Source organism: Homo sapiens, chromosome X (genome assembly GCF_000001405.40).
Source record: "Homo sapiens chromosome X, GRCh38.p14 Primary Assembly".
NCBI lineage: Eukaryota > Metazoa > Chordata > Mammalia > Primates > Hominidae > Homo > Homo sapiens.
This window is the reverse complement of record NC_000023.11, coordinates 4,862,639-4,934,727: the sequence shown is the minus strand read 5'-3', so window position 1 is coordinate 4,934,727 and position 72,089 is coordinate 4,862,639. Positions and strand designations below refer to the sequence as shown.

At 38.2% G+C, this 72,089-nt stretch overlaps 1 annotated feature.

Annotated features, from left to right (window-relative positions):
- Positions 42,797–43,303: an enhancer, noted in NCBI's record as "OCT4-NANOG-H3K27ac hESC enhancer chrX:4809466-4809972 (GRCh37/hg19 assembly coordinates)". NCBI's record gives its function as "activates a minimal SCP1, AML or CMV promoter by ChIP-STARR-seq in naive and primed H9 embryonic stem cells {active_cell/tissue: H9 hESC(naive and primed)}" and the evidence as "EXISTENCE:reporter gene assay evidence [ECO:0000049][PMID:30033119]".

Here is a 72,089-nt window from a genome sequence, read left to right as displayed (position 1 = left end):
TTGGCAAAATCACCTTGGAATAAGAAGTGTTAACAAGCTCTGGGATGGTGGGAAGTGAGATAGAATGTGAAAATCTAAAGCTTTGCTCTACAGAAACATGATAAACTGGGTATTTTAAATTTGTAGGTCCAGTTGATATCTTCTGTTCTTCATGGTGGCAGATATCAATGATTAAGATAAGTTCTTCTGCAGAATTTAAATTTTAATGGGAATTCTCTTCAATAGAAAGAACAAATAGCTCTACCCAAAGGCAAACTTGAAATCCACCTTCAGTTAAAAAATGCTGAACCTAATTTTGGAATGCTATTTTATCACAATATAATTTCAGCCCCAAATCTATGTGGTTATAGTATAGAAAAGATATAGATATAGATAGATATATATCAATATGCATATTTGTAATATTATTTATTTTGTTTAGTTATTGAAAAATATATAGAATATTTAAATATTCTATACTATAATCCAGAATATTTATATAAATATTTTATTTGCTTTCAAAATATTTAGAGTACATGGGTTTGTTTTAGATAATCATTGAGAATATATGTTTGTATTATATAGATAAATCATTGAGAATTGTCTACTTAAGGAGATAATTTATATATATGTATTTATATATGAGAAGGCATATACATATTCTCAATGCTTATCAGTATAAAACAAACCCATGTACTCTTAATATTTTGAACACAATTATATATATAAGTAGTATATAGTATGCAATATTAATTATACATGCTTTCTATATTATTATAACATAGTATTATAATCAATATTTAAAGAACATCATCTGTCTGCCTGTAAACAAATCCTTTAATTTAAACTGGCCTATGTGGTTTTGAAGGGCGAATATGCTTATTTAGAAATGGTTAAGAACTAAGAAAAAATAGGGACCATTGCATTCTTTTAAGTGCAGTGATATTTTCATGACTACTAAATGTACTTATTTATAAACATGGCATAATTTACTTCATAGACATGTAGTTGAACATTTAATTCTGCTTAGATGCATTCTTCTCTGAATGAGATTGCAGATTTATTTTGTAGTTTAGGTCCTGAGAAAGCTCACAGGTCCAGGTAGCCTTCCTACAGCAGCTAATGGAAGAATTGTTCTTGACTGTGGTGGTCAAGCTATGGTGGATGCTGATGGACAAATGACTGACATGGTTTATGTCAACTGCGTGAGCTGGGGGCAGTAAAGCTGCTCAGTTTACAGCCCTTTAATAGCTTTTAGGAATAGTTCTTTACTAAGTGCTTCATATCCGTAGTTGGGTGCCCCAATAAAACATCCGATAAACCATTGATGAGAAACCATAAACATTGTTTTAAAACCAAATTGAGGTGTACGCATAATGCAGCCTTTTATAGAGGAACAGCTGAACGATCGTCAAGTTTCCCACCCCATCATCCCATTTTCTGGATCTAACAATGACGTGTCATCCCAGGGCATTCACGAACACTGATTCTCAACACCACAGCACACAGAAACATACTCTGGGTATTTGTTGTGGATATGCACTTTGTTCTCTGTTGCTGTCTGCTTAAACCAGCAACAAATTCATCAATAAAATTAAGCCCTGAGAATCAGTTATTTTGGAAATGAATTTCACAACATTTGGGGCATAGCATGATTCATTAGCAAAACATTAAGTTTTGTTAGCTAACAAAAGAAACACCAAGACTAACAGCATGTCCACTTGCCTCGTCATATGTGTCTTGAAGGATATTTTAAATAGTTTTGTTTGTTTAAAGCGTTTTGTAAGAATGTAATCACTCAGAGAGCGACCCCTAAACACTGCGATTTATGACACATCGGAATGGTGCTTGTCTTCCTAATATTTGTGGTATATAAACAGAAACTATGATTCCAACTAGGAAATAAAAACAAATCACTATGTAATGGAACTCACATGTAGAAGAGGCAGTGTCTTAATTTAAAACCACAAAGGAGTCTTTTTCTTGTCAAGATGTTTGTAGCTGAGTTTCTCAAGCAGTTGTAATTTAACCCCATCATCCCTCAGCTCACTACAGACCTAAAATGGATGGGAAATGTCTGGGGAGGTACTCAGGGAACTGATCTTTACAAAGCTCTACCATCAGATGCCCACAGTGGCTCACACCTGTAATCCCAGCACTTTAGGAGGCGAAGGAGGGAAGCTTGCTTGAGGCCAGGAGTTTGAGACCAGCCTGGACAACATAGCGAGAGCCCCATCTCTATTTTAAAAATAATAATAATTAACTATTTAAAACTTTTTTAACTCTATGATGTGTCTGATACTCAGCATTGCAATCTGGTGGATTACGTATTCAGTTACATTTATAAAAGTAACTTTGAATGCACTCATTTTGCTTAGTCTGTTTAAAGGCTGGGGAATACACAGATCTCTCTGGGTATGTGCATGCGGATCTCACTTGAGTATTTTTCCTTAGCCCAACAAGTTAGAAATAAAAGGATACAAGTTGTTCAACTTATAACACAACCTATCTTAATTGTCTCCTTTTGTTTTCTGTTGGTGGTCTGCTTTGTGCTTGATTGGTGGGGAAAAAAACTCATCAGGGAATCTCTCTAGCATCGACTCTGAATTACAGCTTTGTTTTAGTTCTGTAACTTTGTCGAAACAATGTTTCCATGGCATTATTAAAAGGTAGATGTGTCATCTGTTCCATGAGGAAGCTAAGGTTCATGTCTGGTTTAAAACTCTAAAGATATGAAATTATGCTTGAAAGATTTAGACATGTTCTGCATGTCTAAAGGTTTTAGAGCAGATAATGAAAATAATAAGGATAAAAATACAGTAGCTGTAACCTCATAATGTATTGACTGTATATAAATATCATAAATATTTAACCTTTCAGGTATATTGAATTTGCAGAAGGAAATATTTTGTCTGTATTGTAGTATATTTTGAAAACAATAATCATTCTAAGACATTTTATTTTATTTTATTTTCAGACATTAAAGTTGCCCCCCAAAAAACTTAATGATAAGAGAAATATTCTAAGCCAGGGGTTGGGAAACCACAGCCAAATTCAGCTTGTCCCTGGTTTTGGTAAATAAAATTCCATGAAAACTCAGCCATGCTCATTTATTTACTTACTGTCTATCCTTGCATTTTCAATGCAGCGGCAGAATTAAACACTGCAGCTTCAAGAGAGAACATATAGCCTACAAATCCAAAAAAGATTTACTACAAGGCTGTCTACAATAAAAAAAAATGTGCTGACTACCTGCTGTAAACTGACAAAGATATCTAGAAAACATTTTTCTAACCCATGATATTATATCACACCAAGCATGGTGAATTTCTTAGTAATATACCTATATTCTAATTAATTTGATTTTTAAAAGCATATAATTAATTTAACATGTTACACTTTCTACTCCATTGCTATGTGCTCATTAATAAACTTATCTTTATTTTCATTGAAAAAGACTTAAAACACACATTAGAGGCATCTTTTATAAAAATGTGCATTGGTCAATTGTTGGAAACATTTCTTTTAAAATAATGCCAATTTTTATTAGAAAACTAGCCATATTCATCATTAATTTATTCCTTTGTTTAATATTTGTTAAAGACTATATATTACGTAAGGAATCAGGAGCGAAGCTAGGAGAATCTATCAGATGAAATATTGATCTCATGTTCGTCTATAATAATAGAGGGCATATACACAGAAAAAGTCAGTAGTAGAAAAAAATAAGTTGTGAAACTTCAGACAGTAATGACTGCCAGAGAGAAAATAAAATAGAGCCAGCTGTGGGAGGAGTGACAGGGTAAGTGTTGTCTTGTGTGGTGTAGTCAGGTAAGTAAGCTACAATCTGTCACCTGAAGATTGAGAAGGTTCCATACATGTGAATTTTTGGGGTGTGGGGTGAAAGAGGTTTCTTCCACAAGAAGGAAGAGCAAGTATAACGTCTTCAAGGATAGGACAAGCTTTTTATGTTCCAGGAAAAGCTAAAAGCGCCTGGATGGAGCTCACTGAACAAAGACAGGAGGAGTCGGAAGAGGATCAGAGAGCCAGGCATGGGTCCAGGTGTGGACAGCTTCCCACGCCACCGTAAAAAGTATACATTCCATTCTGAGTGTAATGAACTGTGTTGAGTTCAAGCCAGGCAGTGGTCTGACTGGGATTACAGGCTCAACAATCATTCTGTGTGCTCTCTGGAGAACGCACTACAGGATTCAAAAACAGAAATGGAGACATCCACAGGGAGGAAACAGGCAGGATTCAGGATATGTGTGGGGCAGGAGCTTAAAGCAGTGAGAGAATTTCAGAAACATTTTAAAAACTACTCATACAGGGATCATTCAAAAAATTTCTTTCTTTTCCTCTTCTTTTTTTTTTTTTTTTTTTTTTTTTTTTGAGACGGAGTCTCACTCTGTCGCCCAGGCTGGAGTGCAGTGGCGCTATCTCAGCTCACTGCAAGCTCCACCTCCTGGGTTTACGACATTCTCCTGCCTCAGCCTCCTCAGTAGCTGGGACTACAGGCGCCCGCCACCACGCCCGGCTAATTTTTTGTATTTTTAGTAGAGACGGGGTTTCACCATGTTAGCCAGGATGGTCTCGATCTCCTGACTGTGATCCGCCCGCCTTGGCCTCCCAAAGTGCTGAGATTACAGGCGTGAGCCACCGTGCCCTGCCGCAAAAAATTTCATTACTAACATGTTTGTAAATGTATCTGGTATTGTTTTTACATAGTATTTATTTTTAGTATGTATGTATTTTTTTGAGACAGAGTCTCACTCTGTTGCCCAGGCTGCAGTACAGTGGCGCAGTCTCGGCTCACTGCCACCTCCACCTGCCAGGTTCAAGCGATTTTCCAACCTCAGCCTCTGGAGCAGCTGGGATTACAGGTGCGCCACTACATACAGCTAATTTTTGTATTTTTAGTAGAGATGGGGTTTTGCAGTATTGCCCAGGCTGGTGTCGAACTGGCCTCAAATGATCTGCCCACCTCAGCCTCCCATAGTGCTATGATTACCAGCATGAGCCACTCCGCCTGGCCCATAGCTTTCTTTTTAAATATATGAGTCATGTTGATATATATATATATATATATATATATATATATATATATATATATATATATATGCACGTGTGTGTGTGTATGCCTTTTATCCATATAAGTACATACCCTACCTTTAGTCACTTTATGTTAACAACATTTTTCTATGGTACTATGCATCAGCTTAATGGTTAAATATTCTTCCATGAGGTAGTCATTGCAAAATTACATACAAAATCCCTTGTAATTCAACATCAGATTTTTTTTCTTTTTTTTCGATCACTAACATCTACAGCACCCACTAACAGCATTACGAATCTGTTTTTAATATTATTTTTTTCAAAATCTGTTCCACTTCATTGAGATATATCAAAAGAATTGAAATCATTTGGTGAGACAAATGAACATTTAACAAGTTTTTGGCACATATTGCAATATTGCTCTTCACAGTAGTATTTGAGAATTCCCATTTCACCTTCAGCAAAATGAGAAAAACACTTATGTTCAGAAAAATGCTGTAGAAAAGTTAATAGTTTCATTGACCTGGAAAAGAAAGATTAACATATGTAGAGGAAAATTCTGTTGATGTGTGAAATGCTTTTTTCTAATATGCTGAATTTTCCCTTGTTTACTTGGGTTCAGATAGGAAGAAATTTAAGTAAAAATATATGTATATATAAGTCTTTAAAGAAACATATATCTTTCTTTAAGCAATAGAAGTTTTAAAATCTGTGAGTTAATCAGTTTTATAGTTATGATTCTTGTTTTCCAATTGTTTTATATAAATTTGTAAATGATCCATTTCAACCAGTAGACCCTCTTAAATTTAATTTTATACACAGTCTATCCTCAGTTCGAACATGTTCTGTAAATAATTAGTGGGCCAAAGAAAGCTCACATTTAAGAAAACGTAGGGTGATTTTTGCAAAGTTGAAAATCTTCTTACTTGTCCTTTCTTACTTCACCTTTTGTGTTTCTTTTAAATTGTGTGTGTGTGTGTGTGTGTGTGTCTATGTATTTGTGTATTTTTTTAATAGGGTCTTTGTCTCCCAGGCTGGGGTAAAGTGGCATGATCACAGCTCACTGCAGCCTTGACTTCCCAGGCTTAAGCAATCCTCCCACTGCAGCCCCCTAAGTATCTGGGACCACAGCTGTGCACCACTACACCAGCATTTTTTTTTTTAATTTTGGAGAGGCGGAGGGGGGGTCTCACGATGTTACCCAGGCTGGTCTCGAACACCTGGACTCGAGTGATCCTCCCCTCTCAGCCTTCCAAAGTGCTGGGATTACAGGCCTCAGTGACCGCGTCTTGCCCATACTATACTGTAAATGGATAACTTTATATTTCAAAATGGCAAGAAAAAAATAAAAATTTAAACAGTGCTTGGTGATTCTATGGGCTTTTAGTGACTTATCAGGCATCTGATCTAGAATTAATTTGATTAATCCTATAATAAATTGATATAATTTATTCTACTACAAGCTATAAGATGGTGGATCACTTGTCCTAACAGTCATAAATATGTGAACAAAATGCCTGCCCTCGATGGGTACTATGAGAGAAAGAAAGAAACAATGGGTGAAGTGTTTCTTACACTTCAATTCCTTGCATCCCAAGAAAAATTCTATAGATTTGCTCAGAGGCAAGACAATGAATTAAAACTATGAATAAACACATTCTTGGTCAAAATTCCAGCCAAATTTGTTTCGTGGATATTGACAAGTTAGTTATTAAATATATGTGGAAAACGAAAGGAATTAAGCCAAAATAATTTGGCAAGCAATAACAAAGTTGGAGGACTCCTTTCATCTGTTTTGAAAATTTACATAAAGCTGCAATGATAAGACAGTGTAGTGTTTGTGGAAGGGTAGACACAGATGTTGGCATAAGAAAAGATAGATTGCAGAAATAGGGACAGGATAAGTTGTCAGCAGCTGGGTTTGGGGAGAAGGATGAATTTATTAGAAAGAAACATGATAGAGTGCATTGGGTTGAGGTAATTGTTCTATATTTTATCTGTAAGGATGATTACATAAATGCATGTATTATATTTGTCAAAATTAATAGAACTATAGAACAAGTAAATTCCACTGTGTGTAGATTAGGTTATACTATATAAATTACTTTTTAAAAGATGGCAAAGCACGAACTTATTAACAAATCAGGAAACACTGAAGAGGGAATTAAGAAACTGAAGGATAAATAATTGAAAATATGCAGAATAAAATATAAAGGGGTAATAAGATTGAACATACAGAAAACCACATAAAGGGCATGAGAATAAAGTAAATATGTCCAACACATGTATGTCTGGATTCCTATAAACACACAGCAGAAAGAAAATGGGGAATCGGCAATGTTCAATTAGGCCAACCTCTATTCAATTTTGACAATACGTATCGCAGTAGGCACAAGAAATAATTAAAAAGGAAAAAATAATAATTTGTAGAACTCCACATATATAGCATATAATAGTAAAATACTGAGAATTAACCTACAAAAATATAACAATAAATAATAGAAATTTTTTTGTTGAATTACCTTCCATGTAGTGATTATATTTAGAAGAGCAGCTATGAAACTTATGCATCACCTTTCAACAGAACAAGTGGAGCCAAGAAGAAATTGGAAAGAAAGAAAGAAGAAAGTAACTTCCAACCTAGAATTCTGTACCCAGTTTAAACACATTTCAGGAAAAAATAATGAGAAAAGACATTTTGGAAGACAAAACTCAAGGAACTTTACCAACAGTAGATTTTCACTCAAGGTAACAATTCGGGCTGAAAGAAAACTCTCTAAGATAAAAGTTTTGAGATGTGGGAGAAATTTAGAGAATCCAAATGGTGGTGGTGGTGGTGTGTGTGTGTGTGTGTGTGCAAAATTGATATATAATTGTTATGTATCACAATGTGTCATTGATATATAGCAAGCTAATATGTATTATGGTATAACATTGGTATATGTATAAAACGCATACACTTATATGTATGTATTTATAAATGTTTATGTAATAATAATATTGGCTTTTGGGTTTTAAAATGTAGATATAATTGACAAATAGAGTAAACAACAAATTTTGTTGGTGTGGTGTCAGATCTTTGCACTTTGTGGGAAGAAGTAGTAAATTATGATACAAGTTCTTTTCTATGCAGAACACAAAATAATCATTTAAATTTTTTACAGCATAACTTTCAAGAAGATAGCTGGAAAAAATAATAAAATGCAATTTTTCAAAAGCATCAAGAAATGAAGGAATGAAGAGGTTGGAATTGATGGGGGACAAGGGAATGTAAATAATAAGATAATAGATTTAAAAACCAATATATCAATAATTAGTTTTAATATACATGGATTTAATGCTCTAAATATGAGAAAGCAAATGTTAAACTATGTGAATAATTGTATTTTCCATAGAGGTCCATGACAATATTTCCATTCCATAGTGTCTCCTACAATATGAATTTCTCACACCTTGATCACGAGACGGAATCAGTTTCCTTCCCCATGAATCTCAGCGAGTTCTTCAGGGAGGAAGTGAGACTGTGTTACTTTTGAGGGTGAGTCATGTAGGAAGACTTCCATGTGGTCTACTGGAATTTTGCACTTGAGACCCTGAACCTACTTGTAGGAAGAATAACTATTAATGCTGTGGGGAAAATATGCCACATGGAAAGGGCACAAATAGGAGCTCTGGTTGGACGTTCTCATCTTTAACTCATCTCATGACCAAGCCTTCAGCCCAACTATCCAGTGACCTCTGACACCACGCTTCCCAGCTGAGGCTACTATATCACAGTGCATGCTGCTGTGTCTGAAGTCCTTATCCACAAAGCCCATGAGCATTTGGAGTTATCTGTTATACAGCCATAATATCTCTAACTGACTGTTGATTAAGAACAACAAAAACTAACAGATGCTGCTTACCAGAGGCATTCCTGAAATACAAACTAATTCAGATTAAAAGAATGAAAAATAGAACGTATTTTCAGCACTAAATAATGTAGCTGTCCTGGTCATGTGAATAGCTGTCAAAGCAGACTTTAAGAAAAATATGGGCTGGGCATGGTGGCTCACGCCTGTAATCCCAGCACTTTGGGAGGCTGAGGCAGGCAGATCACCTGAGGTCAGGAGTTTGAGACCAGCCTGGCCAACATAGTGAAACCCCATCTCTACTAAAAATAGAAAAAGTAGCCCGGCGTGGAGGTGTGCACCTGTAATCCCAGCTACTTGGGAGGCTGAGGCAGGAGAATCGCTTGAACCCTGGAGGCAGAGGTAGCAGTGAGCCAAGATTGCACCACTGCACTCCAGCCTGGGCAACAGAGCAAGACTCCATCTCAAAAAAAAAAAAAAATGTGGGGAGGGGTTTTACAATGAAAGGAAATTTTACAGTGAAAAAATATTCAAATATCAAAAAGTAGTAGCCGTTCTCAAACATTAGGCACATAAACAGGAGACAGCTACTGACCATACAGGACAATATTGAAAATGGCTATGTGCATGGATGGACAGGCATTTCTTTATGCCCTTGTTTTTAATTCTTTTGAGTATATTCATAGAAATGGAATTGCTGGATCATATGGTAATTATATTTTTTATTTATTGAATAAGCATCATACTGTTTTCCACGGTGACTGCTCGGCTCACTGCAACCTCTGTCTCCTGGGTTCAAGTGATTCTCATGCCTCAGTCTCCCGAGTTGCTAGGATTATAGGCGCATGTCACTACACCTGGCTAATTTTTGTATTTTGAGTAGAGATGGGGTTTCACCATGTTGGCCAGGCTGGTCTTGAACTCCTGACCTCAAATGATCCACCTGCCTTGGTCTCCAAAAGTGCTTGGATTACAGGCATGAGCCACTGCACCTGGCCTATTTTATCATAATTTGAAAAATAATTTTACAAAATAGCAGTGACCAATTAAAAGTGATTATAGCTACAGAGTGGGAGAACAAATCTGTGGCACGTGTAACAGATTTATATATACTGCTATGCAGTATATATAAAGAACGTGTACAAACAAATAAGAGGAAGAGAGACAATCAATTACAAATATAATTTCTTTTTTTAAATAAAAGGGTGAGGACTGAAACAAACATCTTCCAAAGAGAACATAGAAATGGACATTAAATTCAACAGAAGGCCCTCAACCTGTTTATTTAGCATATATAATGTATTAATAAATTAATTAACAATAGAAAGTAATTAATTCAATACTACACAATTGTATTCTATTGTATTATATTATAATAATTATTATATCACATTATATATTGTTATAAAGAATATTATTGTATCAACTTAGTAAAGGAGGTAATAAATTTATTGAATAATGTCCCAGTGAAATATCATTATAAACTCAACAAAGCCACTTTGAAAAATAAAAAAAAGTAGACAATTCTGAGTGTGGATTTGAATGTAACATAAGTATAATTCTTATGCATTGCTGTGGAAAATGTAAATTTCTATAAGTTGGGAAAACTGGCTTGGCAGTACCTCTTAAATTGAACTTGCCCATTCCTTATGAACCATCATTCTATGACAAGACCTATACATCACAGCCAGTCATGAACATGTGTTCTAGGTGGCACTACATGTATGTATAACATCATTATCTTCATAGCCAAATATAAACAGCCCAAATGTCAATGAGGATTTGATTCTGTCAATGCACTGGGTTACTCCACAGCACTGAAGGAGTGACTTATATCTGCGTGACCCAAAATTGATGCATCTCATGAACACGTTGGTGAGTGCCCTAAGCCAAATGCTAAATAATGTGTCCTCCAGATGTGCTTATATAAATATGAAATACAGCAAAACGGATTCATAATAAGAGAATGAAGGAAGTCTACAGAGGAAGAAGCAGTAATTGTAAGGGCACAATTTCTAACATGCCCTAAATACCCTTTTTTTAGTGAGGTATATTCACTTTGTAATAATTTCCCAACCCACACAGTTTGTATTTTTACATTTGGCTGCCAAAGTTTACTTTAATAAAAAATTTTTCAGGCTGGACGCAGTGGCCCAGGCGTGTAATCCTAGCAGTTTGGGAGGCTGAGGCAGGAGGATCACCCGAGCCCAGGAGTTCAAGACCAGCTTTGGCAAAATAGAAGGAGCCCATCCCTACAAAAAAAAAAAAAAAAAAAGAAAAAGAAAAGAAAAAATTAGCTAGGTGTGGTGGCACATGCCTGTAGTCCCAGTTGCTCAGGAGGCTGAGACAGAAGGATCACTTGAGCCCAGGAGTTTAAGGCTACATGGAGTAATGATCACGCCACTGCACTCCAGCCTAATTGACAGAGCAAGACCATGTATCTAAAACAAAAATTCAAAAAGTAGCGTAGGCAATATTACCTTGCATTTAATCCTGTATCACACACATGCATGTGAATATCTACATATTCGTATATATATATGTATATATATGTGTGTGTATACATGCACACGTATATATATACATGTATATGTATATACACACACACCCCTACATAATTTAAACATATTAGCAACTGTAGCAAGTATGTGCACATAAATATTCCTAATCAATCCAGAAGTGCATAGTATGTATTTAATTACTGCAACCATAGTAATATGATTACTATTACTATTAATATGATTAAATACATAGTATGTATTTAAATTACTGCAACCCATACGTATATGTATTTATGAAACCTAACATAAAATACTATTTTAATTGGCTTTAATTTCTCAATACAGATTTAACAAATTACTACACCTTTAGTGTCTTAATACAAATTCATACTCTTACAGCCTTGGAGTCAGAAAGTATAAAATCAAGGTTTTAACAGGTCTGTGTTTCTTCTCAAGGCTCTAGGGAGACATCTGTTCTCATCTCTTTCAACTGATAGAGTCTATCCTCATTTCTTGGCTCATAATTGCTTTTTTGCTTTCTTCCAACCAGTTGCATTTCTTCTGTATTCAAATCTTCCACTACCAACTCGGATTCTCCTACCTCCCTTTTCTATATTAGTACCTTCATGATTATATTGGGCCCACCAGGACAATCCAAGATCATCTCCCCATGTCACAATCCTTTACTTAATTATAGCCGCAAATTCCTTCTTACCATGCAAGCTCATGCATTTGCAGCTTCTGGGAATTTTGTCCAGGATACAGCTTTGGAAAACCATCATTTGGCCTACTATGGAGCTCATCGTTTAGGAGTGGCATTTATTATGGGAAGTTTTCTTTTTTAATCTCATGTTTATGACATGGTTTCTACCATAATCATTAAAGACTTCTACAACAATTTCTTTGGCTGTAGGAATATAACTGATCTTAGAATAACAGTTTCTTTCTCAACATATAGCCATGTCAACATCCCTTTCCCACTTCTGCAGTTGGGGCTCACAGTTTTTGGGGGGGTCTCCCGGGTCCTGCAGGAGCACTCCGCTTCCTTCAGAGCGTCTGTGGGTCCTCTCAGGATTGCTGGTTTGTTATTGCCAAAATGTCAGGTTTCTAATTTCAGAAATCTAGACTACCTTCACAACCATTTAATCTCAGTATATTCTAAGAATTATTAAATTAAAACCACATATTACCCATTTTTCTCTATTCATCTGTTATTCCTTTGTTCCTATACTTTTTACATTTATCACATGATTAAAAATAACTGGATTGAAATATAAGTTGCTTCTGTCTTTATTACTAAATAAAGTTTTTGGGGAAAAGAATACCCACATGTTCTTTCTAATTGGGAATTCATTTGAGATGCACATAGACATTGTGTAATTTGGACTAAACTTGTAATACTTAATCATTTTTCTAATGTTCAATTTCTTTACCATCACATCTTGTTAACTCTCAGATGTACCTGGCAGACGCTAAGTCCATGTGCCATGGATGAAAAATGTGCTCTTATAGCCCCTGCTTTTTAAATATGAGACACTTTCTGGTGTATTTTTAACTTTTTTTTTGGGGGGGGGTCATGATCAAAGATACAACAAGCAATAGAGTTAACACTAAAAGGTATATCTCGCCCAGGCATACTAAGATCTCATCTGAAGTTCTCAAGACCCATCTAGAAGTCTTCAGGCACTAATTTTGCACTTGAGAGGATTTTATTTTAACCCTCCTATGCACTTGTCATGAAGCACAGACATTAGAATCTGGAGACATCGCTCGGGATGAATGAATTCCAGGCGGAGAGAACATCCCTCACTGACTGACACATATGGCTGAGAGGCCTCTGAGTATTGCTGGCCCTATTCAATTGTTCCCATGCAGAAGGAGAGACTTGAATGTACACATGATTCTGCCATGGAGTACCATCAACACCAGGCATTAGGAAGAAAAACTATCTTTAAGCTTACATGTTCAGTTAACTACTAATTTTACATACCTACTCTCTTCCAGGCATTGTGTATATAAGAACATAACCCTTGCCTTTAAGGAAAAGTTTTATTTATTTGCTTTATTGCATTTCTCTGATACCTATTCATTCTACCACCATAGATTGTGGACAAGTCCCCTTTGACTTCTACATTGTAAAACAAATAGAAATTTCTGTGTCCTTCTTGGCCTTTTGGTCAATATTTCCACACTATTGCCCATTCCCAGTGATTGCAAAGAATTGCTTCCCTTGTCTTCACAGATGCAACTGTTTCCTGATTTTCCTTTGTCTCTCGATCTTAGTTTCCCTATCTATGTTGAAGTCCACCTATTCTACCTGTCTTTCAGATGCTGTCTTCCATACTGCAGACTTCTACAGTTACTTCTTTTGGCATTGACATAGTCTTCTTTTTTAATCTTGGGTCTTTGCTGGCCATCCTTGAGCTCTTATGAAAGCACCATGGTGCCTCCACTACTGATGGATGTCAGCACCTCCCTGGAATTCTTTATCACATTGCTACCGAGTTGACTGCTTTCATCTTTCAGGTCATAAAAGAGATGTATGAATAATATTTTCAGCAGAACATCTCCTGACTGTCTTTATGTGAGCAATCCTTTCATCTCGCCATTCACACTCACAATATCTTATCTTTCCTTCAGATTGTCTGTAAAAGTTGCAATGTTATTCATTTATGGACTAGTGTTTGCCACACTACTAGATTATAAGCTTCATGAAGGCAAAAGAGTGTCTATAGTACTCACCTTTTATCTCCTAGGTTGTTGTCCACCAATCCCATAGACTGATGTGCTGATATATACTCTATTTCTCAGAGCCTTGCATGATTATAATCATGCAAGTTTTGCTTTTATTTGTAATTATGGGAAATATGGGAGTTCATATAAGTCCTTTTATTGGGAATTATGATGGAGGGAAACCTGCAAACAAAACCAGTGAATAAAGCATCATGCATGATGTTGTGTACAATACACGCAGAGTTCATAAGTGGCTCACAAATGATGGTGTAGCCAGTTCTACTGGTGACAAGAAAGATCAGGAAAGACCCAATTAATGAGACTTAAATAATAAGACTTGATTTAACTCAGCTGAGTTATAGTCCAAGAAAATACAGTGTTATGGCAACATAGATGGGCACGGAAATCAATCCAGAAGAGAGGAAAATAATTAACAAAGGGATTCTTATGAGCAAGTCACCATGGTTTCTGCCTAGGGGTCTCAGAGGTGTGGGTACTAAGGAGAAGACTGCATCACTAGGGCTTGACGAAACATGTTCAGAAGACTGAGTGCTCTAGCATTGCTGACATTTCAAAAAGAAAGGAATGTACTGAAATGTATCATTTAGGAAGACCATTCCATCTACACTGCCAGTGATTGTTGGCAGAATTCTGGAGTTAAATGCATGGTATCCACTGTAGTTCAAGAGAACTAACATACAACAAAAGTAGGGCTTGCATTTGTTGTCTACAGTTTCTGTAACAAATTGCTACAAACTCAGCATCTAAAACAATGAAAGTGTTTGTCTTACAGTTCTGCAGAAGGGCTGGCGATCAAAATTAAGGTGTCAGTGGGACTGCATTTGTTTCTGCAGCCTCAGGGGGAGAAACTGTTTCCTTACCTTTTCCCAATTTCTAGAGGTGATCTGCATTCATTTGTACATGGTCCTATCCACGATTTTCAATGCCAGTAGTGCTGCATCTCTTTTTGAGAATTTTTCCATAGTTATATCTCCCTATGGTCACAGCTGGAAAATGATCTCTGATTTTAAGTTCTCATGAGTTGAAATTGGGTCCACTTGAATAATTCAGGATCATCTCCCCATTACAAAATCTGCACAGTTGATCACACCTTCCAAGCTTCTTTTTCCATGTAAGGTGACACATTCAGAGTTTGCAGAGGATGCAGGCATTTTGGGAGGGCCATTATCCTGCCCACCACAGGGTTTGTATCTGATTATTTGGGTCATAACATGTAAGATAAGGAAGAGGCCTGTAAATTTTATTGACGGTTTGTGTGTGTGTGCTTTGCTTAACTCCATTTCAGATCGTGTTTTGCATAGTCTTACTAAATATCTTGAGGAATACATTGTACCTTAATTCAGCAGCACAATGTGTATACATTTGGCTTGCAATGGGCATTCTGATGACTGGCGTATAAAATAAGAGAATAAAGAAAAAACACTTTGTAATTTGAGAGAACATGACTATTAATGGCAGGATACACATTTGTAAGGTTATCGGAAGGTTAGTCTCTGACTTTACAAGAATATTTTAAGCATAATTGCCAAATCAGAACTGATGGAAGAAAGAGAAAAATTCTAGCATTCAAATTTTAAATGCAATCAAGAATCTCAGCCATTTTTTTGAAGAATTGGGTTTATGAGAGAAAGAGAGACAGAGCCAGGGAAGGAAAAATCAATAGCTTGAAGTTAGTACTGACACACACTTGTAAAATTTCTTACCTAAAATTGATAATACTTAAATACAGTTTAGTTTGATGGAAAACACATTCTGTTAATAATTCAAAAATATATTACTTAAAACCAAATTATCTTTTCTAAAAATACATCTCCTTACATGAACTTGAAAGATAAAAAAAAAAAAAAGTTAAAATACATCTTCTAAGGGTCGGTCTCACTAGGTGAGCTTCTCTTTTTTTCTTTTTTCTTTCTTTTTTATTTATTTTTTCTTTTTTGAGACGGAGTCTTGCTCTGTCGCCCAGGCTGGAGCGCAGTGGCGCAATCTCGGCTCACTGCAAGCTCCGCCTTCTGGGTTCACACCATTCTCCTGCCTCAGCCTCCTGAGTAGCTGGGACTACAGGTGCCCACCACCACACTGGGCTAATTTTTTGTATTTTTAGTAGAGATGGGGTTTCACCGTGTTAGCCAGGATGGTCTCTATCTCCTGACCTCGTGATCCACCTGCCTCAGCCTCCCAAAGTTCTGGGATTACAGGTGTGAGCCACCGCACCCGGCCTAGTGTGAGCTTCTCATGCTAAACTTTAGTTGCGGAAAGATACTCCAACTGTCTTCAATTATTTAAGAAATGTAATCAATGTGTTTGATTTTTGCAAGAAGACAGTATACCCAGGAGCCCATTTCATTTTATTCTGTTTCTCTTGTTAAATAGAACATGCAACACCCGTCGTCATTCAATAATATTTTATAGGAAATGAATATCAATAAAATGAGATTGTTTTTCCTTATGAGGAACTTTTAATTGAACTCAAATTGGGAAGTATGTTAATGCAGGAATTAAACCTGCTACAATTGCAATAGTCTGTATGGAAAGAAAGAGATAGGACCAGCTTCAGGTCAGTGGTATCAGTTCCTCTGGGAACAAAATGACTCAGCTCATGGTTTTCCAAGACTGCCATCAAGAAATGCCCCATGATTAAAAACATTGATGATAGCCCACATTTATCTGATTCTTGTGAAGGAAATTGAATTTTTGTGTTAAATTAAGCAACGATGAAGGTCTCATTATGATCTATATAATTAATTGCCTTCTCCATAATTAATGCATCAATATGCTCAGAAATGTCTTGAGTTTGAGAGTCTATTAAAGCCTGAGGTAAACCTGACATGGAAGAGCTGTTTCTAGCGTTTTTCAACTTAAATCGTGTTGGTACTAAAGACATTAAAAGGAATAGATGATCCCTTCCTAGGGGTGTACTAGTAGTACAATCACACCCTAAAAAGGTTGCACTTTTGTACCAAAATAGACATATTTTTCTTTAATAGCAGTAATAAATTACTCCTAATTGAAACTCATGGGATATAAAACAGTATGCATTCTAAGAAACCGACACCAAATGCTATACAGTTTTTTCTTTCTTATTTTTTATATAATGCGTGTATGTGTGTGTGTGCGTGTATGTGTCTCTGTGAGTGTGAATGTGCGTGTGTCTGTGTGTGTGTCTGTGTGTCTGTGTGTGTTTGTGTGTCTTGTGTGTGTGTCTGTGTGAGTGTGTGTGCCTGTGTGTGTCTGTTTGTGTGTGTCTATGTGTGTGTCTGTGTGAGTGTGCGTGTGTGTGTCTGTGTGTGTGTGTGTGTGAATGAGGGACTCCTTTACTAACTGTAGCTTGTGCATTTTAGTCCAACATAAACTGTTGCTCAAACATAGAAAGTTTTCATAGGAACAGCATTAAAATACAATTACTACAGAGGCAATACCAAGAGACAATAGAATACATTGTTCTCTTTATACGGAGTGAAAGAAGACCTATGTTAAAGCAGGGGTGATTTTTTATTATGGGTTAGGAATAAGTTGCATTCACCTGCGGTAACCCTGAAAGGGGTGGGAAAGAAGTGAAGAGAACACAGGTAGATTTAAAGGAAACTGTGAGAGAAGAGATTCTATCAGGGGTCAGTAATGTAGGGGCAGAATGTAGAAGGTAGTCATGTTAGGCTTTCCAGGTCTCTGTTACAGCTACCTAAGGCTGTAGTTGTAGCACAAAAGCAGCCAGAAATGTAAACCAATGGGTATGATTGTGCTTTTATGAAATTCCATCTGCAAAAATAAGCGTTGAGACAGACATAACCCACCAGCTATGGTTTGCAGACCGCTGGTCTATAGTTAAGGTGCAAATAAGTTTCTTTTGTTTTCTTAGACATTCAAATCCTCAGCCTTATGGCTGATTATATTTTTGTTTGTTTGCTTTGTTTTGTTTTTGAGACAGCATCTCACTCCATTGCCCAGCCTGGAGTGCAGTGGCGCGATCACAGCTCACTGCAGCTTCAACCTCCAGGCTCAAGAGATTCTCCTGCCTCAGCCTCCTGAGTATCTGGAAACAGAGGCATGCCACTACCACACCCAGCTAATGTGCTTTTGTATTTTTTGTAGAACCGAAATCTTGCTATTTTGGCCAAGCTGGTCTGAAACTCCTGGGCTCAAGCGATCCACCCACCTCAGCTTCCTAAGTGCTGGTATCACGGGCATGAGCCACAGTGCCTGGCCTGATTATCCATTTATTGTAGACTTTAGTTTTCCACTACTTAAGACCATGCCTATCCCTAGGTAGAGAAAAGTTTAGTAGTCATGTGTTTGGAGGCTTGCCCCTAGGCCACGAATCTTGAAGCTGGTTACACTAAAATGTTGGTTGTCTCCATAGATTTCCCATGATTTTGCTCTTTCTACAATTCTCTGAGACCCTTCACCTGAGAAACTCAGTCATCATGTCCCATCCAGGGCAGATATCAGCCTTTACCTTTGATGCTTGATGTCCAGTCTCCCAACACCAAGATCCTGCTTCTCTGTCTCTTAGCTTATTGTTATTTCATTTAGATGCTAAATGACACCTTCCATGGGCAGGCTTGGCCAGGTGCCTTTTATAGTGATGTCAATTTGGTTTTTAGCCAACAGTACTAAATATAATCTCACCATTCGCTCTTCACTTCATTGCAAAGCTATCGGTAGGCTCAGTTTCGGTAAGGCTAGGAACCTTCAAAGCCACCTGCCCTCCCTTGCTCATCCTTACACCTTGGCTTGGTCCTTACTTGTCCTTAGACCCAAGCCCCCAAGCCACAGCCACTTCTCCAGTGAGAGAAATTTTTTTTTTTTTGACGGAGCCTCGCTCTGTCGCTAGGCTGGAGTGCAGTGGTGCAATCTCGGCTCATTGTAACCTCTGCCTCCCGGGTTCAAGTGATTCTCCTGCCTCAGCCTCCCGAGTAGCTGTGACTACAGGCACATGCCACCACGCCCAGCTAATTTTTGTATTTTTAGTAGAGATGGGGTTTCACCACGTTAGCCAGGCTGGTCTTGAACTCCTGACCTCAAGTGATCGGCCGGCCTTGGCCTCTCAAAGTGCTGGGATTATAGGGCTGAGCCACCACATGCACCCACCAAGAGGTACTTTTTCAACCCTCACTAACCTCCCATCATCCCCTCTTTTGGAGACTCCAGTGTTTATTATTCCTCACTTTTGGTCCATGGGTACCCAATTTTTAGCTCCCACTTATCAGTGAGAACATGCAGTATTTCACCTTCTGTTTCTGAAATGTCACTTAGGATAATGGCCTCCAGTTCCAGCCATGATGCAGCAAAATATATTATTTAATTCTTTTTTATAGTTGGGTAGTATTCCACAGTGTCTCTATGCCACATTTTCTTTAGCCAGTCATCTGTTGATAGAAACTCAGATTGAATCCATGTCTTTGCTATTGTGAATATTGCTGTGATAAACATGAGTTCAGGTATCATTTTGATAAAACAATTCTTTTGAGACAGAGTCTTGATCTTTTCCCCAGGCTGGTGTGCAGTGGTATAATCTCGGCGCACCAGCTCACTTCAACCTCCACCTCCCAGGTTCAAGCTATTCTTGTGCCTCAGCCTCCTGAGTAGCAGGGATTATAGGCATGTGCTACCACACCTGGCTAGTTTTTTTGTATTTTTGTAGAGATGGGGTTTCACCATGTTGGCCAGGCTGGTCTTGAACTCCTGACCTCAAGTGATCGGCCTGCCTTGGCCTCTCCAAGTGCTGGGATTACAGGTGTGAGCCACCACGCCCGGACTCAATTTCTTTTTCTTTGGTTAGATAGCCAGTGGTGGCATTGCTGGGTTGACTGACAGTTCTGTTTTTAGCTCTTTGAGAAATCTCTGTACTGTTTTCCGTAGGGGTTGAACTAATTAACATTTCCACCAACAGTGTGTGTTTCCTTTTCTCTACAACCTGCATCCTTGCTAATCCAACCCAAATTTTTATGTGAAATTTTGATGAGTATCCACAGCCGAGCCAATGATTTCATCAGCGCATGAAACAATATATTTTAAAATATCAAGAACAGTTGCTTTTCTACATCTTCTTGTCCAAGTCCAGTTGAATCTCCCATTTCAATCCTTTTCACTTCAATGTTGTCCTCTTTTTTCTCATGAGTAGCAGATAATTGCAGACTTCTTTTTTTGTTGTTTCTTAAGAGATGGGATCTTGCTCTGTCACCCAGACTGGAGTGCAGAGGTACAATTCTAGCTCACTGCAGCCTCAGCCTCCTGGGGCTCAAGCCATCCTTCCAGCTCAGCCTCCCAAATAGCTGGGTCTACAGGCATGTACCACCACGCCTGGCTAATTGTTGTATTTTTTATAGAGATGGGGTTTTGTTATTTTGCCCAGGTTGCTATCAAACTCCTGGCCTCAAGCTATCCTCCTGCCTCAGCCTCCCCAAATACTGGAATTACAATTTTCAGACTTCTTGAGTATGTTCTTAAAATGAGCTTTAATTATATTTTGAATAGTAATAATAATAATAATTACCTGTAATAGAAATTAATTATGTGAATCTCTTCTTTTGAATTCAAAATAAGCATATCTTCTCACCTGGAACTTGAAAGCCACTTTCCAACTGGTCTTTCTACTTCTCAACACTTTAGTCCTAACATAGCACCCAGAAGATTCCTAATAAAATATGTGACTTCATGTGACTCCTCTGCTGAAATTATCCAGTTTCTACCTCCTACTCAGAATAAAGGTCAAAATGCTGAAAATGACGTAGCCCACCATGATCTGGTATCCCCCTTGCTTATCCAATAGCTGACCCTACCAATTTCCCACTTATTTAATTCAGCTGTTGTTATACTGATCTTATTGCTCTTCCAGAAAATTACCAAGCATGGTTTCTCTTTTGCAATTTCATTTTCATGGTACTCTGTCTTCCCAGGGGGTTTGGTTATTCTAATTTTTGTGCAATTATCACCTGGACAGTAATCTGTCGCCCATGATTTTTAAAAAGTGAACCACACACACACACTGTGTGCAGCTCCATCTCCTACCACACACTTCCCCATTGCATTTTCCCACATCTAAAGAACTACACACATTACTCATTTATTTAATGTCCTGTCAGTTTCCACAATAGAATAAAATCTCTGTCAAGGCAGGAATGCTGGCCTCTTTTAGGCACTACTGTATCTCAAGTACCCTAAAAATGATCTAGCTCATTGTTAATAATAAAAGAAAATTGCTGAATAAATAGAAGAGTATTTTAAAATTATATTTTACAATTTTTCTCCCTGCGTTCACCTCCCCAGAACAAACAATGTGTTCTTTAATTTTAACCAATGTGTTATATGTATGTTCTTGTTTAGCATAAAATATATTTTGGGTGATGTGGTAGGTAGAATAAAACCACTCTACAAAAAAAAAAAAAGAAAGAAAAAAACATGTGCACATCCCAATCCCTGGAACCTATGGATGTGTAAATTTACACGGCAGAAGGGATTTTGCAAATGGAATTAGATTAAGGATTTTGAGGTGGACTGGTTTTCGTGGAATTATTGGGGTGAGCCCACTTTGTTTTTTATTTATTTATGTATTTATTTAGACAGAGTCTTGCTCTGTCACTCAAGCTGGAGTGCAGTGGCATGATCTCAGCTTACTGCAACCTCTGCCTCCGAGGCTCAAGTGACTCTCCTGCCTCAGCCTCCCAAATTGCTGAGATTACAGGTGCCCGCCACCACACCTGGCTAATTTTTGTAATTTTAGTAGAGATGGGGTTTCACCATGTTGGCCAGGCTGGTCACGAATTCCCGACCTCAAGTGATATGCCAGCCTTGGCCTCCCAAAATGTTGGGATTACAGGTGTGAGCCACTGCACCCGGAGGAGTCCAGCTTAATCACATGAGTTCTTAAAAGCAGAAAAGGGAGGCAGAAAAGAGTGTGTGAGATGGCATTTGAAGAAGAACTCCATGTCCCTGTATTAGTCTGTTCTCAGGCTGCTAATAAAGACATACCTGAGACTGGGTAATTTATAAAGGAAAGAGGTTTAATTGACTCACAGTTCCCCATGGCTGGGGAGGCCTCAGGAAACTTACAGTCATGGTGGAAGGGGAAGCAAATAAGTCCTTTTTCACATGGAGGCAGCAAGGAGAAGTGTTGAGCAAAAGGGGGAAAGGCCCCCTAGAAAGCCATCAGATCTCATGAGAACTCACTCACTTTCTCCAGAACAGCAGCATGGGGGTAATTGCCCCTATGATTCAATTACCTACCACCAGGCTCCTGCCACCACATGGGGATTATGGGAACGACAATTCAAGATGAGATTTGGGTGGCAACACAGTGAAGCCGTATCAGTCCCTGCACTGGTTCTGAGAATAGGAGGCTACGTCCAAGGACCAGAGAGAAACTGGCCTCTGTGGAAAAGGTCAGAGAATCGATTGACTTCTACAGACTACAGAAGAAAACACAGCCCTGTTGCATCTAGCTTTTAGCCTAGAGAAACCCAAGTTGGACTTGGACTTTCAGAACTGGAAGATAATAGAATTATGTCATTTTAGGCTACCTTATTTGTGGTAATTTGTTACAGCAGTCATAGGAAACTAATAGTGATTTTTTTTTTTTTTTGAGACAAGGTCTTGTTCTGTTGCCCAGACTGGAGTGTAATGGTGCAGTCTCAGCTCACCGCAGCCTCAAACTCCTGAGCTCAAGTGATCCTCTCACTTCAGCCTCCCAAGTAGCTGGGACTACAGACACATGCCACCATGCCTGGCTAATTTATTTTTATTTCTGTAGTGATGGAGTCTCACTATGTTGCCCAGGCTAGTTTCAGACTCCTGGGCCCAAGCAATCCTCCCACCTCAGCCTCTTGAAGTGCTGGGAATACAGGAATGTGCCACTGTGTACAGCTTTATAAATGGTAATTGTATTGTTGCTAATGGTAGGTTTTTTTTAGTTTTATATTTTACAAAGAGATGTGTAAACACACTCAAAAATCACAAACACTCCTTTTTTGACATACGAAAACTGGCTAAAACCTTGAATCTCTCACTGTGGACAAAAATGTCAGAAATTGTTTTCCAATTAACTTCTTAGGGACATATAAAAAATAAAAACCATTGATTGTCAATGAACACATCCTCTTGAAAATCCTGGGCAGCCTCTCACATGAGAGAGTTGGTCCCAAGAAGAATGAGAAAATGTTGGACACTTCAAGCAAAGCCTAGACCAGCAGTTCTAGATTTGATTTGGGTTGTTCTTCGGTTTCATGGTTTTTAACAAAATTCATCACTTCAGATGGAGACGAATGAAGAGACTCCAGTCAATTTTTTCCTGGGGGCTGGAACAAAGTTAGAAATATGGATAAGCTGTAGAGGGAGGTCCCTCTCATTACAAACCATACTAAAGCACATCCCTTCTACACAGTTTTATAACATGGGAGAAAGAACAAGACCCAGAGTGAAGATGAATAGAACTTTTTTATTTTTATTTTTTTGAGATGGAGTCTCACTCTGTCACCCAGGCTGGAGTGCAGAGGCGCAATCTTGGCTCACTGCAACCTCTGCATCCCGAGTTCAAGTGATTCTCCGGCCTCAGCGTCCGGAGTAGCTGGGACTACAGGTGTGTGCCACCAAACCCAGCTAACTTTTGTATTTTCAGTAGAGACGGGGTTTCCCCATGTTGGCCAGGGTGGTCTCGAACTCTTGACCTCAAATGATCTGCCCGCCTTAGCTTCCCAAAGTGTTGAGATTACATGCGTGAGCCACCATGCCTGGCCAAGACAAATAGAACTTAAACTAATTTTGCTCATCCAGCTTTCCCAGTTAGACAATCTCATTATGTCCCTGTGTTACATTCCATGATGTCTCCAGAGAAACAGAAGTAACAGGATATGTAGAGACATATAAGAGGAGATTTACTATGGGAATTGGCTCACACTATTATGATGACCAAGACGTCCCACAATCTCCCATCTGTGAGCTGAAAGGAAGCCATCGATGTCATTTAGCCTGAGTCTGGAGGCCTGCAAACCAAGAGCTCACATGTCCATGGTCAGGAAAGGATGAATGTCCTAGCTCAAGAAGAGAGAGCAAATTCACTGTTTCTCCAGCTTTTTCTTCTATTCTGGACCTCAATGAATTAAATCATACCCACCCACATTGGTGACATTGGATCTTCTCTACTCAGTCTACAGATTCCAATGCTAATCGCTTCCTGAAACTCACTCACAGAAACACTCAGAAATAATGTCTCACCATCTACCTGGGTCTCCCCTTGCCTAGTCATGTTGACACATAAAATTAACGATCGAAACTTCCCTTAGGCACCTTCAGACTTTCCTTGGAAGTGTCAATGTCTTCTTTGTAGAAGGAGAGGCCCTAGAAAATGAACATTTAATGAAATAAAATGAACATGCTTAAAAGCCTATAAATGTCAAGTAATCGATGGATAATGAAAAGGTATTATGAAGTCACGTTAAAATGTTCACATTAAGTGATACAGATTGGTATAACTCGTTCTAATCCTTTATTTGGATGAAGGTTTGCCAATCTTAGCACTGTTGACATTTGGGATTTGATACATCTTTGTGGTGGGGGCTGTCTTGTGTATTGCAGGATGTTTTGTGGCATCCCTGGACTCAACCTACCAGATGCCAATAGCACCTAATTTCCCCAATTGTGACACCCAAAAATGCCTGAAGACATTGCCAAACATCCCCTGTGGGACAGATTTTACACCAGTCGAGATGTGCTGTTACATTAAAACCAGGACAACATTTGTGGTCATTTGTTCAAATAACTGGAGATCTTGAGTGTCATTTTAACACTCTCTATTTTATAATATATTAACTACAGTGTTTACAATACCAAGTTTCAGCAATGTTTATGTATCAAATGAAGTGCGAAGTGTCATTACCTATTTTAGGAAGATCGTAACTTCTCCTTTTATGTGCCAGTATCTTGCAGCCATTTCAACATGGGAGAGCCACTTCAGGGTTTTCAATCGGAGAAGATTTTGAAGGGGGAAGTGTTCACAAATATATTTGACCAAAAATTAGAGAAGGGAAGGAATAGTTAAAGAGAGAAGCAGAAACACAGAGGAAGAAAGAGAAAGAAGAAGGAGAGAGAAGCAGAACAAAAAGAGAAGTAGAGAGAAAGCCTTGCTAAATAAATTGAGCTTTTACTTTCTGTTCAGTTGGAAGTAGTTTCTTGTTATTGTTCTGGCTCTGGTGGCGGTGGTTAGAACCAATTCAAATATAACCTTGATTAAGCCGAGGGGAAACAACTGCTGGTAAAACAAACAAACAAACAAACAACAAAAACAAAAACAAAACAAAACAAAAAACCAGAAGGAAGTCTTAGTATTTTTTGGCTAACTTTTCCTTTAACTTCCACAAACATTTCTGAATACTTAGATTGGTATGTTCTATTGCTGTGTTATTTATAATATTTTTAATGGTATAAATCCTAAACTTAAATTGAGGAATCATCTGGTAGAGACGAGTAGAAAAATATTTATACGTAGGAGAAACTGGTCTTAAAATAACAGCTAGGTAAATTTGGAAAAAACATGTAATATTCATAGAAATAGGTATTGCTAACTTAAAGCAGGCTGAGAATCAGTGAATTAATTTTTTTACAATTTGAAATAACAGTTTTACTTTTTAAAGAAATAAAATGCACAAATTTCAATCAAAATATTTTTAGAATTGTGCTGATTTGTTTAGTTATTCTGGACTGTAAACATGTCATGTTAGTTTTCTCATCTAATTGTTAAATAAATAATTCAAGGCTTTGTTTTTAACTTGCTGGATAACATGTAGATGAATAAAAGCAGTTTTAGAATTTTATTTACTGATGCTAAAATGACTGAAATAACATGATTAATGTTTAGTAGGGTTCGTGAGGTAACAGTATTGATTGGGCATTGTGTATTTCATAATTTTATATAGACATTTTGTACTTTCACATAACTACTTTTTTTTTTTTTTTTTTTTTTGAGATAGAGTCTGGCTCTGTCACCCAGGCTGGAGTGCAGTGGTGCCATCTCGGCTTACTGCAACCTCCGCCTCCCAGGTTCAAGCTATTCTCCTGCCTCAGCCTCTAGAGTAACAGGGATTACACGCATGCACCGTCGTGCCCAGCTAATTTTTTGTATTTTTAGTAGAGATGGGTTTTCACCAGGTTGGCCAGGCTGGACATGAACTCCTGACCTCAGGTGATCCACCTGCCTCGGCCTCCCAAAGTGCTGGGATTACAGACATGAGCCACCACACCCAGCCACATAACTGAACTTTTGTTTGGCAATGTTTTACTTTACTGCCTCCAGTATCAGACTGATGTTCTAACTTAGGCAAAGGTACTTGCACACGTTTCATGAAATACAAGTGAAGCATTTATTTTTTCCATTTATTTGGACTTGTAATAGTACAAAAATTTAATGGATAGTATTTTCATCCCACAGCTATTTCTCAGCAAGGTATAAATTATTTTTTGAGTGCAATAGAATGTTCTTCTAAATCCACTAAAACGGGTCCTTCCCCTACAATTTTCAAGCTGGGTCTCATGAAAAAATGATTCAGTTTGATGGAAAGAAATGAGGACTTATTTTTTTTAAAAGGAAAAGGTGAAAATGTGAAAATGATTGACTATTTTCTAGAACAAATAAAAATACACACAATATATCTTTTAGTGTTTTAGAATGTCTATACCTGCAAGAATTTTGTAGAATGTCATTTTTTTCTCTTTAAGAAATTAAAGATTAAAATAAATGTTTTGCTATTATTGATGATTATGTTTTATCAATAAACATCAACTAGCAGCTGGACAATCTGCTAAAGATTTTTTTTCTTTTTTGAGTGAAGCTTTTGCTTATCTTACTTATTCAGAATTAACATAGTGAAAGATTTGGCAAAATGAAGTTTTTTTAAATGAGTAATTTTCTTTTTATACTAGGTGATTCTTATGTGAACCAATTAAAATATCATACAACCATACCTAGCTGTAACAACATAATTTCTGTTTGAAAATGTGTATCTATAATGCTGGTGGTATAAAATAGAATAAGTAGAAGCAGGTTTGAAAATAAAAACAAGTATGTAGAACTTAAAAAATTTCTCCACCATGGGCACCGAAACAGTCATATTAAACTGGAAGTCTCCATGATTTCAAGTTGCTCACGTTATTGGCCAAATGTAATAAAGGGAGAAAGGTTACTGCGTTGGGTCATTGCATGGTTAGTTTTCTGCGTCCACTTGCCTAGGTTTTATACACACACTATCCCATCAAACACTGATATAAGTTTTGCACTGACGTTATTTTGTGTGTGGTTTGCACCCACAATCAGCTGACTTTAAGTCAAGGTCAAGCAAATTATCCTAGGTAATGTGAGTGGGCCTCATCTAGTCAGTTAAAACAGCTTAGAAGGACACACTAATGTTTCCCTGAGAATGGAGAAATTCTGGTCCAAGACTGTAATAGCAGCTCCAGCCCAAGAGCTGGCAGCTTGCCCTGCATCTTTGAGACTTGCCAGCCACAGAAGTTGTATCATGTACTCCATGAAATTTTATAGAGATAGATAAATAACAGAAAGATCAATGGATGGATGGATGGATGGATGAATACATGGACAGATACATAGGTTAAGTAGACAGATGATAGATAGATAGACAGATAGATGATAGATAGATAGATGAATAGATGGATACATAGATTCATAGATACCTAGATAAACGTATAGAGAGATAGATAAATGGATAGATAGATTGATGGATGGATAGATAAGATAGATGATAGATTGATTAGATAGAAAGATAGATATAGATAGATAGAGATGGAGAGATAGATACAGATAGATGACATATCCATAGATATATCCTATAGATTCTTTTTCTCTGGAGAACCCTGACTGGTAGAGCGATACAGGCAGGAGCACCCTGCACTAATTATTCCAAAGAAGCACAGCTGCTACTACAGAAACCCCTGATGCTGCCACACCTAGTGAAAAAGCAAATGAAAGCTTAGAACGACACAATGCAAGCAGATCCTCCAGGGCTTGTGATTGCTCAGGCATTCCACCTGAGGTCAGACCACCAGCGGAAGACCCTGAGGGCAGGAGCCATGGCAGCAGTGGTGGCATGGTGTAGGGAAGCAATTGCAAATGTTAGCGCTAGAGTCATTGCGCGTGTGTTCTTTCTCATTTGGTGTTTTGTGTGTGTGCCTGTGTTAGTCCCTTGCCTTATTTATTTTATAGAGAGCATGTTGTACTCATTTCTCAACTTATACTTGAGTTACAATCCATCATAATGGGGTTCAGAAGAGAGATGGAAGATTCAACCTACGATGGGTGCAAAGCACTGTTGATGACGGCTCCCTTTATAAGGAAAAGGTGAACACCCTTTTTGTGCCTCTCACAGTTCATGGACTGGTTGTTCTTCTCTCCATTTGGGCTGCTTTTCTGTACTGTGAAGGCTGAAGAGCTAGTCATTACCTCCACCTGCATTCTTTCCAGATATGGTGCTGAGTGAAAAATAGGTCCACCCAGTTTCTTGCACTCCTTCGAGACTTGGAGTGTGAAATATGAACGAGACCTTCTCCAGACATTTTCTGTGGTTTATGGCCCATCTACAACTTCCAAGCAGTTGTGTCTGCCAGACTAAGAGTGTCGGGGTCCAGTCCCCAGCTCGGCGGTGGTGGCTGAAGGTCGGCAGCTAAGGTAAGGTAGCCGCATTGGCTGGTCATCTATCCCAATCCAAAATCCCAGAGGTTTTAGTGGTAACTTCCTGATGCCTCCTTCCTCTAATCCCTCCAGCTAAGCACTAAGTTTCTTGCATTACATTTTGTGGTACTTAAAACCTCTGAAAGTGGTTTCCATTTCCTCCCCTAAATTTTAGATGATGCAACTTGTGTTTTGCTTGGTAATATTTCATCTCCAGTGTTTTCTTTAAACATAGTTATATAATAGCTTTTAATTTACATTGTCAAACTCTTATGATTTAAATTTTAGTTGATACGTTAGTCATTCTATCAAATCATAAACACACATATTATAAATATATACATATTATCTATATACGTAACAAATATGCCCACATATATCATTGTGTGTATATTATGTACTACCTTTTTATAAATGTATATATGTAATATATATACATATATGTTTATATACACATATATAAAATTGTGTATACATAATTTTATATATGAACGCAATTATACACACATACACACAATTATGATTAGATATTTAATGGTGGGAAATAGTAAATAACAAAAATTTATTTTTAAAAATTACAACGTATCTTTGTTACCAGATTTTCTTTGAGTAATACATTACAATTGAGACCTTACCAAAACAATATGTCATTTTCTCAGAAATAAGAGATGGGTTTATAAACTCTGTTATAGGAGGAATTGAGTGAAAGAAATAACATATTTTTGAGAGAGCCTAAGTCATATCTTAATGTTAAAGTAGAAAAGAATTTGGTGGGCCAGAGTTGGGCAATAGTGATAAATAATTTTCATAACTAAGAGGAATGTCATTTTCTGCTTGGCTACACAGTGCAGATTCAGGGACAACGGAGGAAAATTTGGCCTTCGCAAAATTATTTTGACAGAGTCCTACTGCAAGAGTGAGCTCTGCATTCTCAGGTAGAAAAGAACCAGGTTTCAGGACTCTGATGAAAACAATATCTGCCTGCCTTAGGAAAGTGCTGTTCTTATATTAAGAGTGTATTTTATGGTATTTATATGTTATTTTAAAACTATTTTTGATGCTGGGCGCAGTGGTTCACACCTGTAATCTGAGCACTTTGGGAAGCTGAGGCAGGAGGATCACTTGAGGTCAAGAGTTTGAGACCAGCCTGGCCAACATGGTGAAACGCTGCCTCTACTAAAAATGTAAAAATTAGCTGGCCGTGGTGGCACATGCATGTAGTCCCAGCTACTCGGGAGGCTGAGGAAGGAGAATCGGTTGAACCTGGGAGGCAGAGGTTGCAGTGAGCCAAGATCGCACCTCTGCAGTCCAGTCTGGGTGACACAGCGAGTGAGACTCGGTCAAAAAACAAAAAACAAAAAAGTGTTTTAGAGAAAAATAAAATTCAGATTTTCATAAAATGCTGTAACTTCCCATGGTCTATTTCTGGCTGAATTTTCATGTCCTCTTGGTGGTTCCTACCAATGGCTACATTTTGGAGGTAAGATGTCACTTTCTTTGAACACTATTGTTTTATTGATGAATATCATTCTCAATATTTGGACTTCTCCAGCACTTGATCTGGGGGTCTCTGAATTTCAAAACAATGTGGTTTGCAGGCATCTTTTCAATTACAGCATCCAGTTCTCCAGCTGCTGGGAGTGTTGGTTCTCATGGCTCACAACAGCATTCTTCTCCAGGAGACGCCTTGAACAAGTTCATGCCTCCTTGCACTCCCAAAGAGTGCTCAGTTGCTCAATGCTGTGGTTCAAAGATCTGGCCCCTCGCCTCATCTTGTCACACCTTGAAGTGAAAACCTTTCTTGTGAGCACACTTCAGTGCGTATCAGTTGAATCCTCTGATGCAACTACATCACATTTATTGCCCTGCCCAATCCTGCCTCTTGCATTTGGTTCTAAGCATCCTTCCTGCAAGCCCTCCTTCATAAAGCTCATGTATGCCCACTGCTATTCCAGCATCTGTTTCCAAGGAACCTGTTTTAGGTTGCTGGTGAGATTTGCCCTTCTAATATCAAAATAAGGAGGAAAGGTGGTGAGCTGCACTGAATAGTGCCTCCCAAAAATATTTTATCTTATTTTATTTATTTTTTGAGATAGAGTCTTGCTCTGTTATTCAGGCTGGAGTGCAGTGGTGTGATCATAGCTCACTGCAGACTCCAACTACTGGGATCAAGTTGATACAGGAGCTAAAAAGAAATTATTTAGGTAGTTAGTGAGGGTAAGAGAGTCCTCATAAAGGCTTCCCTTTTAACAAAAAGCAACCCCCAAATCATTTCTTTTCTAACAAAGAGCAGCCTGTAAAATCGAGCTGCAGACATAGATAAGCAAGCTGGAAGCTTGCATAGGTGAATGCCAAAGCTGTGCCAATAGGAAAAAGCTACCTGAGGGCCAGGCATGTTCAATATGGAGGCTCTATCTTCCCTTTTCTTTGTCAACCACATGTACAGTAAAGGAATAGCCAACATGGCACCAGCCAGGTAGATAACTCATCTGCATAATAAAAGGTTAGGGTGGGGCAGCCAGCTTCTTGTGTGCTATGGAAATGGCACACCTTGTCCAACCAATGTTTTGGGCTTTATGTAAATGAGACACTGCCTCCCCAGGCTCATCTATAAAACTCCATGAATTTCAGCACTGATCTGAGTCCCTGGTGAATTTTCCACGACCAATTCAAAATTGTAATTATAAGACATTATTCACACTTAGGACAATGTCTTCCTAATTGTCTCTATGAATTTGACTACTCTAAGGACCTCATATAAGTGCAATGATACAGTATTAGTTCTTTTGTGATTGGCTTATTTCACTTAGCACTTAGCACAATGTCTTCAAGCTTCATCCATGTTGCAGCGTGTGTCAGAATTTCCTTCCTTTTTAAGGCTGAATAACATTACATTGTATGTATGTGTCACATTTTCTTTATCCATTTCTCTGTAAATGGATATTTGCATAGTTTCCATATCTTAGCCATTGTGAATTCGACCCCTACCTTACAGCATACATAAAAAGTAAGTAAAAATAGACTAAAGACTTAAACGTTAAAACCTGAAACTATAAAACTCCTATACAAAATCATGGGGAAAAAAGCTCCTTGGTCTTGGCAATGATTTCTTTGATACGACACCAAAAATACAGGCAACAAAAGCAAAAATAGACAAGTGGGGTTTCATTATATATGCATTTTTAGGAGGACTCAGGATGTTTCAAAGCAAAAAGATAACTAAAATTAATATATGTATCTTTTGTTCTAAGCAAATCCCTCTCTGCTAATCAGTGATTTATGCTGATATTGACCAAAGCACATCCCTAAATATGGGAACTATATGGGGTCATTCACCTTTTGTTTCAGGGACCTGGGGAAGGAGACATGGAAAAAGGTTTATTTAGGGCCATAATGGTGTTAGCTGGGACAGCGAATGTTTAGATGCATGAATTTCCTTTAGTGAATGTGTATGAGTGTGTGTGTGTGCACCTTATGTGGGACTTTCTCAAATCAAAGAGCTTTCCTGGCTGCTTTTGGGGCAAAGCTGCTCTGTTTTTAACTGGCTCTCAGGGTTGTTTCTTCAAGAGAAAACAGAGCCCCATGTAAGGATTGCAACACAGAACAGGCATCTGTACATCCTAACACTATTAATGCCATGTAATGTTGAACACACCTAGGGAGCCAGCTCTATGCAATAGTTCATCTATATTTCACCTATGCAAGGAGAAAAGTCAGTGTATACATCCACCTGTCATAGACATCTGCTTGAACATGAGGAACAGAAAATTGCCTTGTTACTGCATTTAGTTCATATGAAGAGATCCTCATTTGTTGACAATTTATCTCCCTTGTTCTTTTTGTTAGCTTAAAAAAATTCTTTTTTTTTTTTTTTTTTTTTGAGACAGTCCCTCTGTGTTGCCCAGGCTGGAGTGCAGTGGCACAATCTTGGCTCACTGCAACATCTGCCTCCTGGGTTCAAGTGATTCTTCTGCCTCAGCCTCTTGAGTAGCTGGGATTACTGGCATGTGCCACCAGACCCAGCTAATTTTTGTATTTTTAGTAGAGATGGGGTTTCACCATGTTGGCCAGGTTGGTCTCAAACTCCTTACCTCAAGCGATCCACCCACCTTCATCTCCCAAAGGACTGGGATTACAGACATGAACCACTGCATCTGGCCTAAAAAATTATACCTTATGTATTTTCTCCTCATTCCACATATTATTTGGCCTGTAGGGTCAAAGAGAAAATACTTCCCCTTTGCCCTATAAAGAGTTGCTGAAAATGAACTGAGAATAGGCAGTTTCACAGGAAGAAAGGACATACAACATTTATTGAGCATGCATAAGCACAGAGGAATCATAGAAGTCCCGTGTGCTTATATACCCCTTTACATATGGGAAGGGGAGATGGGGGCTGTAGGAGTAAATGATTTTCAGGGGAAAAGGATAAGCCCAAAGAACAAAGGTCTGGGAGGAAGTTCCTCTCATCTTTGGGAGGAGGAGTGAAGGTGAGGGGCAGAACTTCACTGTGAACAAAGGTTGTCTTATCATGCAGATAAAGTCTCTCAGGCAATATATTGGGGTTGTGCTCAGAAGAATAGATGAAAGGTTTTCTCTTCTCCAGTGATTAAATATTTCCTGGGTATTTGATGATATTCCTAGGGGGGGAAGTCTTAAGACAATTGCATTTCTTGTGGACAAATATTTTCTAGAGATTTCCACCGGTGCTTTGGGAAGAAAGAGTATCAGAGAGATGGGGGGTGGGTAGCAGAAAGTTAGAGGAAGACTTTGGTCTTTTTTTTGAGAAAGGGTCTCTCTCTGTTATCCAGGCTGGAGTGTAGTGGCATGATCTTGGCTAACTGCAACATCTGCCTCACAAGTTCAAGTGATTCTCCTGCTTCAGCCTCTTGAGTAGCTGGGATTACAGTCATGCGACACCACGCTGAGCTAATTTTTGTGTATCTTTTGTAGAGACAGGGTTTCACCATGTTGGCCAGGCTGGTCTCGAACTCCTCACCTCAGATGATCTGCCTGCCTCAGCCTCCCAAAGTGCTGGGATTACAGGCATGAGCCACCATGCCTGGCCCAAAGTGCCGAATTTGGCATATCATTTTCTGCACACCAACAGACCACTGTTTAAAATTACAGAAAGTCATCTGGGGTTTATTCATGTATGCTTCTATGACATAAATTCCACACCACATTTTAACACATGGAAGGGCTGACTCATACAATCACATGGTAATTAGCATTTTTACATTTTAGTGTTTTGACGTTTCTTAAGGTGAATGTGAGATTCACTTAGTCTTATGTGAATTCAATTAAGATTCAAATGGAAGATTGAAGCAGGGCTTTTGGGATATGAAGGCGGAAATCAACAATCAGGAAGAGATAGCATCTAACAGAAAAAAGAGAGAAATTTGGGATGTGAGAAGAGTGAAAAAGGAAGAGAAAACATGAACATTTAATCTATAAGGAGTTACTATAGATAATGCAAGATTTTCAAAATGTATTAATGAGATTTTTTCCCTTAAGAATTCTCAGCATAAAACCCAAGGGAGAACTATATCAGTGAAATTTAATGCATTCTTACAGCCATGGGGTATAGATTTTCCTTTTCATATTTTTCTTATTTGTTTCTCTTAAATGAAAAATATTCTTTATAGCACATAGTAGGGACTCTATAAATTAATTCATATTTTTAAAAATTTTTAACTTTTCTTTAATGCATCATTAATTCCCTCTTTTTCCCCATGCCTATACAATCATCTACTATCCTTAAAGTACATCCATCAATAGCTGATTTCATTCTGCAGCATCCTAGACTTTCCTTTATTCTACCCCTAAATAAACCTTCCTTTCTTTTCTAGTGAGGTATATCTATCAACTCTCTATACCCTGTCATATGACATCTTCTTCCTCTGTGGTCTAACATCAGGATTATTAACACATTTGGCACAAAACATATAACATCTTCTTATCTTTTCTTACATATTTGCCTTGTCATGCCATAAAAACATCATTCTTCATTAGTAAGATCTCACCATAACATTTACATACTTTCTATGTGTACAAAGACACTCCATATTTTCTGCTGCTGGGACAGATTTGTAGGAAATATTCTGTTTTCTGGGGGATGTTGCTAATAAAGTTTAAATATAAAAATAAATATACTTTAAACTCCATAAAAAATACATTCATCCACAAATAGAGTTCTACTAAAGATTTATATGAACGAAATGCATCCAGAAACTATTAATATATGAACAATTAATATCTTCATTGAAGTGCATACATTGATGGTTCTTTCCAAATGAACCAATGCAAAGTAATACCATTACACCACACAATTTGCTGTTTCTAAATAATTACGTTATTCCATCGTTCATGGATATGGCTTGGCTCTGTGTCCCCACCCAAATCTCACCTCGAATTGTAATCCCCACGTGTTAAGGGAGGGAGGTGATTGGATCATGGGGCCAGTTTCCTCCATGCTGTAGTGTGACAGTGAGTGAGTTTTCATGAGATCTGATGGTTTTATAAGGCAGGTTTCCCTACTGTTGCTCCTCTCTCTCCTGCCACCATGGAAGATGTGCTTGCTTCCCCTTGCACCATGATTGTAAGTTTCCTGCAGCCTCTCCAGCCATGCAGAGCTGTGATTCAATTAAGCCTCTTTCCTTTATAAATTACCCAGTCCCAGATATATCTTTATAGCAGTTTGAAAACCGACTAATACAGCCATCAATTTAAACAAAAGATGGGAGTGTAAGTTAAGATCTTAATAAGCCTTTGAAAATAACCCAACAATAAAATATTACAGAATATTAGGAAAATGGTATCCTGAATTAAAAAGGATACATGCTTGAGGGGATGGATACTCCATTTTCCATGATGTGTTTATAATGCATGGCATGCCTGTATCAACATATCTCATGCAGTCCATAAATATATAAACCTACTCTGTACCTACAAAAAGAAAATTTCAATAATCTATCTTTGTCCTTTCTAAACCTCAGCTAATACACCACTATTGATGTCTGCATTGCGAAATAATACTTTGGGAAAAAGAATCCTGAATCATATGGAGTATTTCCTGAGCTCATCTGTAAAAATGGGCCATTTCCCCAAAGTTAATATATTCTAGGCATGAAACAAACAGAGAAGCACTCTAATTTCTCCCCCACATTTGCTTCAATGTATTGCTAATCAAGATCCATTATTCAGCTCTCAATTTAAATGATTATGCACACACCCTGGCTGTTCCTAGTTAAGAATAATCATGGCTGATTTATATGTAAGGAGAAATAGATTTTTATCCTGGAATTGTCAGTGCCTGAATTTTAACTCGAAAGAATAAAGAACAGGATGCGAATAACTGCCACCCCCAGACCTTTGATGAACACTTTCCATTTCCCAGCTCTGATATCTTGGCCTTACTGAATTTCACCATCTTCAAATGTACATTGACACATCTCCATAAGAGAATTTGCAGAACTTCTAAGATCATTAACATTTTACATTAACAATACCAACTATTAATAATCTTGTCCTCATTATTTGGATTACTTAGTCACTACTTTTTAAACACTATTACTGGGAGAAAATTGACAATCAAGAAACGTTGGACTATTATTTTGGTTTCGTCAAACATAGCCCTAGGCCTTAGAATGGAGGGCAGAGTATCTGATCTCTCTCGGATACTAACGAGTGAACCAGTCAAGACTGCAAGCTCCAGGATCACTCACATTTAAAATTTTCCATGCAAAAAAGCAAAGGGCAGAACACGCTAACCAAGCATTGTGATGATTCCCTCTAGAGCTACTCTGCTGAAAAGGGACCCTCTTTGGGGTAAGCACGTTTGTAGGAGAGACCCTTCTAACTTAATGGTAGTGAGAATCAGTCTCATTCAGAAACTTATGGGGCACACTCTGAGAAAGAAGGCTGAGGCAGTAGAAGGATACAGTAGGAAAGGGATAACTATGGTAGTGTTGAAACCTTCCAACCAGAGAAGCCATATGGCCAATAGAAAGCATGTGACACTGGAACCCATGCCTAAATTTGACCCCTGATTCCACCATTTAATGGTCCCATGAACATGAGATAATTGCATCACCACTGAATAATAATTAATGCACATTTCTGAATTTATATGCACCAGTCACTACTTACTAATCCATTGTAGAGCAAAAATAAAATTCTGAGCCCCTCGGTCATCTGAACAGACCCCTCCTCTCAGCAAGGGCATTCCAAAATTAACCTGAAGAACTAGTTCAGGTCATTATGGGGAGTGGGATCAAACATGGCTCATTATATCCTCCTTCCTTTTGGAATTCTGGAAAAGCCAACCAGCATTCACTTAAACACGGATGGTAAGTCTGATAAGAAACATTTACAATGTATTCTCTCTGAAGCCTGCTACCCGGAGGCTTCATCTGCATGGTAAAACCTTGCTCCACAACCCCTTATCATAACCCAGATATTCCTTTCTATTGATTTCAGGTCTTTAGATAATAACTGTTGCAACCAATTGACAATCACAAAATCTTTAAATCTACCTATGACCTGAAAGCCTCTGCTTCAAGCACTCCCACCTTTCCAGATTGAGCCAACATGCGCGTCCGTGTGAAGAGACCACCAAACAGGCTTTGTGTGAGCAACATGGCTGTTTATTTCACCTGGGTGCAGGCGGGCTGAGTCCGAAAAGAGAGTCAGCGAAGGGAGATAACGGTGGGGCCGTTTTATAGGATTTGGGTAGGTAAAGGAAAATTACAGTCAAAGGGGGTTTGTTCTCTGGCGGGCAGGAGTGGGGGTTGCGAGGTGCTCAGTGGGGGTGTTTTTGAGCCAAGATGAGCCAGGAAAAGGACTTTCACAAGGTAATGTCATCAGTTAAGGCAAGGACCGGCCATTTACACTTCTTTTGTGGTGGAATGTCATCAGTTAAGGTGGGGCAGGGCATTTTCACTTCTTTTGTGATTCTTCAGTTACTTCAGGCCATCTGGGCATATATGTGCAAGTCACAGGGGATGCGATGGCTTGGCTTGGGCTCAGAGGCCTGACATTCCTGCCTTCTTAATAAGAAAAATAAAACAAAATAGTGTTGAAGTGTTGGGGTGGTGAAAATTTTTGGGGGGTGGTATGGAGAGAGAATGGGCGATGTTTCTCAGGGCTGCTTCGAGTGGGATTAGGGGCGGCGTGGGAGCCTAGAGTGGGAGAGATTAAGCTGAAGGGAGGTCTTGTGGTAAGGGGTGATATTGTGGGGATGTTAGAAGAAACATTTGTCGTATAGAATGATTGGTGATGGCCTGGATACGGTTTTGTATGAATTGAAAAACTAAATGGAATAAGAGAAGGAGAAAAACAGGTATAAAAGGTCTAAGAATTGGGAGGACCTAGGACATCTGATTAGAGAGTGCCTAAGGAGATTCGGCATAGTCCTGCCAGCAAAGATTATTTATTTACTTCAAGAGTTAAGAGTGGCAGTTTGGGGATAGCACCAGGAGATATCAGCTGTGATGGCTTGGAGAAACAGTGTAAACCGGCAGTGTAAACAAGAGCAGGGCATGTATGAGTAGTTGAGAACGGTGAATAGGAGTATGACTAGACAGAAGATAGTAGGGATGACAAGTTTTTTTTTGGTGGGGGGCACAGTCTAAGTTGGTCTGGTGTCTGGAATGAGACTGGGGCCTAATAAAAAGGAGCATCTATACAGGAGCTCAAATGGGCTGTACCCTGTAGCATTCTGAGGACAGGCCTGATTTCTGAGAAGGGAAAGTGGTAAAAGTATTGTCCAGTCCTTTTTAAGTTGGTGGCTGAGCTTGGTGAGGTGTGTTTTTAAAAGACCTTTAGTCCGTTCTACTTTTCTTGAAGATGGAGGACTATAAGGGATATAAAGGTTTCACTGAATACTAAGAGCCTGAAAAACTGCTTGGCTGATTTGACTAATAAAGGCTGGTCTGTTATCAGACGGTATAGAGGTGGGAAGGCTAAACTGAGGAATTATGTCTGACAGAAGGGAAGAAATGACTGCGGTGGCCTTCTCAGACCCTGTAGGAAAGGCCTGTACCTATCCAGTGAAAGTGTCTACCTAGACTAAGAGGTATTTTAGTTTCCTGACTCTGGGCATGTTGAGTAAAGCTAATTTGCCAGTCCTGGGTGGGGGCAAATCCTCGAGCCTGATGTGTAGGGAAGGGACGGGGCCTGAATAATCCCTGAGGAGTAGTAGAATAGCAGATGGAACACTGAGAAGTTATTTCCTTGAGGATAGATTTCCACGATGGAAAGGAAACGAGAGGTTCTAAGAGGCGGGCTAGTGGCTTGTACTATAGCATAGCCTGCCTTTGCTGGTGTGTGGTGATTAGGCCTGGTGGAACCACCATCAATAAATCAAGCGTGATCAGGGTGAGGAACAGGAAAGACGGAAATTTGGGGAAATGGGGTGAATGTCAGGTGGATCAGAGAGATACAGTCATGGGGGTCAGGTGTGGTATCAGGAATAATGTGGGAGGCCGGATTGAAGTCCGGGCCAGGAACAATGGTAATTGTGGGACTTAACAAAGAGTGAGTACAGCTGAAGGAGCCGGGAAGCAGAAAGTATATGCGTCAGGTATGAGGAAGAAAATAGATTTTGGAAGTTATGAGAAATGTAGAGAGTGAGTTGAGCATAGTTTGTGATTTTGAGGGCCTCTAAAAATATTAAAGCAGTGGCAGCTGCTGCAGGCAGACATGAGGGCTAGGCTAAAACAGTAAGGTCAAGTTGTTTGGACAGAAAGGCTACACGGTGTGGTCCTGGCTATTGTGTAAGAATTCCGACCACGCTAACCATGCCTAGGAAGGAAAGGAGTTGTTGTTTTGTAAGGGATTGAGGTTTGGGAGATTATTCGGACATGATCAGCAGGGAGAGCACCTGTGTTTTTATGAGAATTATGCCCAGATAGGTAACAGATGAGGATGAAATTTGGGCTTGACTGAAGTAATGGGGGCTGTCTGTGAAGCCTTGCGGCAGTACAGCCCAGGTAATTTGCTGAGCCTAATGGGTGTCAGGGTCAGTCTAAGTGAAAGCAAAGGGAGGCTGGGATGAAGGGTGCAAAGGAATAGTAAAGAAAGCATGTTTGAGATCCAGAACAGAATAATGGGTAGTAGAGGGAGGTATTGAGGATAGAAGAGTATATGGGTTTGGCACCACGGGGTGGATAGGCAAAACATTTGGTTGATAAGGCGCAGATTCTGAACTAACTTGTAAGGCTTGTCTGGTTTTAGGACAGGTAAAATGGGGGAATGGTAAGGAGAGTTTATAGGTTTTAAAAGCCCATGCTGTAGCAGGCGAGTGATAACAGGCTTTAATCCTTTCAAAGCATGCTGTGGGATGAGATATTGGCGTTGAGCGGCGTAAGGGTGATTAGGTTTTAATGAGATGGTAAGGCGTGCTTGATCGGTCGCCAAGGAGGGAGTAGAGGTATCTTATACTTGTGGGTTAAGGTGGGGGATACAAGAGGAGGACGCAAAGGAGGCTCTGGATTGGGAAGAAGGGCAGCAATGAGATGCAGGTGTAATCCAGGAGTAGTCAGGGAAGCAGATAATTTAGTTAAAGTGTCTCGGCCTAATAAGGGAACTGGGCAGGTGGGGATAACTAAAAAGGAGTGCGTAAAAGAGTATTGTCTAAGTTGGCACCAGAGTGGGGGAGTTTTAAGAGGTTTAGAAGCCTGGCTGTCAATACCTACAACAGTTATGGAGGCAAGGGAAACAGGCCTTTGAAAGGAAGGTAATGCGGAGTGGGTAGCCTCCATATTGATTAAGAAGGGGACGGACTTACCTTCCACTGTGAGAGTTACCTGAAGCTCGGCGTCCATGATGGTCTACGGGGCTTCCAAGGCGATCAGGCAGCGTCAGTCTTCAGCCGCTAAGCCGAGAAGGAGTCAGTCAGAGAGCCTTGGGCCAGAGTTCCAGGGGCTCTGGGAGTGGCTGCCAGGTGAGTTGAACAGTCCGATTTCCAGTGGGGTCCCGCACAGATGGGACACGGCTTAGGAGGAATCCTGGGCTGCAGGCATTCTTTGGCCTGGTGGCCAGATTTCTGGCACTTGTAGCAAGCTCCTGGGGGAGGAGGTTCTGGAGGAACGCCTGGCCGCTGCGGTTCAGGCGTTTGGAAGTTCTTGTGTGCTGGAGATGTGGCTGGGGTTTGTCTCACAGTGGAGGGAAGGAATTGCAACTTTTTTTTTTATTATTGTACACCTTGAAGGTGAGGTTAATTAAGTCCTGTTGTGGGGTTTGAGGGCCAGATTCTAATTTTTGGAGTTTTATTTAATGTCGGGAGCAGATTGGGTAATAAAATGTATATTGAGAATAAGATGGCCTTTTGACCTTTTAGGGTCTAGGGCTGTAAAGCGTCTCAGGGTTGCTGCCGAATGAGCCATGAACTGGGCTGGGTTTTTATATTTGATGAAAAAGAACCTAAACGCTTCTGATTTGGGATAAAGAAAAAGGAGCATTAACCTTGACTATGCCTTTGGCTCCAGCCACCTTTTTAAGAGTAAATTGCTGGGCAGGTGGGGGAGGGCTAGTCACTGAACGAAACTGTAAGCCGGACCAGGTGTGAGGAGGGGAGGCGATAAAAAGATTACAGGGTGGAGGAGCGGAGGCTGAGGAAGAATTGGGACCTAGCTTGGCCTGGCGAGGAGGGGAGAGGTCAGATGGGTCTGTAGAAAAGGAAGATTAGAAAGACTCAGCGACGCTTGGGGTTGGGACTGAGGGGACAGGCGGGAGGGAAAGAAGGAAGATTTGGGACGAGTTGCACTGGGCACAGAGACTAGGAAGGGACTGATGTGTAAAAGAATGCCTGGACGTCAGGCACCTCAGACCATATTTGCCCATTTTACGACAAGAATTATTTAGATCTTGTAGGATGGAAAAATTGAAAGTGCCATTTTCCGGCTATTTGGAACTACTGTCGAGTTTGTATTGGCCTCAAGCGGCATTGCAGAAGAAAATAAGATGCTTAGATTTTAGGTCAGGTGAGAGTTGAAGAGGTTTTAAGTTCTTAAGAATATAGGCTAAGGGAGAAGAAGGAGGAATGGAAGGTGGAAGCTTGCCCATAGTGAAGGAGGCAAGGCCAGAGAAAAGAGTAGAGACACGGAGAAGGGGTTGGGGGTTCTTGCCCTCCAGAAAAGCAGAGAAAGGGTTGGGGCATGGAAATAAGGAATTGGGGCACAGAGATAAGAGGTTGGGGCACGTAAATAAGGGATTGGGGCACAGAGATAAGAGGTTGGGGTGTGGAAATAAGGGATTGGGGGTTCTTGTCCCGTAGAAAAGCGGGACTTGCCGCTAAGGGTGAAGGAGAAGGGGTTGAGGGGTACTTGCCCCTATCCCAGAAAAGCAGAGAAGGGGTAGAGACAAGGAGAGAAGGGTTTGAGGTACTTGCCCCTTCCCTAGAAAAGCGGGACTTGCCACTAAGGGTGAAGGACCAAGGCAGGCGTCCCTGCGTGGTCTGACACCCTTGAAACGTGGGTGTATAATCAGAGAGGCATTCCTGCAGTGATTAAACACTAAGGGAAGGCTGCCTTCCCAGTCTGTGACCGGCGCCGGAGTTTTGGGTCCACGGATAAAACGTTTCTCCTTTGTCTCTCCCAGAAAATGAAAGGAATTGAAATTAAGAGAAGGGAGAGATTGAAGAGTGGAAAGGAGAAAGTGGTTGAGGGACAGAGAGGTTGGAGAAGAGAGTAAGAAGAGGCCACTTACCTGATTTGAAATTGGTGAGATGTTCCTTGGGCTGGTCGGTCTGAGGACCTGAGGTCATAGGTGGATCTTTCTCATGGAGCAAAGAACAGGAGTACAGGGGATTGATCTCCCAAGAGAGGTTCCCCGATCCGAGTTACGGCACCAAATTTCATGCGCGTCCGTGTGAAGAGACCACCAAACAGGCTTTGTGTGAGCAACATGGCTGTTTATTTCACCTGGGTGCAGGCGGGCTGAGTCCGAAAAGAGAGTCAGCGAAGGAAGATAAGGGTGGGGCCGTTTTATAGGATTTGGGTAGGTAAAGGAAAATTACAGTCAAAGGGGGTTTGTTCCCTGGCGGGCAGGAGTGGGGGTTGCAAGGTGCTCAGTGGGGGTGCTTTTTGAGCCAGGATGAGCCAGGAAAAGGACTTTCACAAGGTAATGTCATCAGTTAAGGCAAGGACCGGCCATTTACACTTCTTTTGTGGTGGAATGTCATCAGTTAAGGTGGGGCAGGGCATATTCACTTCTTTTGTGATTCTTCAGTTACTTCAGGCCATCTGGGCATATATGTGCAAGTCACAGGGGATGCGATGGCTTGGCTTGGGCTCAGAGGCCTGACACTGAGAAAGACGGCTGAGGCAGTAGAAGGATACAGTAGGAAAGGGATAACTATGGTAGTGTTGAAACCTTCCAACCAGAGAAGCCATATGGCCAATAGAAAGCATGTGACACTGGAACCCATGCCTAAATTTGACCCCTGATTCCACCACTTAGTGGTCCCATGAACATGAGATAATTGCATCACCACTGAATAATAATTAATGCACATTTCTGAATTTATATGCACCAGTCACTATTTATTAATCCATTGTAGAGCAAAAATAAAATTCTGAGCCCCTCGGTCATCTGAACAGACCCCTCCTCTCAGCAAGGGCATTCCAAAATTAACCTGAAGAACTAGTTCAGGTCATTATGGGGAGTGGGATCAAACATGGCTCATTATATCCTCCTTCCTTTTGGAATTCTGGAAAAGCCAACCAGCATTCACTTAAACACGGATGGTAAGTCTGATAAGAAACATTTACAATGTATTCTCTCTGAAGCCTGCTACCCGGAGGCTTCATCTGCATGGTAAAACCTTGCTCCACAACCCCTTATCATAACTCAGATATTCCTTTCTATTGATTTCAGGTCTTTAGATAATAACTGTTGCAACCAATTGACAATCAGAAAATCTTTAAATCTACCTATGACCTGAAAGCCTCTGCTTCAAGCACTCCCACCTTTCCAGATCGAACCAACATACACCTTACATGTCTTGGTAGATATATTATATCTCCATAAAATATATAAATGGAGGGTTTACTCTGATCACCTTGGGCACACGTCATCGAGACCTCCTGAAGCTATGTCACAGGCACGTGCTTAACCTTGGAAAATAAACTTTCTAAATTGATTGAGTCCTGTCTCAGATACTTTTGGGTTCAAACTTTTAACTCTCAGAATAATCACCAGTGAAATGTGCAGAAAGGAGCAGAGTAGATTTTTCATAAACAGAAGTGGCTTTGATTCATTTCTGTTTTACATTGAAAAATATATCATGGGGAAAGGAAAAGAGGTTCTTCCCCCTGTGGAGGGAAAGACGTAGTTCAGTTGCTGTCATGTAAATTAATATGTTTCCTGTTGCTGAAGTAACAAATAATCATAAATTTGGTAGCTCAAAAGAACATTGTTTTATCTTACAGTGCTTGAGGCTAGAAGTCTAAAGCCAGTCTTTTTGGGCTATACTCAAAGATTTGGTAGGACTTGTTCCTTCTGGAGGCTCTAGGAAGGAATTCATTTTCTTTTTCAACTTCTAGAGGCTGCTTGCATTTAAAGCCAGCAGCATAGCCAATTCAGATTTCTCTCTGACTCCTGTAAGGGCTTTCATGATTACATTGAGTTTACCTGGATAATTCAAGATAGTCTCTCCACCTCAACATATTCAATTAAACACATCTGCAAAGTCCCCTTTTGACATATATGTAAATCATTCTATTATAAAGATACATGCACACATATGTTCATTGACACACAGTTCACATAGCAAAGACATGGAATCAACCTAAATGCCCATCAATGATAGACTGGATAAAGAAAATGTGGTACATATACACCATGGAATACTATGCAGCCATAAAAAGGAATGAGATCATGTCCTTTGCAGAAACATGGATGGAGTTGGAAGCTGTTATCCTTAGCAAACTAACACAGAAACAGATACCAAAGGGCATTAGAACATTGTGGCTGGGTCTTCCTGAGGGTGGGTCTTCCTCTTCAGTCCTAACCCCCACTACAATGTATAAATTTGAGGGAGACACAATTCAACTCATAACTATACCTGGTGTATTAGTAAATGTTCTCTAGAGGGAAGAAACTAATGGGATATATGTATATATGAAAGGGAGTTTACTAGGGAGAATTGACTCACATGATCACAAGGCCAAGTCCCACAACAGGTAGTCTGCAAGCTGAGGAGCAAGGAAGCCAGTAGTGGCTCCGTCCCAGTCGCAAAACCTCCAAAGTAGGGAAGCCGATAGACAGTGCAGCCTTCAGTCTGTGGCCAAAGGCCCGAGAGCCCCTGGCAAACCACTGGTGTAAGTCCAACAGTCCAAAAGCCAAACTTGGAGTCTGATATTCAAGGGCAGCAAGCATCCAGGATGGGAGAAAGATGAAGGCTGGAAGATTCAGCAAGTCAGCTTCTTCCACCTTCTGCCTGTTTTTTCTAGCCGTGCGGGTATCCAACTGGATTGTGCCCACCCACATTGTGGGTGGGTCTTCCTGAGGGTGGGTTTTCCTTTCCTGGTCATCTGACTCAAATCTCTTCTGGCAACACCCAGAAACACCCAGATACACCCAGAAACAACACTTTGCATCCTTTAATCCAATCAAGTTGACACTTCGTATTAACCATCACACCTGGCAATGCCTCAGCCTGAGATGAGTCTGCAAGAAATGGCAGCCCCATAGGAGACAGCTTGAGCCCAGGATATCTGGGCCCTGGGAGCAACTGAATCTCGAAGGCAGCTGCATTTGGAAGTTGTATTTTTCTTATTTTATGCCCCAAATTTCAGTTAAGCCATATTAGAGGCTGAAGCTTGTTCTCAAGGCCAGTGATATCCATTAGCCAGTGAGCGTAGGTCAGTGCTCTGAAGTAAAGCCGTCGCTGGTGCCCAGAATTTTTCAAAAACTGCTTCTTTAAATAAAATTACATAGCCTAAAATATCCAGTGGGAGGCAGGTTCCCAGTTCCTTATACAGTAGGATTGGTATTCTATACATGTGAATGATGTGGCACAGAAGTCAATTCATTAACTAATAAGCATGGAAGCAAACTCAAAAGCAAACTAATCAATGAAAGGAAGCAAAAGTAGCAACTAACTAGGTGACTGTGAATTTCTTCAGTTTTACAGTCGTGCAGAATTTATGCAGTAAGATCTGGGATGCTATTGCTGCTGATAAATGTAATAGGGCTTCATCAGCTTAAAGAGGAAGAAAACAAAATCATTCTTAGGCTGGGTATGTAGCCCTACTTATTGGTGATTAAAAGAAAAGGACAACCCATGTTATTTCTTAACTTCCTGCTTTTAATTGCTTGAGATTCCACTTGCTGTGAAGTGCATCTTGTGGGTTTTGAAGTTAAGGACAAAGTTGTCATTTCCAATCCTACCTTTATTTGTTGAGTTACCTCTAGCAAATAGTCAAACTCTGTGCCTTATCTTTCTCATCAGAAGAAAATGTCATAATAATCCTAATTCAAATAAATAGATGGAAATCAAATAGGTTACCAAATTTGAGACTATTTGTAAAGCGTAAAAATAAAGCATACAACATTATTTCTGCTATCATTATGACTATTTCTAAGTGTTTTTGTGGCCTTCGTTAATACTGAAATCTGTAGGAGTTGCATGTTTACACTCACCCTGGAGAGGTATAATGCAAGAGATTGTATTTGCATCAATTCTTTTTTAGTATTTCCAGCTGATCTACACACAAGCATAGAGAGCCTACTTTAGGGCCTATTCAACAAGGTGATTGGAAATACATACTGTCTGTATGCCACTGGCAACGTGAAAGAGATAGTCAAAGTTCTTCAGGCTTTGCTGAATAGTGCATTCCAATGATATAAAATCAAGGAAAGTGGGGGTTTAAATAAAGCAGATATTGCTATCATGAATATAAAGCCATGCCAGAAAATTACCAAAAGGGAAAATGATCTTCTGAGAGAGAGAAATGGGTTATACTATTTGGATAGAAGACAAAGTGATGGAGCTTACATTAGTAGGGAAAATAGTGAAGGAGTTTTACAAAATTTTTGTTGTTATTGAAACAATGCATGAATGATTAATTGGTTTATTTTTAATATATTTTCTGATGATGCCCCGGGGTCCCAAAGTACCTTTATATGTGTCCGCATAGCTTTGTGATGAGGGAGTAAGAAGAGCTGGATATCGTTTGTGAAATAATGACAACAAGAATACTAATTATGGCCGGGGCCGGTGGCTCACACCTGTAATCCCAGCACTTTGGGAGGCTGAGGCAGACAGATCACTTGAGGTCAAGAGTTGGAGATCAGCCTGGCCAGCATGGCAAAAATACCATCTCTACTAAAAACATATAAATTAGCCGGGCGTGGTTGCATGTGCCTGTAATCCCAGCTACTTGGAAGGCTGAGGCAGGAGAATCACTTGACCCGGGAGGTGGAGGTTGCAGTGAGCCAAGATCGTGCCACTGCAGCCCAGCCTGGGTTGCAAAGTGAGACTTTGTCTCAAAAAAAATAAATAAATAAAAATAAAAATAATATAACTAATTATTATTAGTGATCAGTGCTACCTTGTACCAGGAACTTAGCACTCATCTTGTAGAATCTTGTAGATTCTTTAGATTCTAATCTTTAGATATCTTGTAGAGGCTTTACAGAATTAAGTCATTTGTCCAAAGTCACGTAGCTAGTAAGTGGCTGAGCCTGGTTTCAAGCCCAGATCTGTCCTTCTCCAAAGCCCCCACAGTGGATTACTGAGAATGAAGGCATGCATTTGAGCCAGAGATAAAAATCACAAATTATAACATCTCTTCTACTACGTAAAATCCAGCTAAGATGATCCTATGAAAGGATAATTTTCACAGGGATATTTGTATTTTTTTATAGTCTCTAAAATCTGTTCCATGAGCCCACTATCAGTCATCTCTTTCAGCTGAAAGGTTAATAGGTGAGCACTTGTTTCTTATTTATTAAAGCATGGTGCAGCTGTGTGACCCAAAGACATGACCCAGAATTAAGTTAACACATCTGCTTCATGTTTCTTCTCAAACAACCAAAATCACAGTGCTACATTCCAGCTAGGGAACTACTGCCAACATTTATTCTAAGTGAGATTACATATTAATTACTTAAAATATAAATTAATAATACTAATTTTTATAATTTAAAATATAAAAACATTTGTAAATGTATTCTCAAGTTGAAAAAAGCATGCATTTCATTTGTCAATTTTATCTGATGTTTTCTTTCTTATTTTTTACTTTTGCTTTTGTATTGTATACAATAGTTGTACATATTGTGGTGGTACATAAAATGTTGTTTTGATACCTATATGCAAGGTGTAATGATCAAATCAGGGAAATTGGGATATCCATTACCTTAAGCATTTCTTTTTTCTTTGTATTGGAAGCATTATAATTTCCCCCATAGTTATTTTGAAACTTACAATAAATTATTGTTAACTATAATTTCCCTACTGTACTGTCAATTATAAGAAGTTATTTCTTCTAACTGTATTTTCATATCTCTTACGCAACTTCTCTTCACAGCTTCTGGTAACCACCATACTACTACCTACCTTCATCATCTTCATGAGATCCACTTTTTTAACTCTCATATATAAATGAAAACATATGGTGTTTGTCGTTCTGTGCCTGGCTGATTTCTAAGAGATCACGCTATTAGACTAAAATTACATCAATAGCAAGTTTATTTTAAGAAAGATGTCAAAAAGAAAAACAAGATTCAGTTATATTAAGGTCAAATTTTAAAAATGAGTATATTTTTATACAAATTTAAGTTAATGATATATGAGATATTTAAATATTTAAATTACACAATTTTATACAAAGCCTCTAGTATAATACATTTAAATAAATTTGATTTATTAATCTTTCACCAACAACATACAGACAGAAACACACACACACACACACACACACAACACATCCCTGGCTTGACCAACGTTATTATGGGAATGTAGAGTTCTGAGCAAGAGAGGATCTTCAATCACACATGCTCCTTAACTTAAAATGGGGTTATGTCCCAATAAATCCATTGTAGTTTGAAAATATCATAATTCAAAAATGCATTTAATACAACCAATCTATCATAGCTTAGCTTAGCCTACCTTAAATGTGCTCAGAACACTTACTTTGGGCTACAGTTATGTGAAATCATCTAATGCAAAGAATTTTTTGCAAGAAGATGTTGACTATCTTACATAATTTATTGGATATGGAACACTGCAGAGACAGTGTTGGTTGTTCACCCTCCGATCGCATGGCACACTGAGAGCTGCAGATCACCACTGCTGCACAGTGTCACAAGAGAGCATTGCATTGCGTATCATTAGCCCAGAAAAAAGAGCAAAATTCAAAATTGGCAGTAGGTTTTCTAGTAAATGCATATCACTTTTGCACCACCGTAAAGTCATCATAAGTCAAACCATCATTAAGTCAGGGACCATTTATAATATAAAGCAATTCTGCAGACAAAATATGAATGGTTTTTATTACAGAAGCAAAGATACTTTGAACCTAGTGAATTCCATTTGTGATTAAGGCAATATTTATTCAAATTTTTGATTATGCAGAAAAGTATAATTATTAAAAATCAGAAATAAGACAAAGAAATAGACTTCTGTTTTCCTTATTCAGTACATAAAAAATGCCCATATGGTCTTCTTTGTTAGAATTTCATAATGCAAATATTTTTACTAAAATTCAAGAGAGAATAGCCTTGTTAACAAAACATAGTATTAGAATAAAGGCAACTCCTGTTTTCTTGAATTTGCATTTAGTTCACTGTAAGCTAAGAGTTCTTAATGGAAAACTCATTTTTATCATTTCCATATAGACGTGTAAGTTTCTCATTTAGTTTCTTTTGAGAACATTGATTTTTATGTTCTCACTGTGTTTTTCAGACATTACAGACCCGGTCTGGTCATTCTTGAGAATTTGCTTGAAAGAAATGATGATCACTTGTCTCTTCTGCCACCACCTTTTAAAGGTGGTGGAGAATTTGAGATGAATTTTAGAATAATAATTATTAATAACCTAGCACTCGTATCGTTATCAAAATTTGACTGACTTACATGAAATCTGCTAGTCTGTAATACAGGAACCTTAAGACAAAAAATGCCCAGTGTTTTGCACCTTTGGGTCACACATCTCATAAAGTCTCTGAAATTAGTATTAGAAAGCCATGGTTTCTTATTAAATTACAAAAGTCTAGCAGGAATCACATTTTACATGGAAAACAAATTTGCAGACCAAATAAAATGGAAAATTTCTTTAGACTATGAATTACATCATTTCACTGTTATAACAATCATTATTTCATGCCGATCAGAAACTGATAAGCAATTTTCTTTTATAGATGTAAAATAGGAAAATGTTGTTTCAATATAAAATATTTGTAAAAATCTTTTAAAACATTAAGTTTATAGAGGGAAATATCATGAGGCTCTGTTCCATTTTATTGTGGAAATATGATCTAATCCATCTGTCTTTATTAAAAAAATAAGTTACAAATTATTCATTTTATCATTATGTAATGTCCACTTTCATCCATGGTAATTTTATTCTGAAAGTATTTTGTCTAATATTAATTCAGCCACCACATAGATGTAAAACATCCTGTGGAAGGAGGATAGGAGAGATCAATAGGCTATTCCCTGCAGGGTACCCACTTTCTGGAATTCCAACTCAATAAAGAGGTTTATAGAGAGGTTTTTTCTTGGTTCTTTGTCTGTCCATGTCTGCAGCAGAGTTTTAAAGGTCAAGTTTGCCACAGGTCTGAGTCAGGAGAGACGGGAGGGAAAAAAAGAGAGGGACTATCATGAGCAATGCAAGGTCAGAGATAACCCAGTCCATGCATGTTTGTGTCTTTCTATAAGGTCACATGTATTGATGCTATTTCAATGCAAAAGCCACAAGCCACATGGAGTTTCCAAGGAGGGAATTCTCCTTAGTATTTCTTGTTCACTCAGTGGTCAGAGCTGCAGGCACAGAGGCTCAAGTCACTCCACAAGTCAGTCAATACTGTAAAACCATACATATTATCATACTTAACCAATACATAAAATATTATAGATTAAGCACTCCACAACAAACAATGTAACATTCAACATCAAGAGTAAAGAGATAGGAAAAATAGTTAAGCAAACCAGTCCAGGGAGAATAATATAGACAAAAAGAAGATCCTGGTATGGCCTGCTCAGTCCATCTGTCTTGCAAGGAAGAAATTTTAATATGGCCAGAGCCTTTGCTAGCAGACGTCAGGTGCTTATTACAAGTGACAGCAAGATGGTGCCTGTTAAGACAACCATTTCAAGTACTTCAGTGCTGAAGTACTGCTGTTTTTATGGCCACAGAGTCCTCTGGTGAAGACTGATAGTGGAAGAGTGTGCTTGGTTATGTCCTTATCTGGTTGGGTGCAGTCTTTATTGATTAGGCAAGACATCTGGTCCCCGTTGGCAAGGCAACTTTTGAAATGTAAGATTGAGCCTTTCTCTAAGATGGAGTCACTTATGTCAAGGGCACTCTATGCAGAGCCCACTGCTCTTTGGTCATTCTTTGAGTTCTGATTTTCCTCTCTAATCTGCTGGTTACTCTACTTCTTGGAATCTACTTGTAATTGTCTTGTATGTTCTGTTCAAGCTTTGAGTTGTAATCAGAGGCAGACTTAGTGTGGAACATGCTTTCTTCATCTGAACCAGGCCTGCTTTGCCAATTTATTCTGCTCTACGTGCACTTTTTTCCTGACCCAAAGAGCTTTGAAGGAATTTATCCATCAAATATTTATCTCCTGAAATGGAAAATGGGTTTGGACCCCTGCATTAGCCTGGAATTCAATTTTGAGGAGGTTGTCTGAACTCTCAATGACCCACAGCTGAACTTCAAATGGAAATTCCCCAAAACGACATCGAAGTCATCTCATATTTGTATTGTTCGCATTTAAGGCTGGGTGTAAAAACATCATTCATGAATAAATCATCTCCAACCAAAGCCAAAGGCCAATTTATTTATTTATTTTTAATTATTTAAGGTCACCAACAAATCTCTTTCTTGGACTCCATTTCTTTTGCCATTGAGTGTCTATTTTGAGCTTCAGATGCTAGTTAAGTCTGTAAAACATCCTAGATTAAATGATAAAGATCACATTATCCAAGCTCTGTTCAAATGTGCCCCTTGCCTTTTAATATCTCCAAATAATAATGAGAAATTTTAGAAGTGAAATGTGCCCTTCATCTCTGAAAGCAAGAAGGAAGGCTGGGTTTGATCACCAGATCTGCAAAGGAACTGGGTGTTGTCAGCGTGAGAGCAGGTCAGCCTCAGAGAGGGTGAAGACCGTCATGTGAGGCAGTGCTAATGGTTTTAATCAAGGAAAAGTTAAACGACGAGTTAATGGGTGCAGCTCACCAACATGGCACATGTATACATATGTAACTAACCTGCACGTTGTGCACATGTACCCTAAAACTTAAAGTATAATACAAAAAAAAAAAAAAACGAGCTGCCTCCAACTCTTGTCTCCACCTTGAAGATGAGCATCAAAGAGGCAACAAATCACAAGTCTGCCTTTCAGCAAATTCCATATGCATTTATATTTAAATATCTTAATCTGACCCTTTTTCTTTAAATGCATACCATAGATTTCTAACAAAGATGACTTTTTGGAAGATTTCTTTATAGCTATTATTAGAAAGACGCAATGAAGACGGGGGATTGTGATTGACAATTCCTCCTAGACCTTTCGGAGGTGAGACATCTGTGCCACTTGCCTGAAAATGTTGGCTGATTTTTCATCAAAACATGTGCAGCTACGGTAGGTATTGGAAACCCTGCCAGGCAACACCTGCAGACCACAACAGACTCACCCTCATGTACTTTAATAAGATGTCTTCTGTTATGAAACCAGAATTCCATTTTGCAAGCCTGGCCTCTTCCGAAGTAGAAAATTGGTCTCAGAAGTGCCTCTCTCTTTTCTCCCACCTGGAGTTGTTTTCAGGGGTTGTTAATATTTAAGAGCCTATTACTAATTTCAGTGATTCCTGCACAAACCTGTTCTGGACTCAGTGTTGCCAAATTGCCCCTCTAAGATACGTGCTGCAAATGCGTCCACAGTTCTCTTCGAAGATATTGGTCAAGGACATTATCTGTTCTCCCAGAAGTCCTCCATCCTGACTCAGGTTACGGCAGACAACTAAAACACACTGAGAAGAGTCAAGATCAAACTGTGCTGGTCTTATCCAAAGCCTTGGATGGTCCCAGAACTCTGAAAGGATGCCAGTGGTTCAGCAGCTCCTGGTTTCTTCATATGTCATTTATCTTTCAATTTGTTCAGTACACAGACTAGAAGCAGCAACAGCGTGAATGCTGGAGGAGCCACAGTTGGCTCAGACAGCAGTTGGGTCAGACAGCAGGAGAGAAGGGAGCCTGGAGAACGCCAGCTGGACTCAATCCTTTACCAACCCAAATATTTATCTTTGCAGAAGTAGCAGATTCCTTCTTGGTGTCCAGTTCCTAGGCATCCATATATCTTTGTGCACACTTCTGCTCTTTTCTTAGGTAACACCATGGGTTATTTAAAGCAGTTGACAACCTGTCTCTGCAACATTTGAATCAGTCTGGTTTATAAATGCTTTAAACTCTACTGCTCACTAAATTGTTAGTGAGGGCCGAATGTGGTGGTGCACGCCTGTAATCCCAGCACTTTGGGAGGCCAAGGCAGGAGGATCACTTGAGGTCAGGAGTTTGAGACCAGCCTGGGCAACATGGTGAAGCGTCGACTCTACTAAAAAAATACAAAAATTAGCCAGGCGTGCTGGTGTGGGCCTGTAGTCCCAGCTACTTGGGGGCTGAGGTGGGAGGATGGCTTGAGCCTGGAAGGTAGAGGTTGCAGTGAGCAGAGATCGCGCCACTGCACTCCAGCCTAGGCAACAGAGTGAGACCCTGTCTTGAAAAAAAATAATAATAAAATCGTGGTGGCTTTTTAAAGACATGTATGCAATGCAACTAAGAAATAAGTTAATTAGGACTGAGTTTAATAAAGTGTTGACAGTTGACCATATATGCATTACAATATAAAAAATACTTTTCTGGAATATCTGGAGTTTTCTTCTAGAGATATATTTATTTAGCTAATTGCAGCTGCTACTAAATTTTAAAAAGAGGAGTATAGTTAGATTTTTTAAACCAGCCATTTAAAAAAATGTCTGCTATGCATTAGAGATAAAGTAAACATTTGACATTATCCTGCTACATAAAACCTGAAATAAAATCTAAAGCAAAAGTTATTACTCAAATCCCCCATTTTATACACAACGCATACATACTTAGGAAGCGTAGCCATGCTCATTTTTCTTTTCAGATCCTGAACAGTGGATCTGAAATTTACACTGAAGACTTACTGATGCTAGACCCACTTTGTTCATTATACTTCTAAAGTATTTTCTTAATTAGAGGTGCAAAAAGTGAAGGCTGTTAAGGCTTCCCTTCGCTTAGTTAAAATAAGACCAAATAGAAATGAAAACTGTAAAAGCTAAGTCAGAGTGGCTCCCAGATTCCCCCAACTTTCAGTAGAGTTCTTTTCTACTTGCTATTTTATGGGGAGTACATTTTTTATCAAGTTTGGGACAAGGACAGAATCTACTTTTTTCTACACTTGTTTTCCAACACTACGATAATGCTTGACTTGTTATATTAGCCCATTACTTTCAACACTTTTGGAATAAAACAGGACACACATAAATAAGCAAAACTGTATGCCAGGTATTGGTTGTTGAACTTTGAACCCTTAGGTAGCCAGGAACAAGAATGGGGTGCACACTGTGGATTGCCTTGCGTATATGCATTTGCTATCAATTCCATGCAGAATATCAATTTCTTAAAGCATTTATTTCTTTCCAGATCTAAGATTTGAGAAAAAATGATAAAACCTACAAAATCTAATTGGATTAAATGAAATTACTTACTTTCCGTGGCTGAGGAAGAAAATCTCCCTCAACCACCCTTCCTAAGCATATAAACTCATGTTGGATGTGACCAGCATTATAATCTTGATAAAAAAAGAATTGACTTAGTTCTGCATTCTCTTCATGAACTCAGAATACTAAAAGTAATTTCAACAGACTTTGGTCAATTTTAGATGATACATGTGAAGTATTTTCACAAAGAGCATGCTAATTTAATGGAAATCTGATTTGGAAATGCATGCTCTAGAGCCCTAAAATATTATGTTGGAACTCACTTTGTGAGTTATTAAAATATATCTCACTTTGTGCGATATATCAAAATTATTTTTAGGTGATTTTTCCCCTTAAATCTTCTGTTTTTTAGATTAATCATAAGATTTATGTTGGAATTTAATTATGGCTGCTAAGAACTTAACCATTAATAGTGTCAAAGGAACTTCTAGACACTTTTTCCTCTTAATAAACACTGACAACCCTATGGAATGTAATGATGTTCGAAAAGTATTTCCTGCCACATTAATAAATCCACCAACCACTGTGCCACCTGGACTATACTCTAGAAACCTTCTCTCACAATTTTTTTTAATGGCCTAAACCTGGAAAATGTCACAAATTTTTCCCTTCTAGGGCTGAACATATGTCATATTTCTTTCCTCCTGGGTCTCTTGACAGTTCAATAATTCTAAAGTTTCAGAATTTACAACAGCATCCGATGGGTGAATTTTATTTTCTAGTGTTGAGGACATTTTTTTTCTTCATCACCAATTTAGTGTTTGATCTGAGTCAGAAAATTTGACTTGTACATAATAGGGATTCAAATACTTTTTCTATACAGCAGATTTATGCCAGCGAACTCCAGAGTTAAGTTTGGTTTTAATTTTCATATATCCAAACCTCTAATTAGTGAATCTCAACCCTGCCTGTACATAAGAATCCCTTGAGGGAATTTTACAAAATACAGACATCTCAGGTCCATTCTTAGAGATTCTGAGTTAATCAGTCTGGCCTGGGGATTTCTTGAGAGAGGCTTTACAGGCAAGTATTTTAAACTCCTCCTTTCTACTTAATAATAAGCAAAGTTGTCAAAGAGCCAATGTTCTACTTTACCTGCTGAATCAGCAAAAATTATTCAAACATTCCCCACTTAACACATCCAGTTGGAGCAGGTGGGAGGACGTGAAATGTGTTACTTTAAAATGCAGTCATTGAAATATATCTCTAAGGGTTTAGGACATTTTTCCTTCTGTAATGCAAATATCATCCTGAATCTTCGTCCTTCGTATAGAAATATCTTGCTTTGCATTTGTTATCACTTTAAGGTTTACAGTGACTTTATGTTGTTGACAAAGTTGTGATTTCCATTCTGCATGTTGGGAAACTGACGCTGAAAGACATAAAGTAACTTCTCAAAGGTTACAGTATAAATGTTTGTATTTGTGAGTGTTCTCTAGAGAAACAGAACCAATAAGATACAGATATATACCTATACATATAGATATAACTAAAAAAACTCTATATTTATCTATCTATTAACATATATATTATAAGGGGCCAAGAGCAGTGGCTCGCACCTGTAATCCCAGCACTTTGGGAGGCTGAGGCGGGCAGATCACCTGAGGTCAGGAGTTCGAGACCAGTCTGGCCAACATGGTGAAACTCTGTCTCTACTAAAAATACAAAACTTAGCCAGGTGTGGTGGTGCATGCCTGTGGTCCCAGCTACTTGGGGGGCTAAGGTGGAGGATCGCCTGAGCCCAGGAGGCAGAGGTTACAGTGAGCCAAGATCATACAACTGCACTTCAGCCTGGGTGACAAAGCAAGACTCTCTCTCTCAAAAATATTTATGATAAAGAATTGGCTCATTTGATTATGGAGGCTGAGAAGTGCCATAACCACCTGTCTCCAGGATAAAGACCCAGGAAAGCCAGTGGTGTAGTCCAAAGACCAAAGAAACAGAGGACGATGGTGCAGATTCCAGTCTCCTCTGAAGATCTGAGAACCAGGAGCACAGAGGACAGAAGATAAATGTTCCAGCTCAAATAGTCAGGCAGAGTTAATTCAAACTTCTTCCACTTTGTGTTCTATTCAGTCCTTTAAGGAATTAAATGAGGCACACTGACACTGGGGAGGGAAAAATATTTTTTGAGTTGACTAATTTAAATGTGGATTCCTTGTGGAAACACCCTCACCCTCACAGGCACACCCAGAGATAATATTTAACCAGCTATCTGGGCACCCGTAGTCCAGTCAAGTTGATGCATAAAATTAACCATTGCAATGCTGAACTCTCTATAGAATACCATTATAACTAACATCTCAAAATGAAATGGTTAAGTACCAGGAGACATCAACACTACAAAAAGTCAAATAAGTTTGCTTAGAAGGGTGTTCAGATGGCACCAATTACTTTATGCATAACATATGTTTCTGATTGAAATTTTTTAGGCCAGAGGTAACTGTATCACATATACTGGAACACATATACTGTATCCTTATTATAAGTTGAGATTGGCTGGTAATTCTTCTGAAAGTGCCAGAAAGTCAGAAACAGACAATACAACAGAAAAACAACGTAAGAAAGCAAAATTGAAAAAACTGAAGAGTTCCCCCTTTATAGACTATGTGTGAATGGTATTCTAATAGTATTTACAATAACATCAATGACTAGTCTTACCACTATTAAAACAGCAGTGATGTTATTAATTGAGGATCTAGAATATGCCAGATCATCTCAGATGTATAAATTACTAGAGATCGCCCATCTCATCCAGCCTGGAATACTATTGCCTTTGAGATGTAAAATTACACTAATTAAATTTGTCTCAAATACCCACTATGTCCTGCAATGTCTCAGGGATTCTCTAGTCAGAAAAAGTGACATGTATTTGGAATTTTGGGTTGTTTTCTACCTCTTTTACTACCTCATTTATAAATATTATCTAATTCTTTGTGTCTCGTCTTGATTAAACCATTTTATCACTTGCCAAAATTGTTTCTTTTCAACAAGTCATGTGTCTTTCCTTGCCATAAATATGGTTGACCCAAGACTTTTTGGGGGATATTGGGAAGGGCTTGGCTTTATATAACATATCCACACAACAAGGGTATTAATATTGATTACATCTATGAGTGGAAAGTTATACTCTGCATTTTAGCTATTTTCCTTTTCCATTGCACTGCAGACCAAGTCCATGGTACTATCTAAATATATCATCAAATTATTATTTTTTTCTTTGAAAGGAGCTGTCCTCTCCTCCCTGTTGTAGCATCAGTTGAAGCATTAGGCAGTATTCGTCCTCTCCTTTCTGCTCATGTAAGTAATCTAATTTATTTTTCGTAAATACCATTTGAAAATCTTATTCTTCCCTTTTTACAGATAGGAAATGGGAATCTGTTAAATAATAGAATGACACGCCCAAGGTCATGCAAGCAATTGTACCAGTGGGAAACAAATCCACAACACCCTGACTCCACCCTCTTCCTCTTTCCACTGAATTTGTTCAATGATTGAGAAAAGGAAGAGGACACTTTGTACTGTTCCTGGTTGTTTAACATCCTGTGTAGTCTTGGGTTTTGATCAGAGATTTTGATCCAAATGTGTTTGTCTCTAAAGGCTCTGTTGTTCCTACTAAGTTACACCCTCCTTCTGTTAAAAAAACAAATAGAATGTGTCAATATGGCATACACACACATATATATACACACACATATATATTTGTGTATGTACATAAAAAATATATATATATAAAATATATATATATGAGACAGAAAAAAGAGGAGAAAGAGGAGAGAGAGAGAGGGTAGAGAGAGGAGAGAGTCGGAGATAGAGGAGGGGGGAGGGAGAGAAGGGGTTGATCAAGAGAAGAGAGGGGACAGCGGAGAGATAGAAAAGAAATGGTGACGGCAGTGTTAACATAAGATGAACGTATTAGTCAGGGTTTTCCAGAGGGCCAGAACTAATCAGACAGATGTATATATGAAGGGGAGTTTATTAAGAAGTACTGATTCACATGATCACAAGCTGAAGTCTCATAATAGGCCGTCTGCAAGCTGAGAAGCAAGGAAGCCAGTCTGAGTCCCAAAACCTCAAAAGTAGGGAATTTGACAGTGCAGCCTTCTGTCTATTGCCGAAGGCCCAAGAGCCCCTGGCAAACCACTGGTGTAAGTCCGAGAGTCTGACAGCTGAAGAACTTGAAGTCTGATGTTCACGGGCAGGAAGCATCCAGCAAGGGAGAAAGATGGAGGCTGGAAGACTCAGCCAGTCTAATCCTTCCATATTCTTCTGTCTGTTTTTATCCTAGCCAGGCTAGCAGCTGATTAGATGGGGCCCACCCAGCTTGAGTGTGGGTCTGCCTTTCCCAGTCCACTGACTCAAATGTTAATCTCCTTTGGCAACACCCTCACAGACACACCCAGGAAGAATGCTTTGCCTCCTTCAATCCAATCAAGTTGATAGTCAATATTAACCATCACAATGAGCATGCCAGAAGGAGGGAACTCACATCCACATTTCTATTTTGATCAGGAAGTTTGGAGTGTGTCTTGTCTTAGTCTTCTTGCCAATGAGTTTTTTTCATTTCTCATCTCCATGCTGGTGGTGGCTCCTCAGCTGATATCACTGGCAGATCTGTCTCCCAAGCCCATGATTATAAAATTCAATTCCTGTCCTAACCCATCAGGACAATCTTGTGGTATATCACAAGAGACGTTAACCTCATATGTCTAAAGCTGAGTTTATCATCCACATGGTCCATCATTTGTTCTACAGCCAGCCAGTGTTCCCTGTTTTAATTAATACCCTCACCTCTTAAGATCTACTGTCTTAGTAAAATCAAGTACATAATGCAGTATTATTAACTGTAGTCGCCATGCTGTACATTGGATCTGAATGTAATCATCTCGTGTAACTAAAAGTTTGTACCCTTGACAAACATCACCCATTTCCTCTTCCCCCAGCCCACGGTAATGACCATTCTATTCTTCTAAAGCAATAGCTTTCACTTATTAAAATTCCACATACAAGTGAAATCATGTGGTATTTCTCTTTCTGGATGTTGCTTATTTTGCTTAGCATAATGCCCTCCACCTCCATTCATACAGTCACAAATGGCAGAATTTCCTTCTTTTTAAAAATAATATTCTGTTACACACACACACACATATACAGTTGTCCATTAGTAACCACAGGTGATTGGTTGCAGGACTTCCTCCCACCACAACCCACCACGGATACCAAAATCTGCAGAAGCTCAGGTCCCTGATATAAATAAAATACTGTAGTATTTGTATGTAACCTACGCACATCCTCCTGTATATTTTATACCAATTCTGGATTATTTATACTACTTAATATAATGTAAATTCGACAGAAATACTTGTTCTACTATATTTTTTAATTTGTATTATTTTAATTGTTGTATTTTTATTTTTAATTTTTTTTAAAAATATTTTCCATCTGCAGTTGGTTAGGATGCAAAACCCCGAGATGTGTGATGCCAATGTGTTTTTATAGACCACGTTTTCTTTATCCATTCATCCATTTAGAGGCATTTAGTTTGTTTCCATATTTTGGCTAGTGTGAATAATGCTATAATACATATGAGAGTGCAGGCATCTCTTTGACATACCAATTTCATATTCTTTGGATATAGAGCCAGAAGTAAGATTGCTGGATCACATGGTAGTGTAGATCTTAAGTGTTCAAACACACACACACACACACGCACAGATATACAGTGGTAACTATTTGGGATGATGCATATGTTAATTAGTGTGATTGTGGAAACCATTATACAAGGTATCCTTATATCAAAACATCATGTTGTCCATCCTAAATACATGCACGTTCAATTTGTCAATTCTCTCTCAAGAAAGCTGAATAAATAAGTAAGCAAATAAACAATTTTATCGCCAACCACCACTTCAGCTACACAATTGGTTGTAATCAGAGACGATCTTCTTCTCTCCCTAATCTCTTCTCAGTGCCTTTTAGTGATACCTCCTCCAGCACATTATAGTCTATCCATATTTTTTCCTTCATCATTTTCATAACTCTTTTTTCTTCAGAGTTTTCCTAAGTAGACGTCTCACTGATTTCTTTGTCTCTTTGCTCATCTTCAATTTATTTGACACTCCGCAGCCAGAATGAATGTTCTAAGGCCAAAACCCCCTCATGTCATTCTCTGATTGAAACTCTTCCATGTTACCTCCAAATCTTTGAGATAAAATTCAAAGATTTTAGCTCAGTGTCAAAGAGAGCTGATAGCTTATCTAATATTTGTGATGGCAGAGGGGGATTGCGTAGAAATAGAGATAATATGCAGGATAGGAAAGGGCTTCTGGGGCAGGAGGCTGGGGTCCAGGCAGTGCCATGAAAGTAGAAAAGCTTCATGCCTGTAATACTAGCACTTTGGAGGCCAAGGCTGGTGGATCACCTGAGATCAGGAGTTTGAGACCAGCCTGGCCAACATGGAGAATCCCTGTCTCTGCTAAAAAATACAAAATTAGCCAGACATGGTGGTGCATGCCTGTAATCCCAGCTCGGGAGGCTGAGGCAAGAGAATCGCTTGAACCTGGGGGGTGGAGGTTGCAGTGAGCCTAGATCATGCCATTGCACTCCAGCCTGGGCAACAGGAGCGAAACTCTGTACCAAAAAAAATAAAAAATAAAAAAGTGAAAAGCTGGTGATGACCACAGATGAGATTTTCTTTCCTGTTCTCCCCGAAAAGCTATAGCAGTGTGGCTTTTGACCTGAATAGGTGGATGGGTTTGGGTAAACCAATTCACAGCTAAGTACTGACCATACACGACTAAAATATACACAAGGAAATTCGAACCACTGGGGACATTCAACAGCAGTGAACTATTTGACTGGGACAAAGCGGGGCTGAACCATCACTCCATCCACCTATAGCAAACCTGAGCGTGGTGAAGAATATCCAAAAGATGTGGAATTGAAAATTAGGGGAGAGAGGATGTCAGCTTCACTCATCAATGCCTGACTCAACACTGCTATATAAAATTGTTCAGTTCATTACACTCCATTCAAGGGAGATTTTGAGGCATGCAAAAAGTGCCCGGCCTAGATTAGAGTATTAGATATTCCCAGATAGGCAGCATTGAAAAAAATGTGGCTTTCAGTACTCTTAAGTTAAAGAGCATGGGAGAGTTCTGACAAGGATATTCACGAGAGGTTTCGTATGTAGCTGAAGCTCGTGGTGGAACAAAGAGACGTACTTATCAACATAAAAATATGACAAAAATTAAATTTTAAATATAGAGCAAAATCCTTGTCCTGATTGTTTTAATGGAGATAAATATTTTATGCAGGGCTAAAAATACACATACCAAAAACGATGTTTATCTTTACATCTAGTCATAAATGCACTATTAATAATTAGATAGAAGTCTTTATCATAACATTATTGTTTTTTAAAGACAACACAATGGGCCGAGCACAGTGGCTCATGCCAGTAATCCCAGCACTTTAGGAGGCCGAAGCAGGTGGATCACTTGAGATCAGGAGTTCAAGACCAGCCTAGCCAACATGGTGAAGCTCGTCTCTACTAAAAATGCAAAAATTAGCCAGGAATGGTGGCACACACCTGTAATCCCAGCTACTTGGGAGGATGAGGTGGGAGGATCTCTTGAACCTGGGAGGTGGAGGTTGCAGTGAGCCAATATCACATCACTGCACTCCTGCCTGGGCGACAGAGTGAGACTCCTTCTAAAAAAAAAAAAAAAAAAAATGGTGGCTGGACATGGTGGCTCACACCTGTAATCCCAGCAGTTTGGGAGGCTGAGATGGGCGGATCACCTGAGGTCAGGAGTTCAAGACCAGCCTGGTCAACGTGGCAAAACCCTGTCTCTACTAAAAATGCAAAAATTAGCCAGGCGTGGTGGCAGACGCCTGTAATCCCAGCTACTCGGGAGACTGAGGCAGGAGAATCGCTTGAAGCAGGGAGGCAGAGGTTGCAGTGAGCCGATATCGCACCATTGCACTCCAGCCTGGGCGACAGAGCAATACTCCTTCTCAAAAACAACAACAACAACAAAACAAAACCAACAAAAAAATGATTAAAAGACGGGTCAACAAGACATTCGTATTCAATACTGGTGGCAATATTATTACCATTTTTTTCTTTTTGGAAAAAAATTAACAGCCTGAACCAGCGATCTCACAATCCTACATTTTCTCACAATAATTTCATTTACTGGAATCTATTGTAAAGAACTATCAAAATTATCTAGAAAGATGTGTATGCAAAGATTATCACATGAAAAGGTCAAATAGGAAAAAGGAAATATGGCTTTTCCAATATGAGATACATCATTAAAGATACAATATTCTCAGTAAGGAATCTAGGCAGGTATACAATAACCCTTTAAAAATGATTAATATTCTATTCTGTTATATTGGCCTATTAATTCAAAAAAACAATAAAAATAATGAAATGAAAAATAATTTCAATATTATCTTGAATGAAATACACTATATGAATGCATATGCTTGTGTATCTTATTCTTAATTTTATAAAACACACAAATATAAAAAAATGCTAAAAGAAATAAAACAAAATATACGTGATTTAAATTTTGTTCCCTCCCTTCTATATTTCCAAATTTCATATTCTGCATTATATACCAGAAAATAAAAATTAGAAATAAATATTTTTCTTATATAAACATAAATAATGCTATGATAGAAACATTTATATTTGTGATAGACCTCCAAGATGAAGTGATCAAATATCCCCTATACTATGTACGATTTCTGCAGTCTGATTTTTGGAAAGAAGAAAGTAAATATTTGTTGAACACAGCTGAGTTTTCTTTCCCAGTTTTGAAGACATGTTATAATGATATTTCTCAAATGTGTGAAATGGTTCTAAGGGAAGACAGGTTTGCTAACCTCAAAACACTTCACATAGCCACTCAAACAGGGGACAAACAATCTTCTTCTCTACCAAAGACAAAGACATTGCCTGAAAATGTGGATGCAATTCTGAAATGTAAGTGATAGGTGGTATTAAAAAGATAATAGTTAATTAGACATAGTTTTCCACATGGAAAAGAAATGATTGGAAAACTGAGTTGTTTTGTAAAATTATAAACCATAAAAATTGGGGAACTGTGATAATATTCAACATGAAACATTATATTACAAATATTATTAATATTATATTGTTTTAATGTGTTATGTAGTAACCAGGAAAGGATATTTAAATTTGGGGTTATTGCACAATTTGACATACCAATTTCATATTCTTCGGATACAGAGCCAAAAGTAAGATTGCTGGATCATATGGTAGTGTATGGTCATTTTCTTGGCCACATTTCCCAAAATGTTCATGCATCATTGAACATTTTTTACCTAAGTTAATACACTGAATTTGAAGCAGAAAATATTAGAAAATGAATGACTCCTTATAATTATACCTAAATTATACAATTATTATAAGCACAAAAAACATATAATTGCTTATTTAAACTGTGTAGGCTGGGCCCAGTGGCACAAACCTGTAATCCCAGTACTGTGGGTGGCCGAGGCGGGCAGATCATGAGGTGAGGAGATTGAGATCATCCTGGCTAACACACTGAAACCCTGTCTTTACTAAAAATACAAAAAATTAGCTGGGCGTGGTGGCACGCCCCATAATCCCAGCTACTCGGGAGGCTGAGACAGGAGAATCCCTTGAACCTGGGAGGTGGAGATTGCAGTGAGCCGAGATTGCACCACTGCACTCCGGCCTGGGCAACAGAGTGAGACTCTGTCTCAAAACAAACAAAACAAAAAAAAGTAAGATTTTCTACAATATTTTCAAAACATTGCTATGATTTTTATTTAAGTAAAAACTATCTTGCTGAACATCTACTGTACTTTTCCAAGCAGGAGATCCACTTTAAAAAACAAATAAACTTTACTAAAACTAAAGATCTCAGGGTCTGAATATCACTTCTTTCACACTTGAATTGTGTGCTACAGGTGAAACTCAAACCGTGGATAAAATTTTCCTTTTATCAAATGCATTCTTGCAGGTTACTCTTGTTTACTTTATGCAGAAGGCAAAATGAATCCCAGTGATACTGATTGAGAAGGCAGTTGAGAAGGCAAAGGAGAGACTAGTTGGCGGTGCAAGAATTATTAAAATCCACTAAGACTCAGACATCTAGACAAATGGGCCATTTCTCATTTCAGACTTCCCTCTTTCCCCATAATATGAATTGTACTCATGAATAATAGGTATAATCCTATGGCAGAATAGCGCAGATACAAAGTATCTAACAAGATCATAGTGTTGGTTACACGAAGGAAGTTCCCCGTGTATCACTTACTGTATCAAATGTTGAAACACCTTATACTCAATATATATACATATGTGAAAGTGATATATTTTCACCATAGCATCATTACCATCTGTTGTGAAACTGATCTATTACCACAGCAGTTAACATTTGCATCAAAAAGGAAGGAGAAAAACAAATGTATTACTGGGTCCTTTTGACACATTCTAAATTCATTGTTCAGCTCTTCCTTTCTTTGGGGCACACAATAGGATATTCTTAGCTCAACTCACAGTCTCTCAACCCCATGAAATCAGCTATGTTCCCAAGGAGCCTTGATTCCTTTTTAATAACACCAATAATTAGAAATCAGGATCTGAGAATTGTTTCATTCCGGCACTGACGTCATAGGTTATAGACCTTACTACTGCACTGAGTTATAGTACACCTTTTCTTTAAGAAATTGTGAGTTTATATTCATATTGTTACTTAAATTTCAGCATTGTATTTTAAAAATTTTTCATTTTAAAATATGTGATTGACAAATATTGGAAATATTCAAGGTGTAAAATATAATTTGATATATTTATACACTGTTTAAGGATTCTCACAATCAAATTATTTTACTATTTTGTATTTGAATCTGTTTTTTCTTATACCAAAAACCTTAGTTTCTAATAACATCATTATATCTATTTGTGTTAACTTTAGCAACTTATTTTCTTACTAACATAATACTCAATATTGCTATCAATTTGATGTAAAGTTAGACTTCTTTTATTGTTGGTATTGTTTATAAGTGTAGTTTTGTAACCTGTTTGATTTAATTTTATTAACATATAGAATGTTTATGTGGTGTGAAAACCAAAACTTAATAATATACCTTAGAAAAGTTTTTGCTAAGCCCTATATTTCATTGTAGTCCATCCCACTTCGAACAGTTCCTCCACCTCACTGTTATAAGGATCATAACAGCTTCTGATCCTTGATTTCTTTAAGCCAGTTTAGAAAAAGTAAACAGGTAGAATAATGCGCCTGTTATTATTAATAGAATCTTAATCTATAGTATAATTAGATGCCTCATTTATTACCCCAAAAATTGTTTTGCTGAAACATGATCATCAGAGATTGTTGGGAAGTTAGAAACATTGCTATTTCTTAAGTAATTGCTATTTTGATAAAAGGCATTTGGGGAAAATAAGGATTAATTTGCAAGCAGAATTCTCTATTTTTGGTTATTCTTATTTCTTTAAGTTAGGTTTATCAGTGTATGTTTTGTATATTTTTATATATCCGTATATTTTCTATGTAGTTACATTTATTTTTTTGGTGCATGCTTCTGGGGTTTGTACTCTTTGATGGTAACTATTACCATAGTCATGATATGGAAACAGTTTTATCATCCCAAAATGTTCCCCTGTGCCTCTTTGTACTCAAACTTTCTCCCAACCCACATTCCCTGGCAAACATGAAACAAATTTTTATCCCTACAGCATTGGCTGTTCCAGAAAGTCATGTAGAGGGAATTAAAGTATATGTAGACATTGGAGTCTGACTTCCATTACCCTGAATAAAGCACTGGTGATTTGTCTAGGTCTCTGCGTGCACTAGTTATTGCACTGCTGGTAAACCACTAGTTAAGTGTCAGTGTTTTCTTTGTTTGTTTTTAAATTGTTGAGAAATATCTCAATGTATGATTGTGCCACAACCTAATTGTATGTTTGCCAGTTGAAAATTTACATTGCTTTCAGTTTTGCAGTTATGAATAAACCTGTATTCACGTAAACAATCATTTTTGTTTGAGCATAAACCATTATTTCTTTAAGTTAAACATCTAAGACTGGGATTGGCAGCTCAAATGCTAAGAATATGCTCAACTTTACATTTATTAAAAAAGCCTGTCAGGTTATTATTCCAATTCTCATAGCCATGTATGAGAGCTTCAGTTCTCATCTGTGCCAGCACTTAATATAGTCAGATTGAAGGGATTTTTTTATTGTTGCTGTTGCTTTGAAGCATTCGGATATCTGTGTACTGGTATCTCATTTTATTTTGCATGTTTCAGTTACTAATGATTTTGAATATATATTCAAAATCAGTCATATTTGATATATATATTTGATGTATATATTTGATATATATATTTGATATATATGATATATATTTGATATATATATTTGATATATATGATATATATTTGATATATATGATATATATTTGATATATATTTGATATATATGATATATATTTGATATATATTTGATATATATATTTGATATATATATATTTGATATATATATTTGACATATATATATTTGATATATATATTTGACATATATATATATATATATATTTGAGACAGAGTCTTGCCTTGCCACCCAGGCTGGAGTGCAGTGGCATGATCTCGGCTCACTGCAACCTTCCTTTTCTGGGCTCAAGTGATCCTCCCAACTCAGCCTCTCAAGTAGCTGAGACCAGAAGTGTGCACTACCACATCCAGCTAATTTTTTTTTTCTTTTAAGACAGGGGTCTCACCATGTTGCCCAGGTTGGTCTCGGACTCCTTATCTCCAGTAATCTGCCCACCTTGGCCTCCCAATGTGCTGGGATTACAGGAGTGAGCCACCACACCTGGCCTTTCAGCATCTTTTCATGTGCTTATTTGCCATGCATTGGTAAATTCTCAATGGTTATATGTCGTTCAAATCATGTATCCATTTGTTATTATTGATTGGGTGGTTTGTCTTCATTTTTTTTTTTTGAGTTTTGGGTGTTCTGAGGAGTTCAGAATATAAGTCTCTTTTATCATAAACGTGGTTTACATATGTCTTCTCCCAATCTGTGGCTTCTCTATTCATTTTCTTAACAATTATAACAATTATTTCTTTTTCTTTCATGGATCATTTTACTTGGTTATTTTAAAAAAATATTTGTCTAATAAATTGCTACTTCAAAGACTTAACCTTATCAGGCTGGGCACAGTAGCTTCTGCCTGTAATCCCAGCACTTTGAGAGGCCGAGATGGGTGGATCACTTGGGGCCAGGAGTTCCAGGCCAGCCTGGCCAACGTGATGAAACCCTGTCTCTGCTAAAAAATACAAAAAAATTAGCCGGGTGTGGTGGTGCACATCTGCAATCCCCGCTACTTGGGAGGCTAAGACAGGAGAATTGCTGAAACCCAAGAGGCGGAGGTTGCAGGGGGCCGAGATCGCGCCATTGCTCTCCAGCCTGGTTGATGAAGTGAGACTCTGTCTCAAAACAAAACAAAACAAAACAAACCTTAACCTCATCAACTGGCCAGGGGAATAGGGCAAATATAAATAGGATAAATATAAAGCATCTCAAGAGAGTGGGTGAGAAGAGCCACCTGCTAACCAACAATCCATTTTCCTTCTTTCTTGTAAACACACTAAAGACAGAGCTTCTGGAAAACATACTAATGCCATTTGCTAGTGCAAAATCCCTTATCTATGGAATAATATGGGCAAAGTATACCTGGGCTGGTGACGATGGCTTATAGTAAATACTTAGAAACAATGGATTTATAGCACATGGATTTCTGGAGAATATCCCATGACCTATGTAACTACCAGAGTGTAAAAATGAAGCTTTATGACAGAAATATTCAGCTCAATGGAGAGGAATGTGTAAAACTAGATGCATAAAGATATAAGAAATTCATTTTCATATTTTTAAGGATAAATTTTTGGAAATCATCAGGTGAGTTCCTGTACACATAATAGAATTTCATGTATTAGAAACACACAAATGAAAGAAAATAAATTTGGAGAAGGCAGCTCCAAAAAGTACAAAAATAAGGCCACATAGTTAGATACCAGTATGCCAGTTCTAGATATAGGCAGGGTGCTGTCTTTGTAGAACTGGCATCACTGCCTGCAGAACATGGTATGTGGAAATATGTTAGCCATTTGGAAATTCTTTTGTCTTAGTTTTTCATTTTACACATATGCTAATTGATTTACAAAGTTAGAACAAATAAAAAGGATGTGAAGTTTGTCTTCAATTGCATTTGGATTTTAAGACTGCCTCTGATGTTCAGGCATTAATCAAAATTACCTTGCATCTGTTTTCTACAGGAAAAAATACTTTACCTTATGGCATTCAATGCTTCCAAGTGACAAACTGGAGCCATTAGCCACACTCATGTTAATAAATGAGCTCAGTGTAAATTATGGATCTGTAAAGTCATTTTCTCCAAGGATGAACAAGTATTACTTACACACCACTAAAAAGAGCTCTCTCTTCTCACTGCACATGACTATCTTTATAGACAGAGACATTAGACACACATGCAAAAGTGCATCATTTGATTATGCATAATTTATGTATATACTTATGATTGTATATGCATATAGATGAATATATATATGAATATGCACATATGTGGACATATACTAATATGTATGTATATGTATAGACAGGTTTATTCCATATATTACTATATTTTATAAATGTATATATAATCGAGATAACCATTCTGTCACACTGTTTTCTAGGTTGTATAGATTTTCATTTGCATTAAAGTTCTATATATACAAATATATGCATAATCTATATATAAATATATATAACCTATATTTATATAAATATATATAACCTATATTTATATAAATATATATAAACCTATATATATGTTACATCTATAACCCAGCCTATATACACATATAGTCCCAGACTATATAGATGTACTATAGTATAGTATATATGTAATAAACATATCTGTACATACATACATATATAAATGTATGTTCATATATGTACAGGTTTAATTCTATATATTTATATTTAATATATGTTTATGTTTATTATACATTTATATTTGTATATTTGTATATATTTACACATATTTATGTTCATATATTTATATATGCATATGTTTATCTATTTGTATAAATAAATTCATATATTCATATACATGTATATGCTTATATATGTACATGTATATATATTTATGTATGATATATGTAAATATGTATGCTTTATCTATTTGTATATATAAATATATTCATATGTGTGTATATATGAACATATATAAATTTATATATTCATATATTTATATATGAACATATATAAATTTATATGTTCATATATTTATATATGAACATATAAATTTATATATTCATATATTTATATATGGACATATATACTTTTACATATTATATACATATATTTACATACATATATGTATTATAGTAGTTATATATGTTTATTGCATATATATGTACAATACTATAGTGTCTGTGTGTATATACATATTTCTAGGCTCTCTCTATATATAGTCTACAGCTTCAATACAAATGAGAATCAATACTTCCTAGAAAAGCATGTAACAGAGTGGCTACATTTAGTTATACAGTCTCAGTTATATTTTATAATACCAGTATTGCCCCTTGACTATTACTGAATTATTTACAGAATAACATGATCTTAAATCACTGGTTATCATACAAGTAGAACTGAAACCAAAGGCCAGGGTCACAGAATGGCAATACCACGTGGGAATATTAAGAGTCAAATAAATAAAACAACCAATAAGCTAGCTTCTGTAGAAAAAAATAAGCACCTGATGTGCACACACACAGGAGACACTGGTTTTATATTAGGCACAGTACTGGTCCTAAGAAATGAAAATAGTAGAGCAGCATTTACAAATAGGAGTCCTTTAAGAAACCCTCATCTCTCATTACCTTGAGGAGCAAATCTAAATACCAAAATCTCCAGTGTCGGTCTGCTATAATTACTCTACATGTCCCCTGAGAATGTGATAAATCAAACCAGTGTCTTAATGAAATATGGACAAAACTCTGTATCTTTGGGGACTTGGTTTAATGAAAACAAAAAAAAATCCGAAGTTATTTGATTAAAACAAAAATATCAAGTCTGTTCATCTGTCTCCTGCACCTCAGCTTCATTTACAAGTCCTGAAACCAAAAGGACAAACCTATTTTTCTTCTCATTCTGCGAAGAGAAACCTTGCCATTCCTGTCAAAGAACCACATCTTCCAACATAGAAAAAAACAAAAGGTGGTATTGAGCTCTGGCTTAGCATTCTAAAAAGTTATTATGGGGGGTCTTCCTCCATATTTCATCGACATGAGTAGATTTCATTTTGCTTTATTCATGTTTGTGATTTAGAATCATGGGGCGAAGATAAGCACAGACACACATATACATATCTGGAAGCCTGCAAACCGTGGATGTCCAGGTGAATCTATCAGTGAGACACAATGCCAAGACAGTGCAGCCAGGAGGCTATTTTATAATTAAATAATTAATTTTCCAATACACAAATAAAAAATGCATATATTTATGGTGTGGAACACGATGTTTTAATATATGTATATGTTATGGAAAGGCTAAATCAAGCTAAGTGACATGTCTGCCACCTCAACATGCTAATCCTTTTTTGGGTGTGTAGGGAGAAACTTTAGAATCCATACTGTTAGCAATTTTTAAGCATAAGATACATTGTTATTAACTGTAGTCACCATGTTGCACAACAGATCTCTTGAAATTATTCCTCCTGTCTAATAGAAATTTTGTATCCTTTGACATGTCCCTAATGCCACTCCATCCTCCAGCCTCAGGCTCTGGTAAGCACTGTTCTATTCTGTTTCTATGCATCTGATTTTTTCATAGATTGCCCATATGAGTGAGATCGTGCGGTATTTGTCTTTCTGTGCCTGCCTTATTTGACTTAACATAGCATTGCCCAGGTTCATTTATGTTGTCTTTTTTGTTTGTTTTGTTTTGTTTTTTTGAGATGGAGTCTCACTGTGTCACCCTGGCTGGAGTGCGGTGGTGTGATCTCGGCTCACTGCAACTTCCGCTTCCTAGGTTCAAGTGATTCTCCTGTCTCAGCCTCCCGAATAGCTGGGACTACAGACGCACGCCACCAAGCCCAGCTAATTTTTGTATTTTAGTTGAGACAGGGTTTCACCATGTTGGTCAGGCTGGTCTCGAACTCCTGACCTCAAGGCCTGCCTCGGCCTCCCAGAGTACTGGGATTACA